Here is a 72,089-nt window from a genome sequence, read left to right on the forward strand (position 1 = left end):
CGTGGAGTCGAAGATGGAAAGAGAACAGAAATTAATTCTAGTTTTACTAACTTACTGATTAAAATTGTATGCCGTTTGTTTTCCTATAAGGTCCTTATGTGAATTCGGTCTTTGGACAATATAACTTAGATTCTTCCCTCTATCTACATTTTGGGAATAGATGAGAAAAGCCGACATTACCATTTATTGTCTGGAATTATGGACAGGGATTTGATTTGAACCTGGCTTTCTGTGTGTTGCGAAATGTTTGATGACTGCTTCAAAAATCAGTACCTGAGACGTCAGATATGTATGACTCCTGATCTTGTCATGGTAGTGCATATGTGTCTTTAAATTTATCCTTTTATCTCCAGTATTGGATTTACTGCCAGAATTCTGTTTAGGGGTCATTGTTTAATAATTAATTAATTAATTATTCTTGATTGTTAAGGAGTTAATTTATCCAGTTTGGACGGTTTGGTACTTTGATTCTCTAAGCTTTTTTTTTTTTTTATGGTATTTTCTCTGAATTTTTCTTCCATGAGTGCTATTCCTCACTTGCTCCCTAACTTCTGTGGGACTCTTTTAAGAGTGTGTGTGTGTGTGTGTGTGTATGTGTGTTTCACAAAATGCTAAAAATGATATTTAAGAGATAAGAAGCTGCTCTATTGCAGAACACAATTCACCTTCAAACACAGTGGGAAGTCACGTTATATTCCGTTTGGCCACATTTCTGCTGAATGTCCCATTTGATCCACTTTTTGAAAAGCAGATTCTGACTAGCCTGCCTGGAACAAACACCAAATTTTATGTGCCTGGTTAGATTCTCATTGCCTGTCCCCTTTTCTTGCTTTTTCACATGTTTCTTTACTTCCATGAGTGAGTGAAATCGTATGGTAGTTGTCTTTATCTGACTGACAGATATGACACAGCCCAATGCTCTCTCCCTTTTGGCCACGAGGCTCAGGAAGCAAAAATACCTTCTTGCTTATGGCTCCATAAGAGTCTGCAGTGCATTTGGAAGACAGGGAGATGGTAGAAGTGTCTGGGTGCTGCAGGCCTCTCTTCAGCCATCAGCACAAACAGACGATAACCACATCAATGTAAACATGGAATAAATGGACCTGAAGCCTAGAAATCACCCTCCACAGCGAAAGAGAGAAGAAGTAGCAGAGACCATGGGAGAAGGGTGTAGACGGGTCTTATGGGAGAATTGGACGGTTGGTTCTTCAGAGGGCAGGGAGCGATGGCAAAGACAAATGCCAAGGGGAGAGAAGAACACTTAGAACCCACAATGTGAATGTTGACTCAAAGCTGCTTGCGGAGAAAAGGAGAGTTACTGAATGATAAGAGTACTTGCAACCAAGGGTGCTGAGGCCCCAGGATTCCAGATCAGCATTCTTTGCCGACATAGACTCCAGACAACACTTTGTATCTCCTGGAGAGGACACCAGCAAGCAACAAGGAGCAGACAGCCTGGAAACCATGATCAGAGACAATACCTATTGACGCCTTGGTAAGATTATTATTTCCTCATGTGCATTGGTGATAGGCAGTGTTGGTGGAGATGCCGCGATGGGAGCCAAAGATAATTGGGCTCTACGACCACCAGCATTCAGACTGAAAAGTGGCCACAGGCAGGATGGTGAACACATTAGCTGCCAAACCTGCATCCCGGATTCCCAAACCTGGAACACTGTTGGAACTGCCTTTTTCAGACCAAGATGCTTAGTCCCAGGAGAAGAGAAAATCCTGCAGGGGACTAGAAGAAAGCCCTGTCCACATCTTCTCACCTGGCCACACAATTCAGTAGGCCTTAAGTTTTGTGAAGTGGGTTGAAAGTCACATTTCACAGGCACACCATATTTGGTCCAGAAACCAAACACTCTGAATGGAAGTCAAGGAGAGCCTCTGCAGAGGACGAGCACACAGGAGAGTGGAGAGCCACAACACAACCCCAGAGAGCATGTCACACACACCTGAGACTCTCTCAAGTGCCAGAACTTGGGCACTCTATGAGTTCTTCCTAAAGAAATTATCTTCAGGGTAGATAAGAGAACGTGGGTTTCGAATACAGAGAAGACAGAGACCTCTAGTAGATTCACGTTGTATTCCTGATACTGGCCCGAAAGCCTTTTCTAATGACTTTACATGGGGGTTGGTTCTCTTCCAACATGCTCCGTGCTTGTTCCTGTGATCTCCAAACAGATGAGTCCCTCCTAGGCCTAAGCGCCTATGGTGTAGGGTCTGCCTTTAATGTTTGGTCAGCTGGGAAAATTGGGAGGCATTTATGGCACGATTTCTGGAGATCCAAGAAGACCTCATGTCCTCACTGTTGAAGACTCCAGACATGTCTTTGGTATGGTTGCGGGTGTTAAATCTGAGCTTTCCTCAGAGGGCGTGTGGCGCTTTTCTGGTCAGAAGCGTCCTGATAGGGTGTGAGCACCATGAACATGTGTATGGCGTGGAATTCCCCATGTGAGGCTCTTGTGCTCCTGATTCTTTCTTGACCTTTCGTCGGTAAGATGGAATTGTGAATTCTTGCCCTTCTCAGGATTCCATAGGGGTGGTGGTGACAGTCATGGCCAAAGACTACAAATTCGGCCATGGTGAAGGTGACCCCAAATCGCCTCACTCACTGTCATGGGGAAATCCGCACGTGGGTCCAGCGGTTTGGAGTGATTTGATAAACCTGGCTGATGCAGAACTACTCCAGCCATGTATGTGATGAGGCGTGGTTTGGTGAGGAATGGTTGCTAGGACCTCAGAGCTTTGTGACGTCACAGAAGCTGACGTCACTGAAGCAGCAATCCCATTCTCAACATATAAATCCTATTTCTTTAAGTAGGAAGACCTGGGAAGGAACAAGAAAGAGCCCTGTTAGCCTGATCCTGAACTCAGGTGGTCTTTTCTGTTTCTTTCCCACTTCCACTTTCTATACAAAAAGAGAAAACGATGTCCTGTATACTATGCTTTAGACCAACATTTCTCCAGAGAGAGCATGGTGTTCCTATTTCCACTGCAATTTCTAGAGATCTCAATCAACAGCGAGGCCTCTTCACAACCGTTAAGTCTCTGGGTTGTTGGATATCCTTGGGTGAGAGGGTCCATTCTTAGCTTCTGTTCTCTATGGTTTCTCGGGTGTAAGGTCTGCCTTTGGTGCTTGGTCAGCTTGGAACGTGAAGTAAGGAAGAAGGGAAGGAAAGTCACAATTCCAGGAAAACTGCCAGGGCAGGGATGCATTGTGCTGTCCGTGTCTTATCTGCTACTGTCCTGAAACACCAGTGCCAAGGGTTGAAGGCTCTGTCTACCTGACACTACCTTAAACACCGTTGCAAAGGCTTCATGGATAGTGAAAGTCTGCATAATATCTACACCTAAAGAAAGAGCCTTGGTCAGCACTCCTTTTCATCATTAGTTAACGCTACATGCCATAGTCATGGGGAGAGCCATGTTGAGCAACTCTCTTTATTCAGATAGAAATGAACCGCCAACATTGAGGGCCTGCCATGCCCAATCTAGCATCAGTGTGGAAGGAGCCCAGATACAGTTTTAAGGGCTAGAGGATAAAGATGATTATGAAGATGATGATATAGAAAATGATTTCCAAATGAAAATGCAAGCAGACCAAAGGAAATATTCTATGGCTTCACTCATATGTGGCCCATGAAGTATACCATGGACATGAGTAGTAGTAAGGGAAAACGGAACTAGAAGTAGTCAGACAGGGAGACACACCAGGAGAGACTCAGGACTTTGGGGACCAAGCTGAGGGTCACAGGAGGATAAGTCATGCCATAAAGAGGGAACTGGATAATGGGTTTGGAGGTGGTGTGGCATTATATGAGGATGAGCACTTGGTGGTATATGCAATTAAAGAATCGGGGACCACTATGTCAAAAAATGTAGGATGGAGTAAAGGCTGGCTTGCCGAATATAAGAAAAAATAGAGAATAGAAAGCAAACAGGCCGTTTCACATGGAGATGAAGAAATAAAGAGAAGAGAAATGAATTCCAGCTTTATTATTTTACGGATTAAAATTGTATGCTTTTGGTTTCCTATAAGGTCCTTATCTGAATTGGGTCTTTGGACTTTGTAAATTAGTATCTTTCCTCTTCCTACATTTTGGGAATAGATTGAGAAAAGCTGACATTACCATTAAATGTCTCGAATTGTGGACCAGGGAATTGATTTGAACCTGGCATTCTGTGTGATGGGAGATGTTTGAGGACTGCTCTAAAAGCCTCAAAGTCTCCTTCAAAAGTCATTACCTGAGACGTCAGATATGTATGACCCATGATCTTGTCATGGAAGTATGTATGTGTCTTGGAATTTACCCTTTTCATTCACGTATGACACTTGCTGGTATACTTGTGTGGAGGGATCATTTAGGTAAGGTTGTTTATTAATTAATTAATTCTTGATAGGTAATGAGTTAACTTATCCAGTTTGGACGGTTTCTTACTTTGATTCTCTAAGCTTTTGTTTTTTATGGTATTTTCTCTGAATTTTGCTTCCATGAGTGCTATTCCTCACTTGCTCCTAACTTCTGTGTGAATCTTTTAAGTGTGCATGTGTGTTTCACAAAACGCTAAAAATGATATTTTAAGAGATATGGAGCTGCTCTATTCCAGATCACAATTCACCTTCAAACACAGTGGATACTATCGTTACATCCCGTTCGGCCACATTTCCTGCATTGAATGTCTCATTTGATCCATTTTGAGAAACGCAGACTCTGACTAGCCTGCTTGGAACAAACACCAAATTTTGGGTGCCTAGTTAGAGTCTAATTGCCTGTCCCTTTTTCTTGCTTTTTCACATGTTTCCTTACTTCCACAAGTGAGTGAAATCGTATGGTAGTTGTTTTCTGTGACTGACAGATTTGACAAAGCCCAATGCTCTCTCCTTTTCTGCCACATGTCACAAGGAGCAAGAATGCCTTCTTGCTTATGGCTCCATAGAGTCTGCAGTTCATTTGGAGGACAGGGAGACAGTAGAAGTGTCTGGGGATCCAGGTTTATCCTTATCCATCAGCACAACCAGAAGATGACCACATCAATGGAAACATGGCCTAAATGGAGCTGAAGCCTAGAATCACACTCCACAGCAAAAGAGAGAAGAAATCACAGAGACCAAGGGAGAAGGATGTAGACATGGCTTATGGTAGAATTAGACGGTTGGTGCATCAGAGGGCAGGGATCCATGACCAAAAACAAAAGTCCAGGGGAGAGCACACATAAAACCCACAATTTGAATGTTGACCCAAGTTGTTGCCGAAGAAAAGGAGAGTGTCTGAAGGACATGACTTCTTGCAACCCAAGGGTCTTGAGGCCTGGGGATTCCAGATCAGCATGCTTTGCAGTCATAGACACCAGAACTGCAGAACACTGTGTATCAAGCAAGCAGGTGCAGACAGCCTGGAAACCATGATCACAGACAATACCTGTTGACACCGTAGTAAGATTATTATTTCTTTGTGTGCATTCTTATTAATTTATTTATTTTTTCTGTGTAACAGTATTCATTGTTTTTGCACAGCACGCAGTGCTCCATGCAACACGTTCCCTCCCTAATACCCACCACCTGGTTCCCTCAACCTCCCACCCCGGCCCCTTCAAATCCCCCAGGTTGTTTCTCAGAGTCCACAGTCTCTCATGGTTCGCCTCCCCTTCAAATTTCCTCCAACTTCCTTCTCCTCTCCATCTCCCAATGTCCTTCATGTCATTTGTTATGATCCACAAATAAGTGAAACCATATGATACTGGACTCTCTCTGCTTGACTTATTTCACTCAGCATAATCACTTCCAGTCCCGTCGTTGTTGCTACAAAAGTTGGGTATTCACCCCCTTTTTTTTTAGTAAACATATAATGTATTTTTATCCCCAGGGGTACAGGTCTGTGAATCACCAGGTTTACACATTTCACAGCACTCACGAGAGCGCATACCCTTCCCAAAGTCCATAACCTCCTCCCTCCCCTCCCAACACCGCATCCCCCCGGCAACCCCCAGTTTGTTTTGTGAGATTAAGAGTCATTTATGGTTTGTCTCCCTCCCAATCCCATCTTATTTCATTTATTCTTCTATTATCGCCCTAACCCCCCATGTTGCATCTCCGCGACCTCATATCAGGGAGATCATATGATAGTTGTCTTTCTCTGAATGACTTATTTTACTAAGCATGATACCCTCTAGTTCCATCCACTTTGTCGCAAATGGCAAGATAATTTCTTTTGATGGCTGCATATTATTCCATTGTGTATATATACCACATCTTCTTTATCCATTCATCTGTTGATGGACATCTAGGTTCTTTCCATAGTTTGGCTATTGTAGACATGGCTGCTATAAACATTCGGGTACACGTGCCCCTTCGGATCACTACATTTGTATCTTTAGGGTAAATACCCAGTAGTGCGAATGCTGGGTCATAGGGTAGTTCTATTTTCAACATTTTGAGGAACCTCCAGAGTGGTTGCACCAGCTTGCATTCCCACCAACAGTGGAGGAGGGTTCCCCTTTCTCTGCATCCTCGCCAGTAACTGTCATTTCCTGACTTGTTCATTTTAGCCATTCTGACGGGTGTGAGGTGATATCTCATTGTGGTTTTGATTTGTATTTCCCTGATGCCGAGTGACGTGGAGCACTTTTTCATGTGTCTGTTGGCCATCTGGATGTCTTCTTTGCAGAAATGTCTGTTCATGTCCTCTGCCCATTTCTTGATTGGATTGTTTGTTCTTTGGGTGTTGAGTTTGCTAAGTTCCTTATAGATTTTTTAATACTAGCCCTTTATCTGATATGTCGTTTGCAAATATCTTCTCCCATTCTGTTAGTTGTCTTTTGGTTTTGTTAACTGTTTCCTTTACTCTGCAAAAGCTTTTGATCTTGATGAAACCCCAATAGTTCATTTATGCCCTTGCTTCCCTTACCTTTGCCGATGTTTCTAGGAAGATGTTGCTGTGGCTGAGGTCGAAGAGGTTGCTGCCTGTGTTCTCCTCAAGGATTTTGATGGATCCCTTTCTCACATTGAGGTCCTTCATCATTTGGAGTCTATTTTCGTGTGTGGTGTAAGGAAGTGGTCCAATTTCATTTTTCTGCCTGTGGCTGTCCAATTTTCCAGCACCATTTACTGAAGAGGCTTTCTTTTTTCCACTGGACATTCTTTCCTGCTTTGTAGAAGATTAGTTGACCTTAGAGTTGAGGGTCAATTTCTGGGCTCTCTATTCTGTTCCATTGATCTATGAGTCTGTTTTTGTCTTTGTGTGCATTCTTGATGGGCAGTGGCTTCACTCCTATTTGGCCCATGAGGAATACCATGTACATGACTAGTATTAAGAGAAAACGGAATGAGAAGTCAGACAGGGAGACACACGAGGACAGACTCAGGACTTTGGGGACCAAGCTAAGGGTTATAGGAGGATAAGATGCCATAAAAAGGGAACTGGATAATGGATATGGAGGTGGTTTGGCATTATATGAGGATGAGCACTTGGTGATATATGCAATTAAAGAATCAGGGAACACTATGTCAAAAAATACAGGATGGATGGAAGCCTGGCTTGATGAATATTAGAAAAAATACTGAATAGAAAGCCAAACAGGCCATTTCACATGGAGATGAAGAAAGAAAGTGAAGACAAATGAATTCAAGTTTTATTATCTTACTGATTAAAATTGTATGCAGTTAGTTTCCTATGAGGTCCCTATGTGAATTAGGTCTTTGGACATTGTAAATTAGAGTCTTCTCTCTTCCTACATTTTGGGAATAGATGAGAAAAGCCGACATTACCACTAAATGTCTCAAACTTAGGACCAGGGAATTGATTTGAACCTGGCTTTCTGTGTGCGGGGAGATGTTTGAGGATGGCTTCAAAAGCCTCAAAACCTGTTTAAAAAGCCATAAACTGAGAGGTCAGATATGTATGACTCATGACCTTGTCAAGGTACTGCGTATGTGTCTTGGAATTTATCCTTTTCCCTCCGGATTTGGTTTGCTGGGTGACATTTGTGTTGGGGACTCTTAGGTAAGATTGTTTAATTAATTAATTCAATTAATAAATTAATCAATCTAATTAATTAATCTAATCAATCAATTAAATTAATTATTAAATATTATTCGATTAATTAAAATAATTAATATTAATTGATAATTAATATATATTAATATATAATATATTAATATATTATGTATATAATAATATATAATATATTATTATGTATGTATAATATAATACAATATAATATAATATATAATAATAAAATAATCATAAAAATAAAATAAAAACAATAAAATAATTAATATTAATTAATAATAATGATTAATATATATTAATATATAATGATTATATATTAATATATACTATATTAATATAAAATAATAATCAATAATAATTAATATTAATAAACTATTATTAAATAGTTAATTGAATTAATTAATTAAATTAATTATTAATTAATTAATTACTTCTTGGCACGTAAAGATTTAACATATCCAGTTGGACAGTTTGTTACTTTGATTCTCTAAGCTTTTGTTTTTTATGGTATTTTCTCTGAATTTTGCTTCCATGAGTGCTATTCCTCACTTGCTGCCTAACATCTGTGGGACTCTTTTAAGTGTGTTTGTGTGTGTCTGTGTGTGTGTGTGTGTGTGTGTGTCTGTGTGTTTCAGAAAACGCTAAAAATGATATTTTAAGAGATATGAAGCTGCTCTATTCCATATCACAATTCACCTTCAAACACAGTGGAAATTCACGTTACACCACATTTGGCCACAATTCCTGCATTGAATGTCCCATTTGAACCATTTTTAGAAGGGCAGTTTCTGACTAGCCTGCCTAGAACAGACACCAAATTTTGTGTGCCTGGTTAGAATCTCATTGACTGTCCCTTTTTCTTGCTTTTTCACATGTTTCTTTACTTCCATGAGTGAGTGAAATCGTATGATATCTGTCTTTCTGTGACTGAGAGACATGCACAGTCCAATGCTTTCTACCATTCTGCCACATGTAACAAGGAACAGAAATGCCTTCTTGCTTATGGCTCCATAACAGTCCGCTGTGCATCTGGAAGACAGGGAGACAGTAGATGTGTCTGCGAGCTCAGGCTTGTCTTCACTCATCAACACAACCAGAAGATGACCACATCAATGTAGACATGGCATAAATGGACCTGAAGCCTAGAAATCACACTGAACAGCGAAAGAGAGAAGAAGTCACAGAGACCATGGGAGAAGGGTGTAGACAGGGCTTATGGGAGAATTGGATGGTTTGTGCTTCAGAGGGCAGGGACCCATGGCCAAAGACATAGGCCTAGGGGAGAGGAGCACACTTGGAACCCACAGTTTGAATGTTGACCCATAGATATTGGTGGAGAAAAGGAGAGTAACTGAAGGACATGAGTTCTTGCAATCCAAGAGCCTTGACGCCCGGGGATTCCAGGTCACCATGCTTTGCAGACATAGACCCAGAGAACACTGTGTAACTCCTGGAGAGGACACCAGCAAGCAACCAGGTGCAGACAGCCTGGAAACCAAGATCAGAGACAATACGTGTTGAGAACGTGGTAAGAATATTATTTCTTTCTGTGCATTCATGATGGGTAGTGTTGGTGGTGATGCCTCGTTGGGCGCCAAAGATACTTGAGTTCCCGGTGTGAGGTTGTTTGTACTCCTGACTCTTTCTTCACCTTACGATGGTAAGATGGAATTGTGGATTCTTGCCCTTTCCGGGAGTCCAGAGGGGTGGTGGTGACAGTCACGGCCAAAGACTACAAATTTGGCCATGGAGATGGTGACCCCAAATCGCTTCACAAACTCTCTTGGGGAAATACCCAGGCAGCTCCAGCGGCTTGGGGTTATTTTGATACTCCTTTTGACCCAGAACTACTCCAGCCAGGTGAAGTGATGAGGCGTGGTTTGGTGAGCAGTGGTTGCTAGGACTCAGAGCTTTGTGACGTCACAGAAGTTGACTTCACTGAAGCAGCAATCCCATTCTTGAGACATATGAGTCCTATGGCTTTAAGTAGAAAGACCTGGGAAGGAACAAGATGGAGCCCTGTTAGCCTGATCACGTGGTCTTTTCTGTTTCTTTCCCAGTTCCACATTCTATACAAAGAGAAAAGAAAACGAGGTCTGTATACCATTCTTTAGACCAACATTTCTCCAGAGAGAGCATGGTGTTCCTATTTCCACTGCAATTTCTAGAGATCTCAATCAACAGCTAGGCCTCTTGGCTACCATTAGGGCTCTGGGAGGTTGGATATCCTTGGTGAGTGGGTCCATTCTTAGCTTTTGTTCCCTATGGTTTCTCCGGTGTAAGGTCTGCCTTTGATGCTTGGTCAGCTTGGAAGGTGATGGAAGGAAGAAGGGAAGGAAAGTCACCATTCCAGGAAAATTGCCAGGGCAGGGATGCGTTGTGCTCTCCGTGTCCTTATCTGCTATTGTCCTGAAACAGCAGTCCTAAGGGATGAAGGCTTGTCGACCTGTCATTACCTTAAACACCGTTGCAAAGGCTTACCTGTTGATACCGTGGTAAGATTATTATTTCTTTGTGGGCATTCGTGAAGGGCAGTGTTGGTGGAGATGCCTTGATGGGCGCCAAAGATACTTGGGCTCTATGACCGCCAGCATCAAGACTGAGAAGTGGTCACAGGCAGGACAGTGAGGACATTAGCTGCCCAAAATGCAAACACGGAATCCCAGACCTGGAACACTGTTGGGCCTGCCTTCTGAGGGCCACGTTGCTTAGTCCCAGGAGAAGAGAAAATCCTGCAGGAGATTAGAAGAAAGTCCTGCCCACATCCTCTCTCTTGACCACAGAATTCAGCAGGCCTTAAGTTTTGTGGAGTGGGTTGAAATTCACGTTTCACAAGCACTCTGTATTTTTCCCAGACACCAAACACTCTGAATGGAAGCTAAGGAGAGCTTCTGCAGGGGACGAGCCGACAGGAGAGTGGACAGCCACAAAACAAAACCAGAGGGCATGTCACACACACCCGAGACACTCTCAAGTGCCAGTCCTTGGGCACTCCATGAACTCTTCTTCCTAAAAAATAATCTTCAGGGTAGCTAAAAGATTGCGTGTTTCGAACACAGAGAAGGCAGAGACCTTTAGTAGATTCACGTTGTATTCCTAATTTTGGCCCAAAAGCCTTTCTGATGGCTTCCCATGGGGTTGGTTCTCTTCCAAAATGCTCCGTGTTTGTTCCGTGAAATCCAAACTGATGAGTCCATCCTGGGCCTAAGCTTCTAGCGTGTAGGGTCTGAATTAAATGTTTGGTCAGCTGCGAAAATGGGGAGGCATTTCTGGCATGGTTTCTGCAGATGCAAGAAGAACTTGTGTCCTCGCAGTTGAAGACTCCGGACATGTCTTTGGTATGGTGGCGGGAGTTAAATTTGAGCATTCCTCAGACGGCGGGGGGCGCTTTTCCTGGTCGGAAGCATCCTTATAGGGTGTGAGGACCATGAACGTGTGTATGGCATGGAGTTCCCCGTGTGAGGCTGCTTGTACTCCTGACTCTTTTTGACCTTATGTTGGTAAGATGGAATTGAGGATTCTTGCTGTTCTCAGGAGTCCAGAGGGGTGGTGTTGACAGTCACGACCAAAGACTACAAATTCGACCATGGGGAACGAAACCCCAAATCGCTTCACAAACTCTCTTGGGGAAATACCCAGGCGGCTCCAGCGGTTTGGAGTGATTTTGCTACTCCTGGCTGACCTAGACCTACTCCAGCCAGGTGAAGTGATGAGGCGTGGTTTGGTGAGGAGTGGTTGCTAGGACCTCAGAGCTTTGTGACATCACAGAAGCTGACTTCATTGAAGCAGCAATCCCATTCTCATGACATATGAGTCCTATGGCTTTAAATTGAAAGACCTGGGAAACAACAAGAAAGAGCCCTGTTAGCCTGATCATGAACTCACGTGGTCTTTTCTGTTTCTTTCCCACTTCCACTTTCTATACGAAGAGAAAAGAAAACGATGTTCTGTATACCATTCTTTAGACCAACATTTCTCCAGAGAGAGCATGGTGTTCCTATTTCCACTGCAATTTCTAGAGATCTCAAACAATGGCGAGGCCTCTTGGCTACCATTACGTCTCTGAGAGGTTGGATATCCTTGGGTAAGAGGGTCCATTCTTAGCTTCTGTTTCCTATGGTTTCTCGGGTGTAAGGTCTGCCTTTGGTGCTTGGTCAGCTTAGAAGATGACGGAAGGATGAAGGGAAGGAACGTCACAATTCCAGGAATATTGCCAGGGCAGGGATGCATTGTGCTGTCCGTGTCCTTATCTGCTAGTGTCCTGAAACACCAGACCTAACGGATGAGGGCTCTGTCTACCTGAAACTACCTTAAACACCATTGCAAATGCTTCATGGAGTGTGAAACTCTGTATGATCGCTACCCCTAAAGAAAGAGATCTGGTCAGACTTCCTTGTCATTGTTATTTAAAGCTACATGCCCTAGTCATGGGTAGAGAAATGTTGAGCAACTCTCTTTATTCAGATGAAAATGAACGGCCAACATCGATGGCCTGCCATGCCCACTCTAGCACCACTGTGGATGGAGCAGACATACCCTTTTAAGGCCTAGTAGATAAAGATGATTATGAAGATGATGATAAAGATGATGATTTCCATATGAAAATGTAATCAAACCAAGGGAAATATCCTATGGCTTCACTCATATGTGACCCATGAGGAATACCATGGACATGAGTAGTAGAAGGGAAATGGAAGGAGAAATTGTCAGACAGGGAGTCACACCAGGAGAGAATCAGGACTTTGGGGACCAAGCTGAGGTTTACAGGAGGATAAGACCTTCCATAAGGAGGTAACTGGTTCATGGGTATGGATGTGGTGTGGCATTATATGAGGATGAGCACTTGGTGGTATATGCAATTAAAGAATCAGGGGACACTATGTCAAAAAACGTACGATGGAGGAAAGGCTAGCTTGCCAAATATAAGAAACAATAGTGAATAGAAAGCAAAACCGGCCGTTTCACATGGAGATGAAGAAAGAAAGAAAAGAGGAATGAATTCTAGTTTTATTATCTTGCTGATTAAAATTGTATGCAATTGGTTTCCTATAAGATCCTTTTGAAAATTGGGTCATTGCTCATTGTAAATTTCAGTCTTCCCTCTTCCTACATTTTGGGAATAAATGAGAAAAGACTACATTACCATTAAATGTCTCGAATTGTGGACTATGAAATTGATTGGAACGTGGCTTTCTGTGTATTGGTAGATGTTTGAAGAATGCTTCAAATCTTTGATCATTACCTGAGACGTCAGATATGTATGACTCAAGACCTTGTCATGGTAGTGCATATGGGACTTGGAAAATATCCTTTTTTCTCTGGTATTGGATTTGCAGCATACAAGTGAGCAGGGGACATTTAGGTATGGTTGTTTAATAATTTCATTAATTAATTAATTAAGTCTTGATAGGTAAGCAGTTAACTGATCCTGTTTGGATGATTGGAAACTTTGATTCTCTAAGATTTTTTTTAAGGTATTTTTTCTGAATTTTGCTTCCATGAGTGCTATTCCTCACTTGCACCATAAATTCTATGGGACTCTTTTAAGTGTGTGTGTGTGCATGTGTGTGTGTGTGTGTGTGTGTGTGTGTGTGTGTGTTACACAAAATGCTAAAATCATATTTTAAGAGATATGAAGCTGCTCTATTCCAGATCACAACTCACCTTCAAACACTTTGGAAACTCACGTTACATCCGTTTGGCCATATTTCCTACATTGAATGTCCCCTTTGATCCAATTTTAGAAACGCAGATTCTGAGTAGTCTGCCTGGAACAAACACCAATTTTTGTGTGCCTGGTTAGAGTCACATTGACTGTCCCCTTTTCTTGCTTTTTCACATGTTTCTTTACTTCCATGAGTGAGTGAAATCGTATGGTATTTGTCTTTCTGTGACTGACAGATATGACAAGGCCCAATGCTCTCTTTCTTTCTGCCACATGTCACAAGGAGCAAGAATGCCTTCCTGCTTATGGCTCCATAAGAGTCCTCAGTGCATTTGAAGGAAAGGGAGAGGGTGGAAGTGTCTGTGAGGTCCAGGCTTGTCTTCAGCCATCAGCACAACCAGAAGATGACCTCATCAGTGTAAACATGGCATAAATGGGCCTGAAGCCTAGAAATCACAATCCGCAGTGAAAGAGAGAAGAAGTCACAGAGACCATGGGAGAAGGGTTTAGACAGGGCTTATGGGAGAATTGGACGGTTGGTGCTTTAGAGGGCTGGGAGCCATGGCCAAAGACAAAGGCCAAGGGGAGTGGAGCACACTTAGACCCCACAATTTGAATGTTGACCCATAGCTGTTGGCGGAGAAAAGGAGAGTCTCTGAAGGACACGATTTCTTGCAAGCCAAGGGACCTGAGGCCCGGGGATTCCCGATCAGCATGCTTTGCAGACAAGGACTCCAGGGAACACTGTGTATCTCCTGGAGAGGATACCAGCAAGCAACCAGGTGCAGACAGCCTGGAAACCATGATCAGAGACAATACCTGTTGACACCGTGGGAAGATTATTAATTTTGTGTGCATTCCTGATGGGCAGTGTTGGTGGAGATGCCTCGATGGGCGCCAAAGATACTTGGGCTCTATGACCGCCACCATCAAGACTGAGAAGTGGCCACAGGCAGGACGGTGAGGACATTAGCTTCCCCACCTGCAATCACGGATTCCCAGACCTGGAACACTCTTGGGAATGCCTTCCTCAGGACACGTTGCTTAGTCCCAGGAGAACACAGATTCCTGCAGGGGACTAGAAGAAAGCCCTGCCCACATCCTCTCCCCTGGCCACAGTATTCAGCAGGCCGTAAGTGTTGGGGAGGGGGTAGAAAGTCACGTTTCATAGGCACACCAGACCCACGGAGCTTAACCTCACCATATTTGGACCAGACACCAAACACTCTGAATGGAAGGCAAGGAGAGCCTCTGCAGAGGATGAGCAAACAGGAGAGTGGACAGCCACAACACCACCCCAGAGAGCATGTCACACACACCCGAGACTCTCTCAAGTGCCAGGCCTTGGGCACTCCATGAGCTCTTCTTCCTGAACAGGTGGTGGGTGATGGGGAGGGCACGTTTTGCATGGAGCACTGGGTGTTGTGCAAAAAGAATGAATACTGTTATGCTGAAAAAATTAATAAAAAGGGAAAAAAAAAGAAATTATCTTCAGTGTAGATAACAGAATGCGCGATTCGAATACAGAGAAGACAGAGACCTTTAGTAGATTCACGTTGTATTCCTGAAACTGGCCCAAAACCCTTTTCCGATGGCTTCCCATGGGGATTGGTTCTCTTTCAACATACTCCGTGCTTGCTCCTGTGAGCTCCAAACAGATGAGTCCGTCCTGGGCCTAAGCTTCTAGGGTGTAGATGTTTGGTCAGCTTTAATGTTTGGTCAGCTTGGAAAATTGGAAGGCATTTATGGTACGATTTCTGCAGATGCAAGGACTCGTGTCCTCACTCTTGTAGACTCCAGACATGTCTATGGGATGTTTGAGGGTGTTAACTCTGAGCTTACCTCAGAGGGCGGGGGGCGCTCTTCCTGGTCAGAAGCATCCTGATAGGCTGTGAGGACCATGAACATGTGTATGGCGTGGAGTTCCCCGTGTGAGGCTGCTTGAACTCCTAACTCTTTCTTCACCTTACATGGGTAAGAAGGAATTGTGGATTCTTGCCCATCTCAGGAGTCCAGAGGGGTGTTGGTGACAGTCACGGCCAAAGACTAGAAAGTAGGCCATGGAGAAGGTGACCCCAAATCGCTTCACAAACTGCCTTGGGTAAATATCCAGGTGGCTCTAGCGTTTTGGAGTGATTCTGATAGTCCTGGCTGACCCAGAACTACTCCAGGCAGGTGAAGTGATGAGGGGTGGATTGGTGAGGAGAGGTTGCTAGGACCTCAGAGCTTTGTGACGTCACAGAAGCTGACTTCACTGAAGCACCAATCCCATTCTCATGACATATGAGTCCTATGGCTTTAAGTAGAAAGACCTGGGAAGGAACAAGAAAGAGCCCTGTTAGTCTCATCATGAACTCACGTGGTCTTTTCTGTTTCTTTTCCACTTCCACTTTCTATACAAAGAGAACAGAAAACGATGTTCTGTATACCATTCTTTAGACCAACATTTCTCCAGAATATGCAAGGTGTATCTATTTCCACCACAATTTCTAGAGATCTCAATCTACAGCGAGGCCTCTTGGCTACCATTAGGTCACTGGGAGGTTTGATAAACTTGGGTGAGAGGGTCCATTCTTAGCTTCTGGTCCCTATGGTTTCTCGGGTGTAAGGTCTTCCTTTGGTGCTTGGTCAGCTTGGAAGATGACGAAAAATGAAGGGATGGAGAGTCACAATTCCAGGAAAATTGCCAGGGCAGGAATGCGTTGTGCTGTCCGTGTCCTTATCTGCGGGTGTCCTGAAACACCAGTCCCAAGGGATGAAGGCTCTGTCAACCTGACATTACCTTAAACACCGTTGCAAAGTCTTCATGGAGAGTGAAACTCTGCATGATCACTACCCCTAAGAGCGAGCCGTTGTCAGCACTCCTTGTCATCCTTAGTTAATGCTACATGCCATAGTCATGGGGAGACAAATGTTGAGCAACTCTCTTTACTCAGATGAAAATGAACGGCCAACTTCGATGGCCTGCCATGCCCACTCTAGCACCACTGTGGATGGAGCTGAGATACCCTTTTAAGGGCTAGTGGATAAAAATGATTATGAACATGATTATAAAGAAGATGATTTCCAAATGAAAATGCAAGCAGACCAAGGAAATATCCTATGTCTTCACTCATATGTGACCCATGTGGAATACCATGTACATGAGTAGTAGAAGGGAAACGGAAGGAGAAGTTGTCAGACAGGGAGTCACACAAGGAGAGACTCAGGACTTTGGGGACCAAGCTGAGGGTTACAGGAGGATAAGACCTTCCATAAAGAGGTAACTGGTTCATGGGTATGGATGTGGTGTGGCATTACATGAGGATGAGCACTTGGTGGTATATGCAATTAAAGAATCAGGGGACACTATGTCAAAAAACATAGGATGGAGGAAAGGCTAGCTTGCCCAATATAAGAAACAATAGTGAATAGAAAGCAGAACAGGCCGTTTCACATGGAGATGAAAAAGAAAGAGAAGAGGAATGAATTCTAGTTTTATTATCTTGCTGATTAAAATTGTATGCAATTGGTTTCCTATAAGATCCTTTTGAAAATTGGGTCATTGGACATTGTAAATTTCAGTCATCCCTCTTCCTACATTTTGGGAATAAATGAGAAAATCCTACATTACCATTAAATGTCTCGAATTGTGGCCTAGGGAATTGATTGGAATGTGGCTTTCTGTGTATTGGTAGATGTTTGAGGAATTCTTCAAAAGCTTTGGTCATTACCTGAGACGTCAGATATGTATGACCCATGAACTTGTCAAGGTAGTCCGTATGGGTCTTGGAATTTATCCTTTTGTCTCTGGTATTGGATTTGCTGGCATACTTGTGAGCAGGGGTCTTTTAGGTAGGGTTGTTTAATTAATTAATTAATTAATTAATTAATTAATTAATTAAGTCTTGATAAGTAAGTAGTTAACTGATCCAGTTTGGACGTTTGGAAACTTTGATTCTCTAAGATTTTGTTGTTTAAGTTATTTTCTCTGAATTTTGCTTCCATGAGTGCTATTCCTCACGTGCACCCTAAATTCTATGTGATTCTTTTATGTGTGTGTGTGTGCGTGTGTGTGTGTGTGTGTGTGTGTGTGTGTGTGTGTGTGTTTCACAAAATGCTAAAAAGGATATTTTATGAGATATGAAGCAGCACTATTCCAGATTACAATTCACCTTCAAACACAGTGGAAACTCATGTTTCATCCCGTTTGGCCAAATTTCCTGCATTGAATGTACCATTTGATCCACATTTAGAAAATCAGATTCTGACTAGCCTGCCTGGAACAAACACCAAATTTTGTGTGCCTGGTTAGCGTCGAATTGCCTGTTCCTTTTTCTTGCTTTTTCACATGTTTCTTTATTCCAATGAGTGAGTGAAATCGTATGGTAGTTGTCTTTCTGGTACTTACAAATAAGACACAGCCCAATGCTCTCTCCCTTTCTGCCACATGTCACAAGGAGCAAGAATGCCTTCTTTCTTGTGGCACCATAAGATTCCTCCATGCATTTGGAGGACAGGGAGATGGGAGAAGTGTCTGGCAGTTCCAGGCCTGTCTTCGGCCATCAGCATAAACAGAAGATGACCATATCAATTGAAACATGGCCTAAATGGAGCTGAAGCCTAGAAATCACACTCCACAGCGAAAGAGAGAAGTCACAAAGACCATGGGAGAAGGGTGTAGACAGGGCTTATGTGAGAAGTGGACGGTTGGTGCTTCAGAGGGCAGGGAGCCATGGCCAAAGACAAAGGCCCAGGGAGAGGAGCACACTTAGACCCCACAATTTGAATATTGACCCATAGCTGCTGGCGGAGAATAGGAGAGTGTATGAATGATATGAGTTCTTCCAACCCAAGGGTCTTGAGGCCCAGGGATTCCAGAGCAGCATGCATTGCAGACAGAGTCTCCAGAACTGCAGAACACTGTGTATCTCTTGGAGAGGACACCAGCAAGCAACCAGGTGCAGACAGCCTGGAATCCATGATCAGAGACAATACCTGTTGACACCATTGTAAGATTATTATTTCTTTTCTTTTTTTTAACTTCTTTTTAATTTATTTCTTTTTCAGCGAAACAGTATTCATTGTTTTTGCACAGCACCCAGTGCTCCATGCAAAACGTGCCCTCTCTATTACCCACCACCTGTTCCCCCAACCTCCCACCCCTGACCCTTCAAAACCCTCAGGTTGTTTTTCAGAGTCCATAGTCTCTTATGGTTCAATTCCCCTTTCCAATTTTTTTTGTAATTATATAATGTATTTTTATCCCCAGGGGTACAGGTCTCTGAATCGCCAGGTTTACACACTCCACAGCACTCACGATAGCACATACCCTCCCCAATGTCCATAACATCCTCCCCCTTCTCAACCCCACCTGCCCCAGCAACCCCCATTTTGTTTTGTGACATTAAGAGTCATTTATGTTTTGTCTCTCTCCCAATCCCATCTTGTTTCATTTTTTCTTCTCTTATCCCCCTAGCCTCCCATGTTGCTTCTCCATGTCCTCATATCAGGGAGATCATATGATAGTTGTCTTTCTCCGATTGACTTATTTCACTAAGCATGATACCCTCTAGTTCCATCCACGTCGTCGCAAATGGCAAGATTTCATTTCTTTTGATGGCTGCATAGTATTCCATTGTGTATATATACCACATCTTCTTTATCCATTTATCTGTTGATGGACATCTAGGTTCTTCCCATAGTTTGGCTATTGTAGACATTGCTGCTATAAACATTCGCGTACACGTGCTCCTTCGGATCACTACGTTTGTATCTTTAGGTTAAATACCCATTAGTGCAATTGCTGGGTCATAGGGTAGTTCTATTTTCAACATTTTGAGGAACCTCCATGCTGTTTTCCAGAGTGGTTGCACCAGCTTGCATTCCCACCAACAGTGGAGGACGGTTCCCCTTTCTACACATCCTTGCCAGCATCTGTCATTTCCTGACTTGTTAATTTTAGCCATTCTGACTGGTGTGAGGTAGTAGTTTTGATTTGTATTTCCCTGATGCCGAGTGACGTGGAGCACTTTTTCATGTGTCTGATGGCCATCTGGATGTCTTCTTTGCAGAAATGTCTGTTCATGTCCTCTGCCCATTACTTGATTGGATTGTTTGTTCTTTGGGTGTTGCGTTTGCTAAGTTCCTTATAGATTTTGGATACTAGCCCTTTATCTGATGTGTCGTTTGCAAATATTTTCTCCCATTCTGTCAATTGTCTTTTGGTTTTGTTAACTGTTTCCTTTGCTGTGCAAAAGCTTTTGATCTTGATGAAATCCTAATAGTTCTTTTTTGCCGTTGCTTCCCTTGCCTTTGCCATTGTTCCTAGGAAGATGTTGCTGCGGCTGAGGTCAAAGAGGTTGCTGCCTGCATTCTCCTCAAGGATTTTGATGGATTCCTTTCTCACATTGAGGTCCTTCATCCATTTTTCACTATATTTACAATATTTCACAATATTTATTCTTCCAATCCAGGAGCATGGAACATTTTTCCATTTCTTTGTGTCTTCCTCAATTTCTTTCATGAGTACTTTATAATTTTCTGCGTATAGATTCTTAGCCTCTTTGGTTAGGTTTATTCCTAAGTATCTTATAGTTTTGGGTGTAATTGTAAATGGGATTGACTTCTTAATTTCTCTTTCTTCTGTCTTGTTGTTGGTGTACAGAAATGCCACTGATTTCTGTGCATTGATTTTATATCCTGACACTTTACTGAGTTCCTGTACAAGTTCTAGCAGTTTTGGAGTGGACTCTTTTGGGTTTTCCACATATAGTATTATATCATCTGTGAGGAGTGATATAATTTGACTTCTTCTTTACCAATTTGGATGCCTTTAGTTTTGTTTGTTGTTGTTGTTGTTGTTGTTGTTGTCTGATTGCTGAGGCTAGGACTTCTAGTAATATGTTGAATAGCAGTGGTGATAATGGACATCCCTGCCGTGTTCCTGACCTTAGCGGAAAAGCTTTCAGTTTTCTCCATTGAGAATGATATTTGCGGTGGGTTTTTCATAGATGGCTTGGATAATATTGAGGTATGTGCCCTCTATCCCTACACTTTGAAGAGTTTTGATCAGGAAGGGATGCTGTACTTTGTCAAATGCTTTTTCAGCATCTATGGAGAGTATCATATGGTTCTTGTTCTTTTTTTATTAATGTGTTCTATCACATTGATTGATTTGCGGATGTTGAACCAACCCTGCAGCCCTGGAATAAATACCACTTGATCTTTCAAATGTCATGCATTTGGTATCTCTTATTTTTTTTGGGGGGGGAGAACTGGTATCACTCAGCTATGGCCATAAAGGCCTCGTAACAGGCAGATAACTTGTAGCTGGACTTTAACTTCATCATTTATCTGCATCGCACAAGCATAAGGTGCAATTCAGTCAATGGTTACAGGACATACACACACATACACATACACATACACACATACACATACACACACATACACATACACACACACATACACATACACATACATACACATACACACATACACACACATACACATACACACACACATACACATACACACACACATACACATACACACATACACACACATACACATACACACATACACACATACACACACATACACATACACACATACACATACACATACACATACACACAGACATACACACACATACATTCACGTTCGCATATCCAATAGATAGAAATTAACTAAATCAAACCCCCCTTACCCCCATAACTTCAAAAGTATACAAATGCTCATAATTGTCCTGCCAAACCCCAAAAACAGAACTAAACACATGCAACATAAATCAGAAGTTACGTATCTTGCGCTGCTCACATTAATTTCCATTCTATTATTAGTTCATCAAAAATTTTATATCAAAAAGGCTATCTATAGATGTGATTTCCCCATTATTAATCGTCTAAAATCTCAACGCAACTACATATTTGTTAACGTAGCTTATTAAATAAAGCGAGACACTGAAAATGCCTAGAAGAGTCACAAGACCCCGTAAACATAAAGGTTTGGTCCTAGCCTTCCTATTAATTATTAACAGAATTACACATGCAAGCCACCACACCCCGGTGAAAATGCCCTCTAAATCCCATATGATTGAAAGGAGCAGGTATCAAGCACACTAAACAAGTAGCTCATAACACCTTGCTCAACCACACCCCCACGGGACAGAGCAGTGATAAAAATTAAGCCATAAACGAAAGTTTGACTAAGTCATGTTAATATTAAGAGTTGGTAAATTTCGTGCCAGCCACCGCGGTCATACGATTAACCCAAATTAATAGGCCTACGGCGTAAAACGTGTTAAGGATTATCATTACACTAAAGTTAAAATTTAACCAGGCCATAAAAAGTTACTGTTAATATAAAATGTACCACGAAAGTGACTTTATTACTTCCGATAACACGATAGCTGAGATCCAAACTGGGATTAGATACCCCACTATGCTCAGCCTTAAACATAGAAAACTCACAGAACAAAATTATCTGCCAGAGAACTACTAGCAACAGCTTAAAACTCAAAGGACTTGGCGGAGCTTTACATCCCTCTAGAGGAGCCTGTTCTATAATCGATAAACCCTGATAAACCTCACCACTTCTAGCTAAATCAGTCTATATACCGCCATCTTCAGCAAACCCTTAAAAGGAAGAAAAGTAAGCACAATAATAATACATAAAAAAGTTAGGTCAAGGTGTAACCCATGAAGTGGGAAGAAATGGGCTACATTTTCTAATCAAGAGCATACTCACGAAAGTTTTTATGAAACTTAAAAACTAAAGGCGGATTTAGTAGTAAATTAAGAATAGAGAGCTTAATTGAATAGGGCCATGAAGCACGCACACACCGCCCGTCACCCTCCTCAAGCAATATACCCAAGCATTACATAATAAAATTATATTAAGACAAGAGGAGATAAGTCGTAACAAGGTAAGCATACTGGAAAGTGTGCTTGGGTAAATCAAAGTGTAGCTTGATTAAAGCGCCTGGCTTACACCCAGAGGATTTCATACATCATGACCACTTTGAACCAAAGCTAGCCCAACCAACTACCAACTCAATTACTACAATAACCCTTCAATCAAAACATTTAATACCACGATTATAGTATAGGAGATAGAAATTCTACTTGGAGCTATAGAGGAAGTACCGTAAGGGAATGATGAAAGAAATTTTAAAGTAATAAACAGCAAAGATTACCCCTTGTACCTTTTGCATAATGAATTAGCTAGAATAATTTAGCAAAGAGACCTTAAGCTAACCTCTCCGAAACCAGATGAGCTACCTATAAGCAATCCACAGGGATAAACTCATCTATGTTGCAAAATAGTGAGAAGATTTGTAGGTAGAGGTGAAAAGCCTAACGAGCCTGGTGATAGCTGGTTACCCAGAACAGAATTTCAGTTCAACTTTAAATTTGCCTAACAACTTTAAAATTATAATGTAAATTTAAAATATAATCTAAAAAGGTACAGCTTTTTAGAACAAGGCTACAACCTTAGTTAGAGAGTAAAACATAATATAACCATAGTAGGCCTAAGAGCAGCCACCAATTAAGAAAGCGTTCAAGCTCAACAATATCATCCTCCCAAATCCCAAAAATCTTAATCAACTCCTAATATATCACTGGGTTAATCTATTTAATAATAGAAGCAATAATGCTAATATGAGTAACAAGAAATATTTCTCCTTACATAAGCTTATAACAGTCAACGAATACCCACTGATAGTTAACAACACGACAAGAACAAACCACCAATAAAACACTTATCAAATCAATTGTTAGCCCAACACAGGTATGCATCAAGGAAAGATCAAAAGAAGTAAAAGGAACTCGGCAAACACAAACCCCGCCTGTTTACCAAAAACATCACCTCCAGCATATCCAGTATTGGAGGCACTGCCTGCCCAGTGACATTGGTTAAACGGCCGCGGTATCCTGACCGTGCAAAGGTAGCATAATCATTTGTTCTTTAAATAAGGACTTGTATGAATGGCCTCACGAGGGTTTAACTGTCTCTTACTTCCGATCAGTGAAATTGACCTTCCCGTGAAGAGGCGGGAATAAAATAATAAGACGAGAAGACCCTATGGAGCTTCAATTAATTAACCCAAAATAAATTCACTTAAATACCAATAGGCTTAACACCACTTTATTAATGGATTAACAATTTAGGTTGGGGTGACCTCGGAGAACAAAAAAACCTCCGAGTGATTTAAGCACAGACAAACCAGTCAAAGCGCTCTATCATTTATTGATCCAGTAACTTGATCAACGGAACAAGTTACCCTAGGGATAACAGCGCAATCCTATTTGAGAGTTCATATCAACAATAGGGTTTACGACCTCGATGTTGGATCAGGACATCCTAATGGTGCAGCAGCTATTAATGGTTTGTTTGTTCAATGATAAAAGTCCTACGTGATCTGAGTTCAGAATGGAGTAATCCAGGTCGGTTTCTATCTATTACAACATAACAACCTCTCCCAGTACGAAAGGATAAGAGAAGTAAGGCCCATTCTATTAAAACGCCTTAGGACTAATAGATGATATAATCTAAATCTAGCCAGTCCACTTATTTGATAGCCCTAGAAATAGGGCTTGTTAGGGTGGCAGAGCCCAGTAATTGCGTAAAACTTAAGCTTTTATCCTCAGAGGTTCAAGTCCTCTTCCTAACATCATATTTATAATTAATATTATCTCACTAATTGTGCCTATCTTACTTGCTGTAGCCTTCTTAACATTAGTGGAATGAAAAATCCTAGGGTATATACAACTCCGTAAAGGCCCAAACATCGTAGGCCCCTACGGTCTATTACAGCCAATCACAGACGCTGTAAAAGTTTTCATCAAAGAACCCCTACGACCCCTAACATCATCCATCACTATATTCGTTATAGCCCCAATTCTAGCTCTAACACTAGCTCTAACCATATGAATTCCACTACCAATACCCTACCCCCTCATCAATATAAACCTAGGAATCCTATTTATACCAGCAATATCCAGCCTAGCCGTCTACTCCATCCTGTGATCAGGATGAGCTTCAAATTCAAAATACGCCCTAATTGGAGCTCTACGAGCCGTAGCCCAAACAATCTCCTATGAAGTCACATTAGCCATTATCCTTTTATCAGTACTATTAATAAACGGCTCTTTCACTCTATCCACACTTATTATCACACAAGAACACTTATGACTGATTCTCCCCACGTGACCCCTAGCCATAATATGATTTATCTCAACCCTAGCAGAAACCAACCGCGCCCCATTCGACCTAACAGAAGGAGAATTAGAACTAGTTTCCGGATTCAATGTCGAATATGCAGCTGGACCATTCGCCCTATTCTTCCTAGCCGAGTACGCAAATATTATCATAATAAACATCCTCACTACCATCCTATTTTTTGGCGCATTCCATGCCCCTTACTTACCAGAACTATATTCAATTAATTTCATCATAAAAACACTCTTACTAACAATCTTCTTCCTATGAATCCGAGCATCCTATCCACGATTCCGATACGACCAACTAATACATTTACTATGAAAAAACTTCCTCCCTTTAACACTAGCCTTATGTATATGACATATAGCCCTACCCATTATAACAGCAAGTATCCCCTCACAAACATAAGAAATATGTATGACAAAAGAGTTACTTTGATAGAGTAAATTATAGAGGTTCAAGCCCTCTTATTTCTAGAATTATAGGAATTGAACCTAATCCTAAGAACTCAAAAATCTTCGTGCTACCAAACTTACACCAAATTCTACAGTAAGGTCAGCTAAATAAGCTATCGGGCCCATACCCCGAAAATGTTGGTTTATCCCCTTCCCGTACTAATTAAACCCCCCATCTTCATCACCATTATATCAACTGTCATCCTAGGAACAATCATAGTACTAACAAGCTCCCACTGACTAATGAACTGAATTGGATTCGAGATAAATATACTAGCTATTATTCCCATCCTAATAAAAAAGTTCAATCCACGAGCCATAGAAGCATCAACAAAATATTTCCTCACCCAAGCCACCGCATCTATGCTCCTTATATTAGGTATTATTGTCAACTTACTACTATCAGGACAATGAACAATACTAAATACCCCCAATTCAATCACATCAAACATGATAACAATCGCCCTAGCGATAAAACTAGGACTATCTCCTTTTCAATTCTGAGTGCCCGAAGTGACCCAAGGAGTTCCATTATCATCAGGAATAATCTTACTAACATGACAGAAAATTGCTCCCCTATCCATCCTATATCAAATTTCCCCCTCCATTAACCCAAACCTATTAATAGCTATAGCTATTATATCTGTCCTAGTAGGAGGCTGAGGAGGCCTTAACCAAACACAATTACAAAAAATCCTAGCATACTCATCAATTGCTCATATAGGATGAATAATCGCTGTAACAACATACAACCCAACCCTGATAATCCTAAACCTAGTAATTTATATTACAATAACTCTCGGGACATTCATATTATTTACACTCAGCACATCCACAACTACACTATCACTATCACATACATGAAATAAACTCCCACTAATCACATCACTCATCCTAATAGTTATGCTATCACTAGGGGGCCTCCCTCCCCTCTCAGGCTTCATCCCCAAATGAATAATCATCCATGAACTCACAAAAAACAATATAATCATCGCAGCAATATTCATAGCAATAACAGCCCTATTAAACTTATATTTCTACATACGATTAACCTATGCAACCGCACTCACCATATTCCCCTCAACAAATATCATAAAAATAAAATGACAATTTGAGAATATAAAAAACATAACCTTCTTATCACCACTAATTGTTATCTCAACTATACTTTTACCCCTCACCCCAATAACACTAACACTATTATAGAAGTTTAGGTTAAAAAGACCAAGAGCCTTCAAAGCCCTAAGTAAGTGCAACTCACTTAACTTCTGAATTTACTCTAAGAACTGCAAGAGTACATCTCACATCTACTGAATGCAAATCAGTCACTTTAACTAAGCTAAGCCCTTCCTAGATTGGTGGGCTACCATCCCACCAAACTTTAGTTAACAGCTAAATACCCTAGTCAACTGGCTTCAATCTACTTCTCCTGCCGCAAAGAAAAAAAGGCGGGAGAAGCCCCGGCAGGGTTGAAGCTGCTTCTTTGAATTTGCAATTCAACGTGATATTTCACCACAGAGCTTGGCAAAAAGGGGACTAAACCCCTATTCTTAGATTTACAGTCTAATGCTTTTATCAGCCATTTTACCTATGTTCATAAATCGATGATTATTTTCCACAAATCATAAAGATATCGACACCCTTTACCTTCTATTTGGTGCATGAGCCGGAATAGTAGGTACTGCTCTCAGTCTACTAATTCGTGCTGAATTAGGTCAACCCGGCACTTTATTGGGAGACAATCAGATCTACAATGTAGTCGTAACAGCCCATGCATTCGTAATAATTTTCTTTATAGTTATACCCATCATAATTTGAGGTTTCCGGGGGTGCCTGGGTGGCTCAGTGGATTAAGCCGCTGCCTTCGGCTCAGGTCATGATCTCAGGGTCCTGGGATCGAGCCCCGCATCGGGCTCTCTGCTCTGCAGGGAGACTGCTTCCTCCTCTCTCTCTGCCTGCCTCTCTGCCTACTTGTGATCTCTCTCTCTGTCAACTGAATAGGTAAAATCTTTAAAAAAAATAATAATTGGAGGTTTCAGAAACTGATTAGTCCCCCTAATAATTGGCGCACCCGACATAGCTTTTCCCCGAATAAATAATATAAGTTTCTGACTCCTGCCTCCCCCCTTTCTTCTTCTCTTGGCCTCCTCCATAGTAGAAGCAGGTGCAGGAACAGGATGGACTGTATATCCTCCTCTAGCAGGAAACTTGGCACATGCAGGAGCATCTGTAGATTTAACAATCTTCTCTCTTCATCTAGCAGGTGTCTCATCCATCCTAGGAGCTATTAATTTTATTACTACTATCATTAACATGAAACCCCCTGCAATATCACAATACCAAACTTCCCTATTCGTATGATCCGTCCTAGTTACAGCCGTACTCTTACTTCTATCATTTCCAGTTTTAGCAGCTGATATTACCATATTACTAACAGACCGAAACCTAAATACAACCTTCTTCGACCCTGCTGGAGGAGGAGATCCCATTCTTTACCAACATCTATTCTGATTTTTTGGGCATCCTGAAGTATATATCTTAATCCTACCAGGATTTGGAATTATTTCACATGTTGTCACCTATTACTCAGGGAAAAAAGAACCATTCGGCTATATAGGAATAGTCTGAGCAATAATATCCATCGGTTTCTTAGGGTTCATTGTATGAGCCCACCACATGTTTACTGTAGGAATAGACGTCGACACACGAGCATACTTCACCTCAGCTACCATAATTATTGCTATTCCTACAGGAGTTTAGGTATTTAGCTGACTAGCCACTTTACATGGGGGTAATATTAAATGATCACCGGCTATACTATGAGCCCTAGGGTTTATCTTCCTATTTACAGTAGGGGGTTTAACAGGTATCATCCTATCAAACTCATCGCTAGACATTGTTCTTCATGATACATATTACGTAGTAGCACATTTTCATTATGTCCTTTCAATGGGAGCAGTTTTTGCAATCATAGGTGGATTCGTTCATTGATTCCCACTGTTTACAGGGTATGCACTAAATGATGTTTGAGCAAAAATTCACTTTACAATCATATTTGTAGGAGTAAATACCACATTCTTTCCACAACATTTCCTAGGTTTATCAGGTATACCTCGACGATACTCCGACTACCCAGATGCCTACACAGCGTGAAACACAGTCTCCTCTATAGGCTCATTTATTTCATTAACAGCAGTTATACTCATAATTTTCATAATTTGAGAAGCCTTCGCATCCAAACAAGAAGTACTAACGGTAGAACTCACCTCAACAAACGTTGAATGATTACATGGATGCCCTCCCCCATATCACACATTTGAAGAGCCAACCTATGTACTATCAAAATAAGAAAGGAAGGAATCGAACCCCCTAAAACTGGTTTCAAGCCAATGTCATAACCATTATGTCTTTCTCGATAAAGAGATATTAGTAAAAATTACATGACTTTGTCAAAGTCAAATTATAGGTGAAAATCCTTTATATCTCTATGGCATATCCCTTCCAAATAGGTCTCCAAGATGCAACCTCCCCTATTATAGAACTACTACACTCCCATGACCATACATTAATAATCGTATTCCTAATTAGCTCCCTAGTCCTATATATCATTTCATTAATGTTGACTACCAAGTTAACCCATACCAGTACTATGGATGCCCAAGAAGTTGAAACAATTTGGACTATCCTACCTGCTATTATCTTAATTCTAATCGCCTTACCCTCACTACAAATTCTCTACATAATAGATGAAATCAACAATCCTTCCCTAACTGTAAAAACCATGGGCCACCAATGATACTGAAGTTACGAATATACAGATTATGAAGACTTAAACTTTGACTCTTACATAATTCCAACCCAAGAACTAAAACCCGGGGAGCTTCGACTATTAGAAGTGGATAACCGAGTAGTCCTTCCAATAGAAATAACTATTCGTATACTAATCTCCTCTGAAGACGTATTACACTCATGAGCCGTACCATCACTAGGACTAAAAACCGATGCTCTCCCAGGACACCTTAATCAAACAACCCTTATAGCCATACGACCAGGACTATACTACGGCCAGTGTTCAGAAATCTGTGGCTCTAATCATAGTTTCATGCCAATCGTACTTGAACTAGTACCCCTATCCCATTTTGAAAAATGATCCGCCTCAATACTATAAACTCATTGAGAAGCTATACAGCATTAACCTTTTAAGTTAAAGATTGAGAGTAAACCTCTCCTCAATGATATGCCACAACTAGATACTTCAACATGACTAATCACAATCTTATCAATAATTATTACCTTATTTTTTATATTTCAACTAAAAGTGTCAAAATACAACTTTCCAGAAAATCCTGAACAAAAACTAGTGTCTATACCAAAACCCATCACACCTTGAGAAAAAAAAATGAACGAAAATCTATTTTCCTCTTTCATTACCCCAACAATAATAGGACTCCCTATTGTTATTATCATCATTATATTCCCAAGCATTCTATTCCCCTCACCAAATCGACTAATCAATAACCGACTAATCTCCATCCAACAGTGATTAGTACAACTAACATCTAAACAAATGCTGTCCATCCATAACCAAAAAGGTCAAACTTGAGCACTGATATTAATATCCTTGATCCTGTTTATTGGTTCTACCAATTTACTAGGTCTATTACCTCACTCATTTACCCCTACTACTTAACTATCCCTAAACTTAGGTATAGCTATTCCCCTATGGGCAGGAACAGTAATTGTTGGATTCCGACATAAAACAAAGGCATCCTTAGCCCATTTCCTACCACAAGGAACACCACTCCTTCTAATCCCTACACTTGTTATCATTGAGACTATTAGCCTATTCATCCAACCAATAGCCCTAGCCGTACGATTAACAGCAAATATTACTGCAGGCCACCTATTAATTCATCTGATTGGAAGTGCCACTTTGGCCCTAATAAATATCAGCACTACCACAGCCATAGTAACCTTTATTATCCTCATTCTTCTAACCATCCTAGAATTCGCAGTAGCCCTTATCCAAGCCTACGTCTTCACCTTATTAGTAAGCTTATATCTGCATGACAACACTTAATGACCCACCAAACCCATTCATACCATATAGTCAACCCAAGCCCATGACCTCTAACAGGAGCCCTCTCCACCCTCCTTATAACATCAGGCTTAGTAATATGATTCCATTTTAACTCAATTTACCTCTTAGCTCTTGGTATAACAACCAACCTATTAACTATATATCAATGATGACGAGACATTATCCGCGAAGGAACATTCCAAGGTCATCACACCCCTACAGTCCAGAAAGGCTTGCGATACGGAATAGTCCTTTTTATCGTATCAGAAGTTTTCTTCTTTGCAGGCTTCTTCTGGGCCTTCTACCATTCAAGCCTAGCACCAACCCCCGAACTAGGGGGATGCTGGCCACCTACAGGTATCACACCCCTAAACCCACTAGAAGTCCCACTACTTAACACCTCAGTCCTCCTAGCCTCTGGAGTCTCCATTACCTGAGCCCATCACAGCTTAATAGAGGGTTACCGTAAACATATACTTCAAGCACTATTTATTACAATCTCTCTAGGCTTATACTTTACCCTTCTACAAGCCTCAGAGTATTATGAAACATCATTTACAATCTCCGATGGAGTTTATGGCTCTACATTCTTTATGGCCACAGGATTCCATGGCCTTCACATTATCATCGGGTCTACCTTCCTCATCGTATGCTTTCTACGCCAGCTAAACTATCATTTTACATCTAACCACCATTTCGGCTTTGAAGCAGCTGCTTGATATTGACATTTCGTAGATGTAGTATGACTATTCCTTTATGTCTCCATTTATTTATGAGGGTCTTATTTCTCTAGTATTAACAAGTACAGTTGACTTCCAATCAACTAGTTCTGGTAACAACCCAGAGAGAAGTAATAAATATAATATTAGCTCTCCTCATTAACGCATCACTAGCGTCCCTACTTGCCCTAATCGCATTCTGACTTCCCCAACTAAACATTTATACAGAAAAGGCAAGTCCCTACAAATGCGGCTTTGACCCCCTAGGATCAGCACGCCTACCTTTTTCCATAAAATTCTTCCTAGTGGCCGTCACATTTCTTCTATTTGACTTAGAAATTGCACTACTCCTACCACTACCATGAGCCTCACAATCAATCAACCTAAATACAACACTCGCCATGGCACTAGTACTAATTCTCCTATTAGCAACAAGCCTAGCCTATGAATGAACAGAAGAAGGCTTAGAATGAAATGAATAATGATAATTAGTTTAATTAAAATAAATGATTTTGACTCATTAGATTGTAATCTATATTACAATTATCAAATGTCCATAGTCTATATTAACATCTTTTTAGCCTTCACTCTATCCTTTATGGGGTTACTCATCTACCGATCCCACCTAATATCCTCCCTACTTTGCCTAGAAGGCATAATACTATCACTATTTGTTATAATGACAGTAACTATTCTGGTTAATCACCTCACATTAGCTAGTATAGCTCCTATCATTCTCCTCGTATTCGCAGCCTGTGAAGCAGCCTTAGGATTATCTCTATTAGTTATAATCTCTAATACATATGGAACCGACTACGTACAAAATCTAAATCTACTACAATGCTAAAAATTATTATCCCCACTATAATATTAATTCCCCTAGCATGATTATCAAAACCTAACATAATCTGAATTAATACAACAGCCCACAGCATACTAATTAGCCTTATCAGCCTTACATATCTTAATCAATTCGTAGACAACAACCTAAATTTCTCATTGCTGTTTTTTGTGGACTCTTTATCAGCACCCCTCCTAATACTCACTACATGGCTTCTACCATTAATACTTATAGCAAGCCAATATCACCTGTCAAAAGAAACCCTCACCCGAAAAAAACTCTACATTACAATATTAGTTATACTACAACTATTTTTAATCATAACATTCACCGCAACAGAACTAATCATATTTTACATCTTATTTGAAGCCACATTAATACCAACACTTATTATTATTACCCGATGAGGCAACCAAACAGAACGCTTAAACGCTGGACTATACTTCCTATTTTATACCCTAGTGGGCTCCCTGCCCCTTCTAATCGCACTATTATGAGCCCAAAACAACCTAGGTACCTTAAACCTATTAGTGATCCAATACTGAGTACAACCACTGTTAAACTCATGATCAAACGCCTTGCTATGACTAGCATGCATGATGGCATTCATAGTAAAAATACCTCTATATGGCCTCCACCTATGACTTCCAAAAGCCCACGTAGAAGCCCCCATCGCCGGATCCATAGTTCTCGCCGCCGTACTCCTTAAACTAGGCGGTTATGGGATAATACGTATTACTATATTATTAAATCCACTGACCAACCTCATAGCTTACCCTTTTATAATATTATCCCTATGAGGAATAATTATAACAAGCTCTATTTGCCTACGCCAAACAGACCTAAAATCTCTAATTGTCTACTCTTCTGTTAGCCATATAGCCTTAGTAATCATAGCAGTCCTCATCCAATCACCATGAAGCTACATAGGAGCAACAGCCCTAATAATTGCCCACGGTCTGACATCATCTATATTATTCTGTTTAGCTAACTCCAACTATGAACGCATCCACAGCTGTACCATAATCCTCACGCGAGGTTTACAAACACTCCTCCCATTAATAGCTGCATGATGACTACTTGCTAGTCTAACTAACCTGGCTTTGCCACCCAAAACTAACCTAGTAGGGGAGCTATTCGTAGTAATAGCCTCATTTTCATGATCTAATATTACCATCATTCTAATAGGAATTAACATCACCATTACAGCCCTATATTCCCTATATATACTAATTACTACACAACGCGGAAAATATACACACCACATCAAAAACATCAAACCATCCTTCACACGAGAAAATTCCCTAATAGCTCTCCACCTATTACCCTTATTACTCCTCTCACTCAACCCTAAATTCATCCTAGGACCCATCTACTGTAAATATAGTTTAACAAAAACATTAGATTGTGAATCTAACAATAAAAGCTTAACCCTTTTTATTTACCGAAAAAGTATTACGCAGGAACTGCTAACTCGTGCTTCCATGTATAAAAACATGGCTTTTTCAACTTTTAAAGGATAGTAGTAATCCATTGGTCTTAGGAACCAAAAAATTGGTGCAACTCCAAATAAAAGTAATCAATCTATTTACCTCCTCAATTTTAGTGACACTATTCATACTTACTATCCCAATCATAATGACCAATACTATTATATATACCAACAAACTCTACCCACAATACGTAAAAACCACTATCTCCTATGCTTTCATACTCAGCTTAATCCCCACAATAATTTTCCTTCATCTAGGACAAGATATAATAATTTCAAACTGACACTGAATTACAATCCAAACTATGAAACTATCCCTCAGCTTTAAACTAGACTACTTCTCAATAATCTTCATTCCAGTAGCATTATTTGTCACATGATCAATTATAGAATTCTCAATATGATACATACACTCAGACCCTTATATTAACCGATTTTTCAAATACTTACTACTATTCCTCATTACCATAATAATTTTAGTTACTGCCAACAATATATTTCAACTCTTCATCGGTTGAGAAGGAGTAGGTATTATATCCTTTCTACTTATTGGTTGATGGTATGGACGGACAGACGCAAACACCGCCGCACTACAAGCTGTCCTGTATAATCGTATCGGAGACGTAGGATTTATCCTAGCCATAGCCTGATTCCTATCTAACCTGAACACATGAGATCTACAACAAATCTTTAAGACCAATCACGAAAACCTAAATATCCCTCTCATAGGCCTACTACTAGCAGCCACTGGAAAATCTGCTCAATTTGGACTCCACCCATGACTACTTTCAGCTATAGAAGGACCCACTCCTGTATCAGCCCTATTACACTCAAGCACAATAGTCGTAGCCGGAGTATTCCTCTTAATCCGATTTCACCCCTTAATAGAACATAATAAAGCTATACAAACCATCACACTATGTTTAGGAGCAATAACAACCCTATTCACAGCAATCTGTGTTTTAACACAGAATGATATCAAAAAAATTGTAGCTTTCTCTACTTCAAGTCAACTAGGACTAATAATCGTAACTATTGGCATTAACCAGCCTTACCTAGCATTTCTCCACATCTGCACACACGCATTCTTCAAAGCCATGCTATTCCTATGCTCAGGCTCAATCATCCACAGCCTAAACGATGAACAAGACATTCGAAAAATAGGAGGCCTATTCAAGGCACTACCATTCACCACCACCTCCCTAATCGTTGGAAGCCTAGCACTTACAGGTATACCTTTCCTAACAGGATTCTACTCCAAAGACCTAATCATTGAGACTGCCAACACGTCGTATACCAACGCCTGAGCCCTACTAATTACTCTCGTCGCCACATCCATAACAGCAGCCTACAGCACCCGAATTATATTCTTCACACTCCTAGGACAGCCTCGCTTTAACCCAACTATCATAATCAACGAGAACAATCCACTCCTAATTAACTCCATTAAACGTCTCCTATTTGGGAGCATTCTCACAGGATTTTTAATCTCCCACAATATTACACCCACCACCACCCCACAGATAACTATGCCTCATCATCTTAAAACTACGGCTCTTACTGTAACCATCTTGGGCTTCATCCTGGCACTAGAACTTAGCCTTACAATACAGAACCTAAAATTTAAACACCCATCAAATCTGTTTATATTTTCAAACATACTAGGCTACTTCCCCACCATCATCCACCGCCTAATACCCAAAACAAACCTATTTATAAGCCAAAAGTCAGCAACAACATTACTAGACATAATTTGACTAGAAAAAATATTACCTAAATCTATCTCTCAGTTTCAAATAAAATCCTCAATCGCCATTTCCAACCAAAAGGGCCTAATCAAACTATACTTCATATCTTTCATCCTCACTCTAGTCCTTAGCTTACTCACACTTAATTTCCACGAGTAACTTCCAAAATCACTGATACCCCGATAAGAAGAGACCAACCAGTAACAATAACCAATCAAGTCCCATAACTATACAAAGCCGCAATTCCCATAACCTCTTCACTAAAAAATCCTGAATCACCTGTATCATAAATAACCCAATCACCTGCCCCATTAAATTTTAACACAACCTCGACCTCAACATCATCTCCCTTCAAAATATAGCAAGCCATCAACAATTCAGACAATAAACCAACAATAAAAGCCCCTAAAACAGCCTTATTAGAAACCCAAACCTCAGGATACTGCTCAGTAGCCATGGCCGTAGTATACCCAAATACAACAAGTATACCACCCAAATAAATCAAAAACACCATTAATCCCAAGAAAGATCCCCCAAAACTTAACACAATCCCACAACCAACAGCCCCACTAATAATTAAAACCAACCCACCGTAGATAGGAGAAGGTTTTGAAGAAAACCCTACAAAACTAACTACGAAAATAACACTTAGAATGAATACAATATATATCATCATTATTCCTACATGGAATCTAACCATGACTAGTGACATGAAAAATCACTGTTGTATTTCAACTATAAGAACATTAATGACCAACATTCGTAAATCACACCCACTGACCAAAATTATCAATAATTCATTTATTGACCTACCCGCACCATCCAATATCTCAGCATGATGAAACTTTGGCTCCCTCCTTGGAATCTGCCTAATCCTACAAATTCTTACAGGTTTATTCCTAGCCATACATTACACATCAGACACCACCACTGCCTTCTCATCAGTCACACATATTTGCCCAGACGTTAACTATGGTTGAATCATTCGATACATGCACGCTAATGGAGCCTCCATATTCTTTATCTGCCTATTCTTACATGTAGGATGAGGCCTATACTACGGATCCTATATATTTCCTGAAACATGAAACATCGTCATCATCTTATTATTTACAGTAATAAAAAACTGCATTCATAGGTTACGTCTTACCATGAGGACAAATATCCTTTTGAGGTGCAACCGTAATTACCAACTTATTATCAGCTATCCCATACATCGGAACCAACCTTGTAGAATGAATCTGAGGAGGATTCTCAGTAGATAAAGCTACCCTCACACGATTCTTTGCCTTCCACTTCATCCTACCATTCATCATTCTGCCTTAGCAGCAATCCATTTACTATTCCTCCACGAAACAGGATCCAATAACCCCTCTGGAATCCCTTCTAATTCTGACAAAATCCCATTCCATCCATATTACACTATTAAAGATATCCTAGGAGCCTTACTCCTAATATTAACGCTCATGATCCTAGTGCTATTTTCACCCGACCTATTAGGAGATCCAGACAACTACACCCCCGCCAACCCACTCAATACACCACCCCATATCAAGCCCGAATGATACTTCTTATTCGCATACGCAATTCTACGATCTATCCCCAACAAACTAGGAGGGGTGTTAGCCCTAATCTTCTCTATCCTAATCCTAGCCATTATCCCATTATTACATACCTCAAAACAACGAAGCATAATATTCCGCCCATTAAGTCAATGCCTGTTCTGATTACTAGTTGCAGACCTCCTCACCCTAACATGAATCGGAGGCCAACCAGTAGAACACCCGTACATTGCCATCGGCCAACTAGCCTCCATCCTCTACTTTACAATCCTCCTAATCTTAATACCAGCGACCAACATCATCGAAAATAACTTACTAAAATGAAGAGTCTTTGTAATATAACAATTACCTTGGTCTTGTAAACCAAAATGGAGAAAGACACCTCCCTAAGACTCAAGGAAGAGACAATAGCCCCACCATCAGCACAAAGCTGATATTCTAACTAAACTATTCCCTGATTTTCCCACCTAATTATTTTTTTTTCAATTCATATATTTAACAACATCTACTGCATTTTCTCAGCACACACTTTTCTTTTTGCCCCTATGTACGTCGTGCATTACTGGTTTGCCCCATGCATATAAGCATGTACATATAGTGATTGGCATGACATAAATGCATCTCACTTAGATCACGAGCTTGGTCACCAAGCCTCGAGAAACCATCAATCCTTGTACGATGTGTACCTCTTCTCGCTCTGGGCCCATCGCATGTGGGGGTTTCTATACTGAAACTACACCTGGCATCTGGTTCTTACTTCAGGGCCATGATAGTCCTCAATCCAATCCTACTAACCCTTCAAATGGGACATCTCGATGGACTAATGACTAAAATGTCATGTCAAGAACATGTTCTTTCAAACAACAAGCTCCTAGTTTCATTTATTTTTTCTATTGTTTTTTTTTTTTTTTTTTTTTTTTTTTTTTTGGTTTGTATTTCATTGATTTCTGCTCTGATCTTTATGATTTCTCTTCTCCTGCTGGGTTTAGGGTTTCTTTCTTGTTCTTTCTCCAGCTCCTTTACGTGTAGGATTAGGTTGTGTACTTGAGACCTTTCTTGTTTCTTGCGAAAGGATTGTACTGCTAAATATTTTACTCTCAGTACTGCCTTTGCTGTGTCACACAGATTTTGAAAGGTTGTGCTTTCATTATCATTTATTTCCATGAATTTTTTCAGTTCTTCTTTAATTTCCTGGTTGACCCATTCATTCTTTAGAAGGATGCTGTTTTGTCTCCATGTATTTGGGTTCTTTCCAGCTTTCCTCTTGTGATTGAGTTCTAGCTTCAGAGCATTGTGGTCTGAAAATATGCAGGGAATGATCGCAATCTTTTGATACCGGTTGAGACCTGATTTGTGACCCAGGAGGTGATCGATTCACATAGAGAAGGTTCCATGTGCACTAGAGAAGAATGTGTATTCTGTTGCTTTGGGATGAAATGTTCTGAATATATCTGTGATGTCCATCTGGTCCAGTGTGTCATTTAAGGCCTTTATTTCCTTGTTGATCTTTGGCTTGGATGATCTGTCCATTTCAGTGAGGGGAGTGTTCTAGTCCCCTACGATTACTGTATTATTATTGATGTGTTTCTTTGATTTTGTTATTAATTGGTTGATATAGTTGGCTGCTCCCACGTTAGGGGCATAGATATTTAAAATTGTTAGATCTTCTTGTTGGACAGACCCTTTGAGTAGGATATAGTGTCCTTCCTCATCTCTTATTATAGTCTTTGGCTTAAAATCTATTTGATCTGATATAAGGATTGCCACCCCAGCTTTCTTCTGATGCCCATTAGCATGGTAAATTTTTTTTTACCCCCCCCACTTTAAATCTGGAGGTGTCTTCGCGTCTAAAATGAGTTTCTTGTAGGCAACATACAGATAGGTTTTGTTTTTTTATCCATTCTGATACTCTGTGTCTTTTGATTGAGGCATTTAGCCCATTAACATTCAGGGTAACTATTGAGAGATATGAATTTAGTGCCATTATTAGCCTGTAAGATGACTGTTACTGTATATTGTCTCTGTACCTTTCTGATCTACTACTTTTAGGCTCTCTCTTTGCTGAGAGGACCCCTTTCAATATTACCTGTGGAGCTGGTTTGGTGTTTGCAAATTCTTTCAGTTTTTGTTTGTCCTGGAAGCTTTTTATCTCTCCTTCTATTTTCAATGATAGCCTAGCTGGATAGAGTATTTTTGGCTGTTTTTCTCATTTAGTGCTCTGAGTATATCATGCCAGCTCTTTCTGGCCTGCCTGGTCCCTGTGGATAAGTCTGCTGCCAGTCTAATATTTTTACCATTGTATGTTACAGACTTCTTTTCCCGGGCTGCTTTCAGGATTTTCTCTTTGTCACTAAGACTTGTAAATTTTACTATTAGGTGACGGGGTGTGGACCTATTCTTGTTGACTTTGAGGGGGGTTCTCTGAATCTCCTGGATTTTGATGCTTGTTCCCTTTGCCATATTAGGGAAATTCTCTCCAATAATTCTCTCAATAGACCTTCTGCTCCCCTCTCTGTTTCTTCTTCTTCTGGAATCCCAATTATTCTAATGTTGTTTCGTCTTATGGTGTCACTTATCTCTCGAATTCTCCCCTCGTGGTCCAATAGCTGTTTGTCCCTCTTTTGCTCGGATGCTTTATTCTCTGTCATTTGGTCTTCTATATCATGAATTCTTTCTTCGCCTCATTGATCCTAGCAGTGAGAGCCTCCATTTTGATTGCACCTGATTAATAGCTTTTTTGATTTCTACTTGGTTAGATTTTAGTTCTTTAGTTTCTCCAGAAATGGCTTTTATATCTCCAGAGAGGGTTTCTCTAATATCTTCCAAGCCTTTTTCGAGGCCGTACTAAGTAATCGGCTCGGGTTCGCTTTTGGGAGATTGTGTTCCCTGAACGCTTTCCATAGAGTTCCGGAGGATGGAAATGAAAATGGCGGCCTCCTAGTCTCTGGCCGAGAGGAGCCCAGAGCCTGGGGCCCCACTTCTCAGTGCGCCCCAGAGAACAGCACCCAATCACTACCATATCCCCAGTCTCTAGCTGCGCTCCAAGCTCACGCACCCATCGACAAGTTCAAGGTAACCCCGAGCTGAGAGTTCAGTCCTCGGCTCTGTCTCTGTAGCTGGATTCTCTGTACTAATACCTGTGAGCTCTGCGACACTCCAACAACCATGATCATTCTGTGACGCGGCGGAACCTGGGGACATGCTGACCCCACGCGGGCTTCACACTGGCTTAGCCTCTGGAGCAATGTCCCTCAGTGGAAGAGACTTTTAAAAGTCCTGATTTTGTGCTCCATTCCTCCGCCACTTGCCCGGAGACGGCCCCTCCCCCCATGATCTATCTTCCCGTCATTTTAGAATCACTTCTCCACCAGTCCTACCTTTCAGATAGTGGCTGATTTTCTGTTTCTAGAATTGCTGTTCTTCTTCTCTTCGTTCTCCCATTGGATATGTAGGTGTTTGAAATGTTTAGATAAGCTATCGAGTTGATCTAGTACTACGTGATGTAGTCTCCACCGGCTAATCAAGATTATTATTTTTGTGTGCATTGGTGATGGGCAGTGTTGGTGGAGATGCCTCGATGGGCGCCAAAGATACTTGGGCTCTACGACCGCCAGCATCCAGACTGAGAATTGGCCACAATCAGGACGGTGAGCACAAGAGCTGTCCAAATTGCAATCATGGATCCCCGAACTTGGAACACTATTGGGACTGCCTTCTTCAGTCCACATTGCTTAGTCCCAGGAGAACAGAAAATCCTCCATGGGACTAAATGAAAGCCCCGCCCACATCCTCTCACCTCGCTACAGAATTCAGCAGGCCTTAGGTTTTGTGGAGTGGGTTGAAAGTCAGGTTTCACAAGCACACCAGACCCACGAATATTAACATCACCATATTTGGCCCAGACACCAAACACTCTGAATGGAAGGCATGAAGAGACTCTGCAGAGGACGAGCCCACAAGAGAGTGGACAGCCACAACACAACACCAGAGGGCATGTCACACACACCTGAGACTCTCTCAAGTGCCAACCCTTGGGCACTCCATGAGCTCTTCTGTCTAAAGAATTTAGCTTCAGGTTAGATAACAGAATGCACGTTTCGAATACCGAGAAGACAGAGACTTCTGTAGATTCACGTTGTCTTCCTGAAACTGCCCCAAAAGCCTTTCCCGTTGGCTTCACAAGGGGATTGGTTCTCTTCCAACATGCTCCGTGCTTCCTCCCGTGAGCTCCAAACAGATTAGTCCGTCCTGGGACTAAGCTTCTTGGGTGTAGGGACTGCCTTTAATGATTTGTCACCCGGGAAAATGAGGAGGCATTTATGGCACGATTTCTGGAGATGCACGAAGAACTCGTGTCCTCACTGTTGAAGCCTCCAGACATGTCTTTGGTATGGTTGCGGGTGTTAACTCTGAGCTTTCCTCGGAGGGCAGGGGGCACTTTAACTGGTCCAAATCATCCTGATAGGGTATGAGGACCATGAACATGTGTATGGCGTGGAGTTCCCCGTGTGAGTCAGCTTGTTCTCCTGAATCTTTCTTGACATTAGGTTGGTAAGATGGAATTGTGGATTCTTCCCATCTCAAGAGTGGAGAGGGGTGGTGTTGACAGTCCCGGCCAAAGACTACAAATTCAGCCATGGAGAAGGTGACCAAAGATCGCTTCACAAACTGTTTAGGGAAATATCCAGTCTGCTCCAGCGGTTGGGAGTGATTTTGATACTCCTGGCTGACCCAGGACTACTCCATCAAGGTGAAGTGATGAAGCGTGATTTGGTGAGGGGTGGTTGCTAGGACTTCAGAGCTTTGTGAAGTCACAGAAGCTGATTTCACTGAAGCAGCAATCCCATTCTCATGACATATGTGTCCTATGGCTTTATGTAGAAAGCCCTGGGAAGGAACAAGAAAGAGCCCTGTTAGCCTGACCATGAACTCAGGGTTTTTTTTTCCTGTTTCTTTCCCAGTTTGACTTTCTATATAAAGAGAAAAAGAAAACGATGTTCTGTATACCATTCTTTAGACCAACATTTCTCCAGAGGGAGCAAGGTGTTCCTATTTCCACTGCAATTTCTAGAGATCTCAATCAACAGCGAGGCCTCTTGGCTACCATTAGGTCTCTGGGAGGTTGGATATCCTTGGGTGAGAGGGTCCATTCTTAGCTTCTGGTCACTATGGTTTCTTGGGTGTAAGGTGTGCCTTTGGTACTTGGTCAGCTTGGAATGTGAGGGAAGGAAGAAGGAAGGTAAGTCACAATTCCAGGAAAACTGCCAGGGCAGGGATGCGTTGTGCTGTCTATGTCCTTCTCTGCTAGTATCCTGAAACAGCAGTCCCAAGGGATGAAGGCTCTGTCTACATGACATTACCTTAAACAGCGTTGCAAAGGCTTCATGGAGAGTGAAACTCTGCATGATCGCTAGCCAGAAAGAAAGAGGCCTGGTAAGCACTCCTTGTCATCATTAGTTAATGCTACATGCCATTGTCATGGGGAGAGCCATGTTGAGCAACTCTCTTTATTCAGATGAAAATGAAGGGCCAACATCCATGGCCTGCCATGCCCCCTCTAGCATCACTGTGGAAGGAGCCGAGATACCCTTTTAAGGGCTAGTGGATAAAGATGATTATGAAGATGATCATAAAGAAGATGATTTCTAAATGAAAATGCAAGCAGACCAGGGGAAATATCCGATTGCTTCACTCCTATGTGGCCCATGTGGAATACCATGGATATGAATAGTATTAAGGGAAAATGGAAGGAGAAGATGTCAGTCAGGGAGATGCAGCAGGAGAAACTCAGGAGTTTGGTGACCAACCTAAGGGTTACAGGAGGATAAGACCTGCCATAAGGAGGGAACTGCTTAATGGGTATGGAGGTGTTGGGGCATTATATGAAGATGAGCACTTGGTGGTATATGCAATTAAAGAATTAGGGAATACTATGCCAAAAATCGTAGGATGGATGAAAGGCTGGCTTGCAGAAATTAAAAAAAATAGTGAATAGAAAGCAAAACAGGCCCTTTCACATGGAGATGAAGGAAGAAAGAGAAGAGAAATTCATTCTAGTTTTATTATCTTACTGATTAAAGTTGTATGCAATTGGTTTCCTGTAAGGTCCTTATGTGAATTGGGACTTTGGACATTGTCCATTAGGGTCTTCCCTCTTCCTACATTTTGGGTTTAGAAGAGAAAAGCTGACATTACTAACAAATGTCTCGAATTGTGGACCCGTTAATTGATTTGAATGTGGCTTTCTGTGTTTTGGGAGATGTTTGAAGACTGCTTCAAACGCCTCAAATGCTGCTTCAAATGTCATTACATGAGACGTCAGATATGTATGACTCATGATCTTGTCATGGTAGTGTGTATGTGTCTTGGAATTTATCCTGTTCTCTCCGGTATTGGATTTGCTTGCATATTTGTGTGGAGGGATCTTTTAGTTAAGGCTGTTTAATTAATTAATTAATCAATTCTTGATAGGTAAAGGGGTTAACTTATCCTTTTGGACGGTTTGTTTTTGATTCTCTAAGCTCTTGTTTTTTATGGTATTTCTCTGAATTTTGCTTCCATGAGTGCTATTCCTCATATGCTGCCTAAATTCTGTGGCATTCTTTTAAGTGTGTGTGTGTGTGTGTGTGTTTCTGTGTGTGTGTGTGTGTGTGTTGTACAAAACGCTAAAAATGATATTTTAAGTGATATGAAGCTGCTCTATTCCAGATCACAATTCACTTTCAAACACAATGGAAACTCACGTTCCATCCCGTTCAGCCACATTTCCTGCATTGAATGTCCCATTTGATCCACTTTTAGAAAGGCAGATTCTGACTAGCCTGCCTATAACAAACACCAAATTTTGTGTGCCTGGTTAGAGTCGAATTGCCTGTCCCTTTTTCTTGCTTGTTCACATGTTTCTTTGCTCTGATGAGTGAGTGAAATCGTATGGTAGTTGTCTTTCTAGGACTGACAGATAAGACACAGCCCAGTGCTCTCTCCCATTCTTCCACATGTTACAAGCAGCAAGAATACCTTCTTGCTTATGGCTCCATAAGAGTCCGCAGTGCATTTGGAGGACAGGGAGATGGGAGAAGTTTCTGGGAGCTCCAGGCCTGTCTTCAGCCTTCAGCCCAACCAGAAGTTGACCACATCAATGGAAACATGGCCTAAATGGAGCTGAAGCCTAGAAATCACACTCCACAGCAAAAGAGAGAAGAAGTCACAGAGACCATGGGAGAATTGTGTAGACAGGATTTATGGGAGAATTGGACAGTTGGTGCTTCAGAGGGCAGGGAGCCATGGCCAAAGGCATAGGCCCAGGGGAGAGGAGCACACTTAGAACCCACAATTTGAATATTGACCCCTAGTTGTTGGCGGAGAAAAGGAAAGTCTCTGAAGGACATGATTTCTTGCAACCCAAGTGACATGAGGCCCAGGGATTCCAGATCAGCATCCTTTGAAGACATAGACTCAGAACAGCAGAACACTGTGTATCTCCTGGAGAGGAAACCGGCAAGCAAAAGACCTGGGATGGAACAAAAAGATCCCTGTTTTCCTGATCATGAACTCAGGTGGTGTTTTCTGTTTCTTTCCGACATTCACTTTCTATACAGAAAGGAAAACGAAGTTCTGTATACCATTCTTTAGACCAACATTTCTCCAGAGAGAGCAAGTGTTCCTATTTCCACTGCAATTTCTAGAGATCTCAATCAACAGCGAGGCCTCTTCGCTACCATTATGGTTCTGGGAGGTTGGATGTCCTAGGTGAGAGGGTCCATTCTTAGCTTCTGGTCCCTATGGTTTCTCGGGTGTAAGGTCTGCCTTTGGTGCTTGGTCAGCTTGGAAGGTGAGGGAAGGAAGATGGGAAGGCAAGTCACAATTCCAGGAAAATTTCCTGGGCAGGGATTCATTGTGCTGTCCGTGTCCTTATCTGCCAGTGTCCTAAAACACCAGTCCCAAGGGATGAAGGCTCTGTCTACCTGACATTCCCTTATACAGTGTTGCAAACGCTTCATGGAGAGTGAAATTCTGCATGATCGCTACCATGAAAGAAAGAGCCCGGTTCAACACTCCTTGTCGTCATTAGTTAATGCTAGATGCGGTAGTCATGGGGAGAGCCATGTTGAGCAACGTTCTTTATTCCGATGAAAATGAAGGGCCAACATCGATGGCCTGCCATTCCCGGTCTAGCATCACTGTGGAAGGAGCCGAGATACCCTTTAAAGGGCTAGTGGATAAAGATGATTATGAAGATGATAATAAAGAAGATGATTTCCAAATGAAAATGCAAGCAGACCAAAGGAAATATCCGATGGCTTCACTCCTTTGTGGCCCATGAGGAATACCATGGACACGAATCGTCATAAGGGAGAACAGAAGGAGAAGAAGTCAGACAGGGAGACGCACTAGGAGAGACTCAGGACTTTGGGGTACAAGCTTAGGGTTACAGGAGGATAAAACCTGCCATAAAGCTGAAACTGCTTAATGGGTATGGAGGTGGTGTGGCATTTTATGAGGATCAGCACTTGGTGTTATATTCCATTAAAGAATCAGGGAACACTATGTCCAAAAACGTAGGATGGATGAAAAGCTAGCTTGCTGAATATAAGAAACAATAGTGAATAGAAAGCAAAACCGGCCGTTTCACATGGAGATGAAGGAAGAAAGAGAAGAGAAATGAATTCTAGTTTTATTATCTTAATGATTAAAATTGTATGCAATTGGTTTACTGTAAGGTCCGTATGTGAATTGGGTCCTTGGACAATGTCCATTAGAGTCTTCATACGTCCAACATTTTGGGATTAGATGAGAAAAGCTGACATTACTAACAAATGTCTCGAATTGTGGACCAGTTAATTGATTTGAATGTGGTATCTTTGTGTTGGGAGATGTTTGAGGATTGCTTCAAAAGCCTCAAAAGCGGCTTCAAAAGTCATTTTGAGATGTCAGGTATGTATGACTCATGATCTTGTCAGGGTAGTGCTTAGGTGTCTTGGAATTTATCCTTTTTTCTCTGGTATTGGATTTGCTGGCATGCTTGTTTGGTTGGGTCTTTTAGGTTAGGTTGTTTAATTAATTAATTAATTAATTCTTGATAGGAAAGGAGTTAACTTATCCAGTTTGGATGGTTTTTTACTTTGATTCTCTAAGCTTTTGTTTTTTTTGACATTTTCTCTGAATTTTGCTTCCATGAGTGCTATTCCTCACTTGCTACCTAACTTCTGTGGGATTCTTTTGAGTGTGTGTGTGTGTGTGTGTGGGTGGGTGTGTGGGTGGTTGGTTCAAAATTCTAAAAATGATATTTTAAGAGATATGAAGCTGCTCTATTCCAGATCACAATTCACCTTCAAACACAGTGGAAACTCACGTTCCATCCCGTTCGGCCACATTTCCTGCATTGAATGTCCCATTTGATCCACTTTTAGAAAGGCAGATTCTGACTAGCCTGCCTGGAACAAACACCAAATTTTGTGTGCCTGGTTAGAGTCGAATTACCTGGCCCATTTTCTTGCTTTTTCACATGTTTCTTTACTCCGATGAGTGAGTGCAAACGTATGGAAGTTGTCTTTCTGGCACTGACAGATAAGACACAGCCCAATGCTCTCTCACATGTCACAAGGAGCAAGAATGCCTTCTTGCTTATGGCTCCATAAGAGTCTGCAGTGCATTTGGAGGACAGGGAGATGGGAGAAGTGTCTGGGAGCTCCAGGCCTCTCTTCAGCCATCAGCACAACCAGAAGATGACCACATCAATGGAAACATGGCATAAATGGAGCTGAAGCCAATAAATCACATTCCACAGCAAAAGAGAGAAGAAGTCACAGAGACCATGGGAGAAGGGTGTAGACAGAGCTTATGGGAGAGTTGGGCAGTTGGTGTTTCAGAGGGTCAGGAGCCATAGCCAAAGGCAAAGGCCCAGGGAGAGGAGCACACTTAGAACCCACAATTCGAATATTGACCCCTAGCTGTTGGCGGAAAAAAAGGAGAGTGTCTGAATGACATGAGTTATTGCAACCCAAGGGTCTTGAGGCCCAGGGATTCCAGAGGAGCATGCATTGCAGACACTGACTCCAGAACTGCAGAACACTGTGTATCTCCTGGAGAGGACACTGGCAAGTAACCAGGTGCAGACAGCCTGGAAATCATGATCAGAGACAATACCTGTTGACACCGTGGTAAGATCACTATTTCTTTGTGTGCCTTCGTGATGGGCAGTGTTATTGGAGATGCCTCGATTGGCTCCCAAGATACTTGGGCTCTACGACCGCCAACATCCAGACAGAATTGGCCACAGGCAGGACGGTGAGGTCATTAGCTGCCCAAACTGCAATCACGGATTCCCAAACCTGGAACACTGTTGGGACTGCCTTCCTTAGGCCACGTTGCTTAGTCCCAGGAAAACAGAAAAACCTGCAGGAGACTAAAATAAATCCCTGCTCACATCCTCTCACCTGGCCACAGAATTCCGCAGGCCTTACGTTTTGTGGAGTGGGTGAAAGTCACGTTTCACAAGCACACCAGACCCACGAAGCTTAACCTCACCTAATTTGGCCCAGACACCAAACAATCGGAATGGATGGCAAGGAGAGCCTCTGTACAGGACGAGCCCACAGGAGAGTGGACAGCCACAACACAACCCCTGAGGGCATGTCACACACACGTGAGACTGTCTCAAGGGCCAGCCCTTGGGCTTTCCATGAGGTCTTCTCTCTAACGAAATTAGCTTCAGTGTAGATAACAGAATGCATGTTCCGAATACCGAGAAGACAGAGACCTTTTGTAGATTCACGTTGTCTTCCTGAAACTGGCCTGGAAGCCTTTTCCAATGGATTCACATCGGGATTGGTTCTCTTCCAACATGCTCCATGCTTGCTCCTGTGAGCTCCAAACAGATGAGTCCGTCCTGGGCCTAAGCTTCTAAGGTGTAGGGTCTGCCTTTAATGTTTGGTCAGCCGGGAAAACGGTGCAACCTATATGGCACGATTTCTGGAGATGCACGAAGAACTCGTGTCCTCACTGTTGAAGCCTCCAGACATGTCTTTGGCATTGTTGCGGGTGTTAATTCTGAGCTTTCCTTGAGCGCGGGGGGGGGGGGGGGCGCTTTCCTGGTCAGAAGCATCCTGATAGGGTGTGAGGAACATGAACATGTGTTTGGCGTGGAGTTCCTGTTTGAGGCTGATCGTACTCCTGAATCTTTCTTGTCCTTACGTGGGTAAGATGGAATTGTGGATTCTTGCCCTTCTCAGGAGTCCAGAGTGGTGGTGGTGACAGTCCTGGCCAAAGACTACAAATTCGGTCATGGAGAAGTTGACCCCAAATCTCTTCACAAACTGTTTGGGGAAATACACTGTTAGCTCCATCAGTTTGGAGTTATTTTGATACTCATGGCTGACCCAGAACTACTCCAGCAAGGTGAAGTGATGAAGCGTGCTTTGGGGAGGAGTGGTTGCTAGGACCTCAGACGTTTGTGAGGTCACAGAAGCTGACTTCACTGAAGCGGCAATTACATTCTCATGACATAGGAGTCCTATGGCTTTAAATAGAATGACCTGGGAAGGAACAGGAAAGAGCCCTGTTTGCCTGATCATGAACTCAGGTGGTCTTTTCTGTTTCTTTCCCACTTCCACTTTCAATACAAAGAGAAAAGAAAATGATGTTCTGTATACCATTCTTTAGACCAACATTTCTCCAGAGGGAGCAAGTTGTTCCTATTTTCACTGCAATTTCTAGAGATTTCAAACAACAGCGAGGCTCTTGGCTACCATTGGTTCTCTGGGAGGTTGGATATCCTTGGGCGAGAGGGTCCATCCTTAGCTTCTGATCCCTATGGTTTCTCGGGTGTAAGGTCTGCCTTTGGTGCTTGGCCAGCTTGGAAGGTGAGGGAAGGAAGAAGGAAGGGAAGTCACAATTCCAGGAAAATTGCCAGGTCAGGGATTCGTTGTGTTGTCCGTGTCCTTATCTGCTAATGTCCTGAAACAGCAGTCCCAAGTGATGAAGGCTCTGTCTACCTGACCTTCCCTTAAATAGCGTTGCAAAGTCTTCATGGAGAGTGAAACTCTGCATGATCGCTACCCGGAAAGAAAGAGGCCTGGTCAGCTCTCCTTGTCATCATTAGTTAATTCTACATACCATAGTCATGGCAAGAGCCATGTAGAGCAACTCTCTTTATTCAGATGAAAATGAAGGGTCAACATCGATGGCCTGCAATGCCCCCTCTAGCATCACTGTGCAAGGAGCCAAGATACCCTTTTAAGGGCTAGTGGATAAAGATGATTATGAAGATGATGATAAAGAAGATGATTTCCAAATGAAAATGCAAGCAGACCAAGGGAAATATGTGATGGCTTCACTCCTATGTGGCCCAAGTTGAATACCATGGACCTGAATTGTAGTAAGGGAAAAGGGAAGGAGTTGAAGTCACACAGGGAGACGCATCAGGAGAGACTCAGGACCTGGGGACCAAGCTGAGGGTTCTAGGAGGATAAGATCTGCCATAAAGAGGGAACTGCTTAATGGAAATGGAGGTGGTGTGGCATTATATGAGGATGAGCACTTGGTGGTATATGCAATTAAGGAATCAGGGAACACTATGTCAAAAATCGTAGGATGGATGAAAGGTTGGCTTGCCGAAATTAAGAAGAAATAGTGAATAGAAAGCAAAACAGGCCTTTTCACATGGAGATGAAGGAAGAAAGGGAAGAGAAATGAATTCTAGTTTTATTATCTTACTGATTAAAATTGTATGCAATTGGTTTCTGTTAAGGTCCTTATGTGAATTGGGTCTTTGGACATTGTCAATTAGAGTCTTCTCTCTTCCTACTTTTTGGGATCAGATAAGAAAAGCTGACATTACTAGCAAATGTCTCGAATTGTGGACCATTTAATTTATTTGAATATTTCTTTCTCTGTGTTGGGAGATGTTTGAGGACTGCTTCAAAAGCCTCAAAAGCGGGGAGGAGTCAAGATGGCGGAGAAGTAGCAGGCTGAGACTACATCAGGTAGCAGGAGATCAGCTTGATAGCTTATCTAAAAATTGCAAACACCTACAAATCCAATGGGAGATCGAAGAGAAGAAGAACAGCAATCTAGAAATAGAAAATCAACCACTTTCTGAAAGGTAGGACTGGCGGAGACGTGAATCTAAAACACCAGGAAGATAGATTGCGGGGGGAGGGGCCGGCTCCCAGCAAGCGGCAGAGGAAGGGAGCACAAAATCAGGACTTTTAAAAGTCTGTTCCACTGAGGGACATTGCTCCAGAGGCTAAACCAGGGTGAATCCCATGCGGGGTCAGCGTGGCCCCAGGTCAGGCAGCGTCACAGAAGGATCGGGGGTGTTGGAGTGTCACAGAGATTGCAGGTATTAGAACAGAGAAGCCGGCTGCAGAGACAGAGCCGAGTACTGAACTCTCAGCTCGGGATTACCTTGATCTGGTCGCCGACTGGGTGAGCTCCAAGCGCGGCAAGAGACTGGGGATATGGGACTGATTGGGTGCTGTCCTCTGGGTGCGCACTGAGGAATGGGGCCCCAGGCTCTCAGCTCCTCCAGGCTGGAGACTAGGAGGCCGCCATTTTCATTCCCGTCCTCCGGAACTGTACGGAAAGCGTTCAGGGAACACAATCTCCCAAAAGCGAACCTGAGGCTATTACTTAGTCCGGCCCCCGGCAAGGGCGGTGCAATCCATCCTCGGGCAAAGACACTTGAGAGTCACTACAACAGACCCCTCCCCCAGAAGATCAACAAAATATCCAGCCAGAACGAAGTTCATCTATCAAGGAAAGCAGGTTCAATTCCTAAGACAGCAGCGCAATTCCAGAGGAGGAGAAAGCAAAGCATGGAACTCATGGTTTCTCCCCATGATTCTTTAGTCTTGCAGCTAATTCCATTTTTTTTTCCAATTTTTTTTCTTTTTTTCTTTTTTCTTCTTCTGCGTAATTTTTTAAAAGTTTTACCCTTTTCTTTTTTAACGTTTTTTAACTAGTTTATCTAAATATATATATTTTTTTCTTTCGTTTTAATATTTTTTCTTTGTTTTTTTTTTTAATTTTTTCTTTTTTTTTTTCTGAACCTCTTTTTATCCCCTTTCTCCCCCCCCACAATTTGGGGTCTCTTCTGATTTGGTTACAGCACATTTTTCTGTGGTCTCTGCCACCCATTTAGTATTTTAATTGGCCCTTCATATCCTCTTATCTGGACAAAATGACAAGGCAGGAAAAATCAACCCAATCAAAAGAACAAGAGACAGTACCGAAGTGCAGGGACCTAATCAACACTGACATTGATAATATGTCAGATCAAGAGTTCAGAATGACGATTCTGAACGTTCTAACTGGGCTCGAAAAAGGCATGGAAGATATTAGAGAAACCCTCTCTGGAGATATAAAAGCCATTTCTGGAGAAATTAAAGAACTAAAATCTAACCAAGTAGAAATCAAAAAAGCTATTAATGAGGTGCAATAAAAAATGGAGGCTCTCACTGCTAGGATCAATGAGGCAGAAGAAAGAATTAGTGATATAGAAGACCAAATGACAGACAATAAAGAAGCCAAGCAAAAGAGGGACAAACAGCTATTGGACCACAAGGGGAGAATTCGAGATATGAGACACCATAAGACGAAACTACATTAGAATAATTGGGATTCCAGAAGAAGAAGAAACAGAGAGGGGAGCAGAAGGTCTATTGAGAGAATTATTGGAGAGAATTTCCCTAATATGGCAAAGGGAACAAGCATCAAAATCCAGGAGATGCAGAGAAGCCCCCTCAAAGTCAACAAGAATAGGTCCACACCCCGTCACATAATAGTAATATTTACAAGTCTTAGTGACAAAGAGAAAATCCTGAAAGCAGCCCAGGAAAAGAAGTCTGTAACATACAATGGTAAAAATATTAGATTGGCAGCAGACTTATCCACAGAGACCTGGCAGGCCAGAAAGAGTGGGCATGATATATTCAGAGCACTAAACGAGAAAAACATGCAGCCAAGAATACTCTATCCAGCTAGGCTATCATTGAAAATAGAAGGAGAGATCAAAAGCTTCCAGGACAAACAAAAACTGAAAGAATTTGCAAACACCAAACCAGCTCTACAGGAATATTGAAAGGGGTCCTCTAAGTAAAGAGAGAGCCTAAAAGTAGTAGATCAGAAATGTACAGAGACAATATACAGTAACAGTCATCTTATTGGCTAATAATGGCACTAAGTTAATATCTCTCAATAGTTACCCTGAATGTTAATGGGCTAAATGCCCTAATCAAAAGACACAGGGTATCAGAATGGATAAAAGAACAAAACCCATCAGTATGTTGCCTACAAGAAACTCATTTTAGACACGAAGACACCTCCAGATTTAAAGTGAGGGGGTGGAAAACAATTTACCATGCTAATGGGCATCAGAAGAAAGCTGGGGTGGCGATCCTTATATCAGATCAATTAGATTTTAAGCCAGCGACTATAATAAGAGATGAGGAAGGACACTATATCCTACTCAAAGGGTCTGTCCAACAAGAAGATCTAACAATTTTAATTATCTATGCCCCTAACGTGGGAGCAGCCAACTATATCAACCAATTAATAACAAAATCATAGAAACACATCAATAATAATACAATAATAGTAGGGGATTTGAACACTCCCCTAACTGTAATGGACAGATGATCCAAGCAAAGATCAACAAGGAAATAAAGGCCTTAAATGACACAGAGAACCAGATGGACATCACAGATATATTCAGAACATTTCATCCCAAAGCAACAGAATACACATTCTTCTCTAGTGCACATGGAACCTTCTCCAGAATAGATCACATCCTGTGTCACAAATCAGGTCTCAACTGGTATCAAAAGATTAGGATCATTACGTGCATATTGTCAGATCATAATGCTCTGAAGCTAGAACTCAATCACAAGAGGAAAGCTGGAAAGAACCCAAATACATGGATGCTAAACAGCATCCTTCTAAAGAATGAATGGGTCAACGAGGAAATTAAAGAAGAACTGAAAATATTCATGGAAACAAACGATAATGAAAACACAACAGTTCAAAATCTGTGGGACACAGCAAAGGCAGTCCTGAGAGGAAAATATATAGCGGTACAAGCATTTCTCAAGAAACAAGAAAGGTCTCAAGTTCACAACCTAACCCTACACGTAAAGGAGCTGGAGAAAGAACAGGAAAGAAACCCTAAACCCAGCAGGAGAAGAGAAATCATAAAGATCAGAGCAGAAATCAATGAAATAGAAATGAAAAAAAAAAATACAAAAAAAAAAATCAATGAAACTAGGACCTGGTTCTTTGAAAGAATCAATAAGATTGATAAACCCCTGGCGAGACTCATCAAAAAAAAAAAAAAAGAGAGAGAGAGAGAAGGGACCCAAATAAATAAAATCATGAATGAAAAAGGAGAGATCACAACTAACACCAAAGAAATACAGACAATTATAAGAACATACTATGAGCAAATCTATGTCAACAAATTTGACTATCTGGAAGAAATGGATGCATTCCTAGAGACATATAAACTACCACAACTGAACCAGGAAGAAATAGAAAACCTGAACAGGCCCATAACCAGTAAGGAGATTGAAACAGTCATCAAAATTCTCCAAACAAAAAAAAGCCCAGGGCCAGACGGCTTCCCAGGGGAATTCTACCAAACATTTAAAGAAGAATGAATTCATATTCTCCTGAAACTGTTCCAAAAAATAGAAATGGAAGGAAAACTTCCAAACTCATTTTATGAGGCCAGCATCACCTTGATCCCCAAACCAGACAAGGATCCCACCAAAAAAGAGAACTACAGACCAATATCCTTGATGAACACAGATGCAAAAATTCTCGCCAAAATTCTAGCCAATAGGATTCAACAGTACATTAAAAGGATTATTCACCATGATCAAGTGGGATTTATTCCAGGGCTGCAGGGTTGGTTCAACATCGGCAAAACAATCAATGTGATAGAACACATTAATAAAAGAAAGAACAAGAACCATATGATACTCTCAATATATGCTGAAAAAGCATTTGACAAAGAGCAGCATCGCTTCCTGATCAAAACTCTTCAAAGTGTAGGGACAGAGGGCAAATACCTCAATATTAACCAAGCCATCTATGAAAAACCCACCGCAAATATCATTCTCAATGGAGAAAAACTGAAAGCTTTTCCGCTAAGGTCAGGAACACGGCAGGGATCGCCATTATAACCACTGCTATTCAACATAGTACTACAAGTCCTAGCCTCAGAAATCAGACAACAAAAAAAATTAAAGGCATCCAAATTGGTAAAGAAGAAGTAAAACTAAAACTCTTCACAGATTATATGATACTATATGTGGAAAACTCAAAAGACTCCACTCCAAAACTGCTAGAACTTGTACAGGAATTCAGTAAAGTGTCAGGATAGAAAATCAATACACAGAAATCAGTTGCATTTCTCTACACCAAAAACAAGACAGAAGAAATAGAAATTTAGGAGTCATTCCCATTTACAATTGGACCCAAAACTATAATATACCTAGGAATAAACCTAACCAAAGAGGCTAAGAATCTATACGCAGAAAATTATAAAGTACTCATGAAAGAAATTGAGGAAGACACAAAGAAATGGAAAAATGTTCCATGCTCCTGGATTGGAAGAATAAATATTGTGAAAATGTCTATGCTACCTAAAGCAATCTACACATTTAATGCAATCCCTATCAAAATAACTTCCATTTTTTTTCAAAGAAAGGGAACAAATAATCCTAAAATTTATATGGAACCAGAAAAGACCTCGAATAGCCAAAGGAATATTGAAAAAGAAAGCCAAAGTTTGTGGCATCACAATTCTGGACTTCAAGCTCTGTTACAAAGCTGTCATCATCAAGACAGCATGGTACTGGCACAAAAACAGACACATAGATCAGTGGAACAGAATAGAGAGCCCAGAAATCGACCCTCAACTCTATGGTCAACTAATCTTCGACAAAGCAGGAAAGAATGACCAATGGAAAAAAGACAGCCTCTTCAATAAATGGTGCTGGGAAAATTGGACAGCCACATGCAGAAAAATGAAATTGGAACACTTTCTTACATTACACACGAAAATAGACTCAAATTGGATGAAGGACCTCAATGTGAGAAAGGAATCCATCAAATCCTTGAGGAGAATGCAGGCAGCAACCTCTTCGACCTCAGCCGTAGCAACATCTTCCTAGGAACAACGGCAAAGGCAAGGGAAGCAAGGGCAAAAATGAACTATTGGGATTTCATCAAGATCAAAATCTTTTGCACAGCAAAGGAAACAGTTAACAAAACCAAAAGACAACTGACAGAATGGGAGAAGATATTTGCAAACGATATATCAGATAGAGGGCTAGTATCCAAAATCTATAAGGAACTTAGCAAACTCAATACCCAAAGAACAAACAATCCAATCAAGAAATGGGCAGAGGACATGAACAGACATTTCTGCAAAGAAGACATCCAGATGGCCAACAGACACATGAAAAAGTGCTCCACGTCACTCGGCATCAGGGAAATACAAATCAAAACCACAATGAGATATCACCTCACATCCGTCAGAATGGCTAAAATTAACAAGTCAGGAATTGACAGATGCTGGCGAGGATGCGGAGAAAGGGGAACCCTCCTCTTTTGGTGGGAATGCAAGCTGGTGCAACCACTCTGGAAAACAGCATGGAGGTTCCTCAAAAGGTTGAAAATAGAACTACCCTATGACCCAGCAATTGCACTACTGGGTATTTACCCTAAAGATACAAACATAGTGATCCGAAGGGGCACGTGTACCCGAATGTTTATAGCAGCCATGTCTACAATAGCCAAACTATGGAAAGAACCTAGATGTCCATCAACAGATGAATGGATAAAGAAGATGTGGTATATATACACAATGGAATACTATGCAGCCATCAAAAGAAATGAAATCTTGCCATTTGCGACGACGTGGATGGAACTAGAGGGTATCATGCTTAGTGAAATAAGTCAGTCGGAGAAAGACAACTATCATATGCTCTCCCTGATATGAGGACATGGAGAAGCAACATGGGGGGTTAGTGGGATAGGAGAAGAATAAATGAAACAAGATGGGATTGGGAGGGAGACAAACCATAAATGACTCTTAATCTCACAAAACAAACTGGGGTTTGCTGGGGGGAGCTGCGATTGGGAGAGGGGGAGGGGGCTATGCTCATTGGGGAGGGTAAGTGTTATCGTGAGTGCTGTGAAGTGTGTAAACCTGGCGATTCACAGACCTGTACCCCTGGAGATAAAAATACATTATATGTTCTCTTAAAAAAAAAACAACAAATTGGAAAGGGAGGCGAACCCAAAGAGACTATGGACTCTGAAAAACAACCTGAGGGTTTTGAAGGGTCATGGGTGGGATGTTGGGGGAACAGGTGGTGGGTAATAGGGAGGGCACGTTTTGCATGGAGCACTGGGTGCTTTGCAAAAACAATGAATACTGTTACGCTGAAAAACAAATAAAATGTATAAAATACAAAAAAAAAAAAATGAAACTAGATCCAGTAGTGGCTGGGTTCCCCTCTTGCCTCTGCATAATTCCTGCCATGGCCCTCCTGGTCAAGAATGCAATTAAATTGACTTTGGGTCAAAATCTCATTTTGACCACCACACACGCCATCAAGGGCCTTCTCCGGACTCCACCAGACCAATGGATGACAAACACCTGAGTTATGGGGTATCAGGGCCTCCTCTTCAACAAACCAAGAGTGACCATCTGCCCCCTGGCAGTGCTAAGTCCAACCACGCTGCTGCCAGAGGAGCTGGCTGATCATCCACATGTCTTGGGGAGGTCCTACCCCAAGTTTCAGGTATAAGGCCGGATCTCAGAGACATTCCCCTCCCGGATGCCGAGATGACTCTGTTCACAGATGGGAGTAGCTACATGGTCAATGGAAAAGGTTATACAAAGCGTTGAATGGCTAACTCATCAGCCAACTGTGCACTACTGTTACTTTTTGGCCCCTGGATTATAAACACCCTAATGTCATTTGTACCAATGAAAATTAGAGCGATAAAAATGTTAGTCTTACATGCTCAATATAACCCCCTTACAACAGGAGAACATAGAACTGGATGAATAGTCAAGGATTTGACTGATTTCCAAAGAAAAGAGGGGAATGTAGGGGCCTGATTAGGCAGAGGAACTGTAAACCCTGGATATAGGGGCGGGCCAGGCCAGATAGCCATATCCAATCAGTGGGGTAAGCATATATTAACTGTGGTGAGTTGAAATCTCATTGGCCACCTGTCTTGGGCCGGGCTCAACCACCTCTATAAAGGTCAGTCTGTGAGGCTGTGTTGGGGGGAAGTAGGAGGTGTTAGAATAGCCGTTGGAGAAGTGGGAGGAGTTAGAATGGCAGTTAGAATGGCAGTTAGAATAGCAGTTAGAGTAGTCGTTAGGGTAACCTTTTGGAGCCATTAGGGTAGTAATAGGAGTGATAGCGTCGGGGTCATCGGGAGCAGCGCCGCTCCAAGCCGCGGCCCCGTGACCAGCGGCCTCGCCTCCCCCAGCTGCAGCCTCGCCACCAGGGGCCTCGCAGCCCCAAGCCACAGCCCCGCCGCCAGGGGCCTCGCCGCCCTGAGCCGCAACCCCACCGCGACCAGCCTTGCCGCCTCCAGCAGCCTCGCTGCCCCAAGCCACAGCCCTGCCGCCAGGGGCCTCGCCGCCCTAGGCCGCAGCCCCACTGCGACCAGCCTCACCACCTCCAGCAGCCTCGCTGTCCCCAGCTGCGGCCCTGCTGCCAGCGGCCTCACCGCTCTGATCCATGACCTTGCTGGAGTGGCCTGGTACAGAGAGGCCTCGCCAGAGCGGCGTCTTTCCAGGGAGTGGCCTCATTGGCATGCAGCCCCATCCTTGATCGGCCTCATCTAGAGCGGCCTCTTCATCGTCAAAGCGGCCTCGTCCAGAGTGTGGCCTCGTCTGGGGAGTGGCCTTGCTGGAGTGGCATCATGGGGAGCAGAGTCTGTGTCATTAGGGTTGTCATCCTCATCGTCCTCCTCATCCTCACCTCTTTGTCATCGGGAGTGGCATCCTTGTCGTTGTCACCTCTGCGTAAGAGATGGCCCCGACCGGTCGGTTTGATTCTCGAGCAGCATCGCCCCGGGCACAGACAAGAGCAGCAGTGGCAGTGGCGCCACCTCAAGTGGCATCGCCCCGGGCACCACCTAGAGCAGCAGCGGCAGCGTCACCACCTCGAGCGGCACCACCCCGTGCACCAGAGCAGCAGTGGCAGCGGTGCCATGTGAGTGGCACCGCCCAGAGCAGCAGCAGGCAGCGGCACCACCGCAAGCAGCACCGCCCAGAGCAGCAGTGGCAGTGGCGCTGCCACGAGTGATGCCACCCTGAGCCAGAGTATCAGCAGCAGCGCCGCCACAAGCAGCCACACCGCCTTGGGCAGTGCCGCCATCAGGAGCAGACTCTCAGGAGCCAATGGTGCAGCCACGCTGGGAGTGGGTCTGTGGTACTGTGAGGGTGAGGCAGGGAGCCTCCAGAAGGGACCCCAGCGACTGGGAGGCGGTGGTCCCCAGCAAGACTCAGGCACCTACTGGTCAGTTTGGTTTCTAATGCAGTTTGGTTTCTGATGCAGTTTGGTTTCTAATGCAGTTTGGTTTCTGATGCAGTTTGGTTTCTAATGCAGTTTGGTTTCTGATGCAGTTTGGTTTCTGATGCAGTTTGGTTTCTGATGCAGTTTGGATTCTGATGCATGGCACGAAATAAAACTTTGCTTGATTTTCGCTTTGTGTCAGTCTCGTTCCTTTGATCACGGACCCTAACAAGGACCATGAACATGTGTATGGCGTGGAGTTCCTATGTGAGGCTGCTTGTACTCCTGACTCTTTCTTGACCTTCCGTTGGTAAGGTGGAATTGTGGATTCTTGCCCCTCTCAGGTGTCCAGAGGGTTGGTGGTGACAGTCCCGGCCAAAGACTACAAATTTGTCCATGGAGAAGGTGACCCCAAATCGCTTCAACCACTGTCTTGGGGAAATACCCAGGCCGCTCCAGCAGATTGGCGTGATTTTGATACTCCTGGCTGACCCAGAACTACTCCAGCCAGGTGAAGTGATGAGGCGTGGTTTGGTGAGAAGTGGTTGCTAGGACCACAGAGCTTTGTGATGTCACAGAAGCCGACTTCACTGAAGCAGCACTCCCATTCTCATGACATATGGGTCCTATGGCTTCACATAGAAATTCCTGTGAAGGAAAAGGAAAGAGCCCTATTAGCCTGATCATGATCTCAGGTGGTCTTTTCTGTTTCATTCCCACTTCCCCTTTCTATACAAAGAGAAAAGAAAATGATGTTCTGTCTACCATTCTTTAGACCCACATTTTTTCAGAGAGAGCAAGGTGTTCCTATGTCCACTGCAATTTCTAGAGATCTCAATCAACAGCAAGGCCTCTTGGCTACGACTAGGTCTCCGGGAGGTTTGATATACTTGGGTGAGAGGGTCCATTCTTAGCTTCTGTTTCCTATGGTTTCTCGGCTGTAAGGTCTGCCTTTGGTGCTTGGTCAGCATGGAAGTTGAGGGAAGGAAGAAGGGAAGGAAATTCACCATTCCAGGGAAATTGCAAAGGCAGGGATGCCTTGTGCTGTCCGTGTCCTTAACTGCTAGTGTCCTGAAATACCAGTCCTAAGGGATGAAGGTTCTGTCTACCTGACATTACCTTAAACACCGTCACAAAGGCTTCATGGAGAGTGAAATTCTGCATGATCACCACCCCTAAAGAGAGAGCCCTGGTCAGCACTCCTTGTCATCATTAGTTATTGCTCCATGCCATAGTCATGGGGAGAGCCATGTTGAGCAATTCTCTTTATTCAGATGAAAATTAACGGCCAACATCGATGGCGTGCGATGCCCCCTCTAGCATCACAGTGGAAGGAGCCGAGATCCCCTTTTAAGGGCTATTGGATAAAGATGATTATGAAGATGATGATAAAGAAGATGATTTCCAAATGAAAATGCAAGCAGACCAAGGGAAATATCCTATGACTTCACTCCTAGGTGGCCCAGGAGGAATACCATGGACATGAGTAGTAGGAAGGAAAAACGGAAGGAGAAGAATTCAGACAGGGAGACGCACCAGGAGTGACTCAAGCTATGGGGACCAAGCTGAGCATTACAGGAGGATAGGACATGCCATAAAGAGGGAAGTAGTTAATGGGTAGTGAGGTGTTGTGGCATTATATGAGGTTAAGCACATGGTGGTATATGCCATTAAAGAATCAGGGAATACTATGTCAAAAACTTCCAATGGATGAAAGTCTTGCTTGCTGAATATAAGAATAAATAGGGAATAGAAAGCAAAACAGGCTGTTTCACATGCAGGAGAAGAAAGAGAGAGAAGATAAATGAATTCTCGTTTTATTATCTTACTGATTAAATTGTATGCAATAGGTTTCCTATAAGGTCCTTATGTGAATTGAGTCTTTGGACATTGTAAGTAGAGTCTTCCCTCTTCCCACATTTAGGGAATAGATGAGAAAAGCTGACATTACCATTAAATGTCTCGAATTGTGGACCAGGGAATTGATTTGAACCTGGTTTTCTTTGTGTTGGGAGGTGTTTGAGGACTGCTTCAAAAGGCTCAAATCTGCTTCAAAATCATTACCTGAGACGTCAGATATGTATGACTCATGATCTTGTCATGGTAGTGCGTATGTGACTTGGAATTTATCCGTTTCTCTCCGGTATTGGATTTGCTGGCATTATTGTGTGGAGGGGTCTTTTAGGTAAGATTGTTTAATTAATTAATTAATTCTTGATAGGTAAGTAGTTAACTTATCCAGTTTGGACTCTTTGTTTCTTTGATTCTCCAAGCTTTTGTTTTTTTATGATATTTTTTTCTGAATTTTTCTTCCAAGCGTGCTATATCACACTTGCTCCCTAACTTCGGGGGGACCCTTTTAAGTGTGTGGTGTGTGTGTGTGTGTGTGTGTGTGTGTGTGTGTGTGTGTGTGTGTGTGTGTTGTGTCGTGTGTGTGTGTGTTTCACAAAACGCTGAAAATGATATTTTAAGAGATATGAAGCTGCTCTATTCCAGATCACATTACACCTTCAAACACAGTGAAAACTCACTTTACACCCCATTTGGCCACAATTCCTGCATTGAATGTCCCATTTGATCCTCTTTTAGAAAGGCAGTTTCTGACTAGCCTGCCTGGAACAAGTACCACATTCCTCCAGGGAGAGCAAGGTGTTCCTATTTCCACTGCAATTTTTAGAGATCTCAATCAACCGTGAGGCCTCTTGCTACCATTAGGTCTCTGGGAGGTTTGATATCCTTGGGTGAGAAGGTGCATTCTTAGCTTCTGTTCCCTATGGTTTCTTGGCTGTGAGGTCTTCCTTTGGTGCTTGGTCAGTATGGAAGTTGAGGAAGGAAGAAGGGAAGGAAATTCATCATTCCAGGAAAATTGCCAAGGCAGGGATGGGTTGTGCTGTCCGTGTCCTTAACTGCTAGTGTCCTGAAATACCAATCCTAAGGGAAGAAGGCTTTGTCTACCTGACATTACATTAAACACCATTGCAAAGGCTTCATGCAGAGTGAAATTCTGCATGATCGCCACCCCTAAAGAAAGAGCCCTGGTCAGTACTCCTTGTCATCATTATTTAATGCACAATGCCATTTTTGTTGGGAGAGCCATGTTGAGGAACTCTCTTTATACAGATGAAAATGAACGGCCAACATCGATGGCAAACGATGCCCCCTCTAGCATCACAGTGGAAGGAGCCGAGATCCCCTTTTAAGGGCTATTGGATAAAGATGATTATGAAGATGATGATAAAGAAGATGATTTCCAAATGAAAATGCAAGCAGACCAAGGGATATATCCTATGGATTCACTCCTATGTGGCCCATGAGGTATACCATGGACATGAGTATTAGTAATGGAAAATGAAAGGATTAGAATTCAGTGAGATGCACCAGGAGAGGCTCAGACTCTGGGGATAAAGCTGAGGGTTAGAGGAGAACAGGACATGATGTAAAGAGGTAACTCTATAAGGGTAGTGTGGTGGTGTGGCATTATATGAGGATGAGCCCTTGATGGTATATGTAACTAAAGAATCAGGGAACACTATGTCAAAAAACGTTAGATGGATGAAAGACTGGCTTGCCAAATATAAGAAAAAATAATGACGGGAAAGCAGAACAGGCCATTTCACATGTAGGTGAAGAAAGAAAGAGTAGAGAAATGAATTCTAGTTTTATTATCTTACTGATTAAAATGGTATGCAATTGGTTTCCTAAAAGGTCCTTATGTGAATTGGGTCTTTGGACATTGTAAATCAGAGTCTTGCCTCTTCCAACATTTTGGGAATAGATGAGAAAAGCCGACACTACCATTAAATGTCTCGAGTTGTGCACCAGGGAATTGATTTGAACCTGGCTTTCTGTGTGTTGGGAGATGTTTAAGGATTGCTTCAAAAGCCTCCAAAGCTGCTTCAAAAGATATTACCTGAGACGTCAAATATGTTTGACTCATGATCTTGTCATGGTAGTGCGTATGTGACTTGGAATTTATTCTTTTCACTCCGGTATGCTGGTATACTTGTGTGGAGTGGACTTTTAGGTAAGGTTGTTTAATTAATTAATTAATTCTTGAAAGGTAAGGAGTCAACTTATCCAGTTTGGACTGTTTGTTTCTTTGATTCTCTGAGCTTTTGTTTTTTAATGGTATTTTCTCTGAATTTTGCTTCTATGAGTGCTATTCCTCACTTGCTCCCTATCTTCTCTGGGACTCTTTTTAGTGTGTTTGTGTGTGTGTTTGTGTGTGTGTGTGTGTGTGTGTGTGTGTGTGTGTGTGTGTGTGTGTTTCACAAAACGCTGAATGATATTTTAAGAGATATGAAGCTGCTCTATTCCAGATCACATTTCACCTTCAAACACAGTGGAAACTCACGTTACCCCCATTCGGGCGCAATTCCTGCATTGAATGTACATTTGACCGACTTTTAGAAATGCAGTTTCTGACTAGCCTGCCTGGAACAAACAGCACACTTTGTGTCGCTGGCGAGAGTCTAATTGCCTGTCCCTTTTTCTTGCTTTTTCACATGTTTCTAAAATCCCATGAGTGAGTGCAATCATATGGTAGTTGTCTTTCTGTGACTGACAGATACGATATAGCCCGATGCTCTCTCCCTTTCTGCCACATGTCAAAAGGAGCAAGAATGCCTTCTTGCTTATGGCTTCATAAGAGTCCACAGTGCATTTGTAGCACATGGAGATGGTAGAAGGGCCTGGGAGCTCCAGGCTTGTCTTCAGCCATCAGCACAAGTAGAAGATGACAAAATCAATGTAAACATGGCATAGGCATATATGGACCTGAAGCCTAGAACTCATACTCCACAGCGAAAGAGAGAAGAAGGCGTGAGACCATGGGAGAAGGATGTAGACAGGGATTATGGGAGAATTGGATGTTTGGTGTTTCAGAGGGCAGGGATCCATGGCCAAAGACAAAGGCCCATGGGAGAAGAGCACACTTAGAACCCACAATTTGAATGTCGACCCAGAGCTGTTGGCGGAGAAATGGAGAGTGTCTGAATGACATGAGTACTTGCAACCCAAGGGTCTTGAGGCCCGGGGATTCCACATCAGCATGATTTGCAGACATAGACTCCAGAACTGCAGAACACTGTGTATCTCGTGGAGAGGACACCAGCAAGCAACCAGGTGCAGACAGCCTGGGAACCATGATCAGAGACAATAACTGTTGACACTGTGTTAAGATTATCATTTCTTGGTGTGCTTTGGTGATGGGCAGTGTTCGAGGAGGTACCTCGATGGGCGCCAAAGAACTTGGCGCCAAAGAACAACTGCCAGCATCAAGACTGAGAAGTGGCCACAGGTAGGACAGTGAGGACATTAGCTGCCCAACCAGCAATCACGGATTCCCATACCTGGAAAACTGTTGGGACTGTCTTCTTCAGGCCACGTTGCTTAGTCCCAGTAGAACAGGAAATCCTGCAGCGGACTAGAAGAAAGCCCTGCCCACATCCTCTCACCTGGCCACAGAATTCAGCAGGCCTGAAGTTTTGTGGAGTGGGTTGAAAGTCACGTTCATTGGCACACCAAATATACGAAGCTTAACCTCACCATATTTGGCCCAGACCCCACACACTCTGAATGGAAGGCAATGAGAGCCTCTGCAGAGGACGAATCCACAGTAGAGTGGACAGCCACAACACAACCCCAGAGAGCATGTCACACACACCTGAGACTCTCTCAAGTGCCAGCCTTTGGGCACTCCATGAGCTATACTTCCTAAGGAAATTATCTTCAGGGTAGATAAGAGAAGGCAGGTTTAAAATACAGAGAAGACAGAGACCTTTTGTAGATTCATGTTGTATTCCTGAAACTTGCCCGAAAGCCTATTCCAAAGGATTCCCGTGTGAATTGGTTCTCTTCCAAGAGGCTCCGTGCTTGCTCCTGTGAGCTCCATTCAGGTGAGTCCGTCCTGGGCCTAAGCCTCTAGGGAGTAGGTTCTGCCTTTAATGTTTGGTGAGCTGTGAATATTGGGAGGCATTTATGGCACGATTTCTGGAGATGCAAGAAGAACTCGTGTCCTCACAGTTGACGACTCCGGACATGTCTTTGGTATGGTTCTGGGTGTTAACTCTGAGCTTTCCTTGGTGGGTGGGGGGCGCTTTTACTGGTCAGAAGCATCCTGAAAATGTGTGAGTACCATGAACATGTGTATGGAATGGAGTTCCCCGTGTGAGGCTGCTTTTACTCCTGACTCCTTCTTGACCTTATGTTGGTAATATGGAATTGTGGATTCTTGCCCCTCTCAGGTGTCCAGAGGTTTGGTGGTGACAGTTCTGGCCAAAGACTACAAATTCGGACATGGAGAAGGTGATCCCAAATCGCTTCCCAAACTCTCTTGGGGAAATACCCAGGCAGCTCCAGCGGATTGGAGTGATTTTGATACTCCTGGCTGACCCAGAACTACTCCAGCCAGGTGAAGTGATGAGGCGTGGTTTGGTGAGGAGTGGTTGCTAGGAACTCAGAACTTTGTGACGTCACAGAAGCTGACTTCACTGAAGCAGCAATCCCATTCTCATGATTTCTGAGTCCTATGGCTTCATGTAGAAATTTCTGGGAAGGAAAAAGAAAGAGCCCTGTTAGCCTGATCATGATCTCAGTTGGTCTTTTCTATTTCATTCCCACTTCCACTTTCTCTACAAAGAGAAAAGAAAACGATGTTCTGTGTACAATTCTTTAGACCGACATTTCTCCAGAGAGAGCAAGGTGTTCCTCTTTCCCCTGCAATTTCTAGAGATCTCAATCGACAGCGAGTCCTCTTGGCTACTACTAGGTCTCTGGGAGGTTGGATATCCTTGGGTGAGAGGGTCCATTCTTAGCTTCTGTTTCCTATGGTTTCTTGGCTGTAAGGTCTGCCTTTGGTGCTTGGTCAGTATGGAAGTTGAGGAAGGAAGAAGGGAAGGAAATTCATCATTCCAGGAAAATTGCCAAGGCAGGGATGGGTTGTGCTGTCCGTGTCCTTAACTGCTAGTGTCCTGAAATACCAATCCTAAGGGAAGAAGGCTTTGTCTACCTGACATTACATTAAACACCATTGCAAAGGCTTCATGCAGAGTGAAATTCTGCATGATCGCCACCCCTAAAGAAAGAGCCCTGGTCAGTACTCCTTGTCATCATTATTTAATGCACAATGCCATTTTTGTTGGGAGAGCCATGTTGAGGAACTCTCTTTATACAGATGAAAATGAACGGCCAACATCGATGGCAAACCATGCCCCCTCTAGCATCACAGTGGAAGGAGCCGAGATCCCCTTGTAAGGGCTATTGGATAAAGATGATTATGAAGATGATGATAAAGAAGATGATTTCCAAATGAAAATGCAAGCAGACCCAGGGAAATATCCTATGACTTCACTCCTTGGTGGCAATGAGGAATACCATGGACATGAGTAGTAGGAAGGAAAAATGGAAGGAGAAGAATTCAGACTGCGAGATGCACCAGGAGTGAATCAGGCTCTGTGGACCAAGCTGAGCATTACAGGAGGATAGGACATGCCATAAAGAGGGAAGCAGTTAATGGGTAGTGAGGTGGTGTGGCATTATATGAGGATGAGCACTTGGTGTTATACACAATTAAAGAATCAGGGAACTCTATGTCAAAAACTTCCAATGGATGAAAGTTGGCTTGCTGAATATAAGAATAAATATTGAATAGAAAGCAAAATAGGCTGTTTCACATGCAGGAGAAGAAAGAAAGAGAAGAGAAATGAATTCTAGTTTTATTATCTTACTGATTAAGTTGTATGCAATAGGTTTCCTATAAGGTCCTTATGTGAATTGTGTCTTTGGACATTGTAAATAAGTCTTCCCTCTTCCTACATTTTGAGAATAGATGAGAAAAGCTGACAGTACCATTAAATGTCTTGAATGGTGGACCAGGGAATTGATTTGAACCTGGATTTCTTTGTGTTGGGAGGTGTTTGAGGACTGCTTCAAAAGGCTCAAAAGCTGCTTCAAAATCATTACCTGAGAGGTCAGATATGTATGACTCATGATCTTGTCATGGTAGTGCGTATGTGACTTGGAATTTCTCCTTTTCTCTCCGGTATTGGATTTGCTGGCATTATTGTGTGGAGGGGTCTTTTAGGTAAGGTTGTTTAATTAATTAATGAATTCTTGATAGGTAAGGAGTTAACTTATCCAGTTTGACTCGTTGTTACTTTGATTCTCTAAGCTTTTGTTTTTTTATGATATTTTTTTCTGAATTTTCCTTCCAAGAGTGCTTACCTCACTTGTTCCATAATTTCTGTGGGACCCTTTTAATTGTGTGTGTATGTCTGTGTGTGTGTGTTTGTGTGTTTGTGTGTTTCACAAAGCGCTGAAAATGATATTTTAAGAGATATGAAGCTGCTCTATTCCAGATCACATTTCACCTTCAAAAACAGTGGAAACTCACTTTACACCCCATTGGCCACAATTCGTGCATTGAATGTCCCATTTGATCCACTTTTAGAAAGGCAGTTTCTACTAGCCTGCCTGGAACAAATACCAAATTTTTTCCCTGGTTAGAGTCTAAATGCCTGTCACTTTTTCTTTCATTTTCACATGTTTCTTTACTTCCATGAGTGAGTGAAATAGTATGGAAGTTGTCTTTCGGTAACTGACAGATATGACACAGCCCAATGCTCTCTCCCTTTCTGCCTCGTGTCACAAGGAACAACAATGCCTTCTTGCTTATGGCTCCTTAAGAGACCACAGTGCATCTGGAAGGCTGTGAGACTGTAGAAGTGGGAGAATTGGATGTTTGGTGCTTCAGAGACATGGAGGCATGTCCGAAGACAAAGGCCCAGGGGAGAGGACCACACTTAGAACCCACAATTTGAATGTTGACCAAAGCTGTTGGCGGAGAAAAGGAGAGTGTCTGAAGGACACGAATTCTTGCAACCCAAGGACTTGAGGCCCGGGGATTCCAGATAAGCATCCTTTGCAGGCATAGACTCCAGAGAACATTCTGTATCTCCTGGAGAGGACACCAGCAAGCAACCATGTGCAGACAGCATGGAAACCATGATCAGAGATAATACCTGTTGACACCGTGGTAAGATTATTATTTCTTTGGGTGCATTCTTGATGGGCAGTGTTGGTGGAGATGCCTCGATGGGCGCCAAAGGTATGTGGGCTCTACAACCGCTAGCATCAGGACTGAGAATTGGCCACAGGAAGAACGGTGAGGACATTAACTGCCCAAGGAGCAATCACGGATTCCCAAACCTGGAACACTGTTGGACTTCCTTCTTCAGGCCACGTTGCTTAGTCCCAGGAGAACAGAGAATCCTGCAGGGGACTAGATTAAAGCCCTGCCCATATCTTCTTACCTGGCCACAGAATTCAGCAGGCCTTAAGTTTTGTGGAGTGGGTTGAACACGTTCATAGTCACACCAGACTCACGAAGCTTAACAGCACCATACTTGGCCCAGACACCACACACTCTGAATGGGAGGCAAGGAGAGGCTCTGCAGAGGACGAGCCCACAGCAGATTGGACAGCCAGAACACAATGTCAGAAGTCATATCACACACACCTGAGACTCTCTCAAGTGAGAGCATTTGTGCACTCCATGAGCTCTTCTTCCTAAAGAAATTAACTGCAGGGTAGATAACAGAAGGCGCGTTTCGAATACAGAGAAGACAGAGACCTTTTGTAGATTCACGTTGTAATCCAGAGTTTGGCCCGAAAGCCTTTTCCGATGGCTTCCCATGGGGATTGGTTCTCTTCCAACATGCTCCGAGCTTGCTACTGTGAGCTCCACATAGATGAGTCCGTCCTGAGCTTAAGCTTAGGGTGTAGGGTCTGCCTTTCATGTGTGGTCAGCTTGGAAAATGGGGAGGCATTTTTTTCCCCATTTTATTTATTTTTTTAGCGTAACAGTATTCATTGTTTTTTTTTTTTTTTTGTTTTTTTTTTTTTTTGTTTTTTTTTTTTTAAAGATTTTATTTATTTATTTGACAGAGAGAGAGATCACAAGTAGGTAGAGAGGCAGGCAGAGAGAGAGGAGGAAGCAGGCTCGCCGCGGAGCAGAGAACCCGATGCGGGGCTCGATCCCAGGACCCTGAGATCATGACCTGAGCCGAAGGCAGCGGCTTAATCCACTGAGCCACCCAGGCGCCCCAGTATTCATTGTTTTTGCACAACACCCAGTGCTCCATGCAAAACGTGCCCTCCCCATTACCCACGACCTGTTCCCCCAACCTCCCACCCCTGACCCTTCAAAACCCTCAGGTTGTTTTCCAGAGTTCATAGTCTTTTATGGTTCGCCTCCCCTTCCAAATTTTTTTTTTTTAATAAACATATAATGTATTTTTATCCCCAGGGGTACAGGTCTGTGAATCGCCAGGTTTACACACTTCACAGCACTCACGATGGCACATACCCTCCCCAATGTCCATAGCCCCCTCCCCCTCTCCCAATCCCACCTCCCCCCAGCAACCCCCAGTTTGTTTTGTGAGATTAAGAGTCATTTATGGTTTGTCTCCCTCCCAATCCCATCTTGTTTCATTTATTCTTCTCCTATCCCCTTAACCCCCCATGTTGCTTCTCCATGTCCTCATATCAGGGAGATCATATGATAGTTGTCTTTCTCTGATTGACTTATTTCACTAAGCATGATACCCTCTAGTTCCATCCACGTCGTCGCAAATGGCATGATTTCATTTCTTTTGATGGCTGCATAGTATTTCATTGTGTATATATACCACATCTTCTTTATCCATTCATCTGTTGATGGACATCTAGGTTCTTTCCATAGTTTGGCTATTGTAGACATTGCTGCTATAAACATTCGGGTACACGTGCCCCTTCGGATCACTATGTTTGTATCTTTAGGGTAAATACCCAGTAGTGCAATTGCTGGGTCATAGGGTAGTTCTATTTTCAACCTTTTGAGGAACCTCCATGCTGTTTTCCAGAGTGGTTGCACCAGCTTGCATTCCCACCAACAGTGGAGGAGGGTTCCCCTTTCTCCACATCCTCTCCAGCATCTGTCATTTCCTGACTTGTTAATTTTAGCCATTCTGACGGATGTGAGGTGATATCTCATTGTGGTTTTGATTTGTATTTCCCTGATGCCGAGTGAGGTAGAGCACTTTTTCATGTGTCTGTTGGCCATCTGGATGTCTTCTTTGCAGAAATGTCTGTTCATGTCCTCTGCCCATTTCTTGATTGGATTGTTTGTTCTTTGGGTGTTGAGTTTGCTAAGTTCCTTATAGATTTTGGATACTAGCCCTTTATCTGATATGTCGTTTGCAAATATCTTCTCCCATTCTGTCAGTTGTCTTTTGGTTTTGTTAACTGTTTCCTTTGCTGTGCAAAAGCTTTTGATCTTGATGAAATCCCAATAGTTCATTTTTGCCCTTGCTTCCCTTGCCTTTGCCGTTGTTCCTAGGAAGATGTTGCTGCGGCTGAGGTCGAAGAGGTTGCTGCCTGCATTCTCCTCAAGGATTTTGATGGATTCCTTTCTCACATTGAGGTCCTTCATCCATTTGGAGTCTATTTTTGGGGAGGCATTTTTATGTTTTTATGCCAGTACCATGCTGTCTTGGAGATCACAGCTTTGTAGTAAAGTTTGAAATCGGGTAACATGATGCCGCCAGTTTTGTTTTTGTTTTTCAACATTTCCTTAGCAATTACGGGTCTCTTCTGATTCCATTCAAATTTTAGGATACTTTACTCCAGTTCTTTGAAAAATACTGGTGGAATTTTGATCAGAATGGCATTAAAAGTATAGATTGCTCTAGGCGTATAGACATTTTAACAATGTTTATTCTTCTGATCCAAGAGCATGGAATGGTATTCCATCTTTTTGTGTCTTCTTCAATTTCTTTCATGAATGGTCTGTAGTTCGTCGAGTACAGGTCATTTACCTCTTTGGTTAGGTTTATTCCCAGGTATCTTATGGTTCTTGGTGCTATAGTAAAGGGAATCATTCTCTAATATCACTTTCTGTATTTTCATTGTTAGTGTATAAAAAAGCCACTGATTTCTGTACATTGACTTTATATCCTGCCACGTTACTGAATTGCTGTATGAGTTCTAGTAGTTTGGGGGTGGAGTCTTTGGGGTTTTCCATAGAAAGAATCATGTCATCTGTGAAGAGAGAGAGTTTGACTTCTTTCTTGCCAATTTGGATACGTTTTATTTCTCTTTGTTGTCTTATTGCCATTGCTAGAACTTCTAATACTATGTTGAACAAGAGTGGTGAGAGTGGGCATCCTTGTCGTGTTCCTGATCTCAACGGGAAGGCTGCAAGCTTTTTCCCATTGAACATTGTATTTGCTGTGGTTCTTTCATAGATAGATTTTATGAAGTTCAGGAATGTTCCCTCTATCCCTATACTTTGAAGCGTTTTCATCAAGAACGGATGCTGGATTTTGTCAAATTCTTTTTCTGCATCAAGGAGAAGACCATGTGGTTCTTCTCCCTTCTCTTATTGATTTGTCCTATCACATTGATTTATTTGTGAATGTTGAACCAACCTTGCAAGCCAGGGATGAATCCCACCTGGTCATGGTGGATAATCTTTTGAATGTGCTGCTGGATCCTGTTTGCTAGGATCTTGTTGAGAATCTTTGCATCCATATTCATCAGTGATATTGGTCTGAAATTCTCCTTTTTGGTAGGGTCTTTGCCTGGTTTGGGGATCAGGGTAATGCTGGCTTCATAAAAAGAGTCTGGAAGTTTTCCTTCTGCTTCAATTTTTTGGAACAGCTTCAGGAGAATTAGTGTTATTTCTTCTTTGAAAATTTGGTAGAATTCCCCGGGGAATCCGTCAGGTTCTGGGCTCTTGTTTTTTGGGAAGTTTTTGATCGCTGCTTCAGTCTCATTACTAGATATCCGCCTATTCAGGTTGTCAATTTCTTCCTGGTTCAATTTTGGGAGTTTGTAGTTTTCCAGGAATGCATCCATTTCATCTAGGTTTCTTAGCTTATTGGCATATAACTGTTGGTAATAATTTCTGATGATTGTTTCTATTTCCTTGGTGTTAGTTGTGATCACTCCCTTTTCATTCATAATTTTCTTAATTTGGGCTTTTTCTCTTTTCTTTTGAATTTGTGTGGCCAATGGTTTATTGATCTTATTGATTCTTTCAAAAAACCAGCTTCTAGTTTCATTGATACGTTCTACTGTATCTCTGGGTTCTACCTCATTGATCTCTGCTCTAATCTTGATTATTTCCCTTCTTGCATGTGGAGTTGGTTTGATTTGTTGTTGATTCTCCATTTCTTTAAGGTGTAGAGACAGCTGGTGTATTCTGGATTTTTCAATTTTTTTGAGGGAGGCTTGGATGGCTATGTATTTCCCCCTTAGAACCATCTTTGCTCTATCCCATAGGTTTTGGACTGAAGTGTCTTCATTCTCATTGGTTTCCATGAATTGCTTAGGTTCATCTTTGATCTCCTGGTTGATCCAAGCATTCTTAAGCAAGGTGGTCATTAGCTTCCAGGTGTTTGAGTTCTTTCTGAACTTTTCCTTGTGATTGAGTTCCAGTTTCAAAGCATTGTGATCTGAGACTATGCAGGGATTAATGTCTGTCTTTTGGTTTCGGTTGAGTCCTGTTTTGTGACCCATTATGTGGTCTATTCTGGAGAAGGTTCCTTGTGCACTTGAGAAGAATGAGTATTCTCTAGTTTTAGGGTGGAATGTTCTGTATATGTCTATGAGGTCCATCTGGTCCAATGTTTCATTCAATGCTCTTATTTCTTTATTAATTTTCTGCTTCGATGATCTGTCTATTTCTGAGAGAGGCATATTAAGATCTCCT

At 42.3% G+C, this 72,089-nt stretch overlaps 1 protein-coding gene and 1 pseudogene across 1 annotated transcript; one reads left to right on the forward strand and one right to left on the reverse strand.

Annotated features, from left to right (window-relative positions):
• Window positions 1–27,357: 27,357 nt before the first annotated feature.
• LOC123935886 lies at window positions 27,358–29,514 on the forward strand (annotated as a pseudogene).
• On the reverse strand, window positions 28,335–36,289 carry LOC123935887 (NADH-ubiquinone oxidoreductase chain 6-like). Its single transcript, XM_045996725.1, has one exon. The coding sequence runs from the start codon at window positions 35,933–35,935 to the stop codon at window positions 35,438–35,440; it is 498 nt and encodes a 165-aa protein (XP_045852681.1). The 5' UTR covers window positions 35,936–36,289; the 3' UTR covers window positions 28,335–35,437.
• Window positions 36,290–72,089: the final 35,800 nt, after the last annotated feature.

The sequence above is a fragment of the Meles meles genome, chromosome Y (genome assembly GCF_922984935.1).
Source record: "Meles meles chromosome Y, mMelMel3.1 paternal haplotype, whole genome shotgun sequence".
Taxonomy (NCBI): Eukaryota; Metazoa; Chordata; class Mammalia; order Carnivora; family Mustelidae; genus Meles; species Meles meles.

Bases quoted from the DNA above. Each gene is read 5' to 3' on its own strand.
- LOC123935887 (XM_045996725.1), bottom strand. From the start codon at position 35,935: ATGTCACTAGTCATGGTTAGATTCCATGTAGGAATAATGATGATATAT.